We start from the raw sequence: 72,089 nt of genomic DNA, 5'->3' as shown, positions 1-72,089 counted from the left end.
GCAGGCAGGCCTGGGGATTCATCAGTGAACAAGACAAACACCTCTGCCCTCACAGAGCTGACGTGTTGCAGAGATATTAAGTAATTCACCCAAGGCCACGTGGAGCTAAACGACTAGACTGGACCCAGAACTGGGTCCCCAGGCTGTTCACACTGAACCCATCGGCCAACGGTCTTCTGGGAAAACCTCTGGGAGCCATGGGATAAAAACAGCAATGTTGGGATGATGTGTCATAAAGAATTTGGCTGCCCTCTGACCCCCGTCCCTGGGAGGTAATCCTAACCCCCTTGGAGTTTCCAGTGACGGGGTCTCTCCCCCCCAGTGATGGGATGTCTCCATTATTCACAGAGGGGCCCTCAGACCACACCTGCTTAGTTTATGCTAATGAGATGATTCATGATTGTTCTCCCCATATTTATGCCAATGAAATGGCTCAGGGTTGGGGCTGACTAGATCAGAACAACCAAGCCTGTGATTGGAGGATTGAGGCTTTGCGTCTGTGATGTCAGCCTGATCTAGTGGGGTGGTGCGGCATGGAGATGGAGCTCAATCACATAGCCAGTGGTTTGACCAACAGTGAAGCCTGGATAAAAACTCTGGACACGAAGCTCAGTGAACTGCCCTGCTTGGCAGTACACTCTGAGTTTGTGGCCCTTCCATACACAGGGTAACGCATCCCAGAGGAGCACAGCAGTTCTGCATCTGGAACCCTCCCAGACCTCACCTGTGTGTCTCTCCCTTTGACTTGCTCAGATTTGTAAACTTTTGCTATAATAAAATTAATATCATCAAAAAAAAAAGAAAACCACTTAACAATTCCATGAGGTATCTAGGGTAATCAAATGCATAGAGGCAGAGCTGACCAGGGCCTGGGTCAAGGGAGGAATGAGGAGTTAGTTTTTAATAGGTACAGAGTTTCAGTCTTGCAACATGAAAAGAATTCTAGAGATGGACTGCATAACAATGCAAATGTACTTTACTACACTGTACATTTAAAAACAGTTACAGGGACTTCCCTGGTGGTACAGTAGTTAAGAATATGCCTTCCCATGCAGGGGACTTTTGTTCGATCTCTGGTCAAGGAACTAAGCTCCTACATGCCACAGTGCTCCAACTACCGCATAACAACTAGAGAAAAGCCTGTGCATCACAACGGCAAGACCCAGCACATTGCAACTGAGACCTGACGCATCCAAAAATAATAATTAATTAATTTTTAAAATCTGGTTATGATGTTAACTTCTAGTGTATGTATATTAGTCTCTCAGTTGTGTTCAATTCTTTGTGACCCCATGGACTATAGCTCACCAGGCTCCTCTGTCCATGGAATTCTCCAGGCAAGAATACTGGAGTGGGTTGCCATGCCCTTCTCCAGGGGATCTATCCAACCCAGGGATGGAACCCAGGTCTTCCGCATTGCAGGCAGATTCTTTATCATTCTTTACCATTCCTATCATTCTTTACCAGGGAAGCTCCTGGGTATGTGTATCTTACCACACACACACAAAAAAAACTGTAATCATAAATACAGCACTTTTCTGAGCTCTTTCTATGTGAGTCTTCCTATCAAATTATCAACCTGAGGGTGGTCATAGGAACTCCTGAATTTGTAGCCAGCTGGTCGGAGTAAGGGGGGCCCTGGGAACCCTTGAACTTCCGCTGGTGTCTGGAGTGAGAGCCTTGTCAAGGACTGTGCTCTCATCTGTGAACTGTGGCCCAACTCCAGGCGCATGGTGAAGGGAGGTAGAGAGCGGGAGCCGGCTGGTGGATCAAGCGGCTTTTGGAGTCCTGTCCAGCCCTGAGTCTCTGCGATTCCTCCATAAAGACCCCCAGCCCCCAAGCACCTTCCCCCTACACTGCCTGTTCCATTCACTCATCCCTTGACTCTCTCCTCTTTGTGTCCTTTTCAGAGTGTGTTTGTGTGTCCGTCCATTCCCCATCAAAGCTGTGAGCTCCTCTGGGCCTGGAACTATCTACTTTTCTGTCGGTTCCAACACCAAACGGTTTCTCTGTGGGTGAACTGAATAGCCTTCCTCTTTCCGGTCTGAAGCTCTGGTTCACGGGGCCCCTGTGGTGGGGGTGGGGCACTCACTGCTGTGGTTCCATCTTAAGCTTTTGCTTCCTTGACTTGGTGCTGGATTGTTTTTCAGAGGCACCTCTAGTGGTCGAGCTTCTCTGGTCTCTCGGATGGTAAAGAATCCGCCTGCAATGCAGGAGACCCCAGTTTGATCCCTGGATCGGGAAGATCCACTGAAGAAGGGAATGACTACCCACTCTAGTATTCTTGCCTGGAGAATCCCATGCACAGAGGACCCTGGTGGGCTACAGTCTATGGGGGTTACAAAGAGTCAGACACGGCTAAGCAACTAACACTTTCACTTCACCGCTAGTGGTCGAACACAGGAAGAGGAGGGGAGTTTTTGGCTATAACACACCTGCACCCCAAGCTCACCACCCCTACCTCCAGTCCTGAGGTCACTGGAAGAGAGCAGATCCTTCTTCCAGAGGATGACCTCGTTCCCCTGGGGACATGGACTGTTTAATCAGAACACCTTCAGTCGAAACGCTCATTCGTTTATGGGGAATACAGGCACAGGCTTTTAAAGACATGCCATAAGTTTAACAGTTATTGGATTTTTCAACTTGTTTACAAAAGCAATATTGTTAAATAGCCAACGGCCAGGCCCAGTTGTTTTTCCTCCTGTGCCTTCTGACAACAGGAAAGTGTATTATCCCCCCCAGCTGGCTCCCGGGAGGGATGGGGAACAGCATTCCATTTTGCTGTCTGTTTAATTATCCATTCAGCCAGGCTTACACTAAAGCACTTCCTCATTTGTTCACAGCCAGATCCGCTCTGGAATCGACAAAGAGCTCCTTCCCCATTCCACAGCCCCTGCAGCAGCTCCTGCAAGCAGCTTCACTCAGAGAAAATGCCAGCCTCCTAAGAACCTGTCCCTTTGGAACAATGGATCCAAAAGGGCTTGCAGGTAGTCTGGGTGACCTAGACACTTGACTTCACATCCCTGGGTCAAAGGCTCCTCCTTGCTCAGAGAAAGAATATTGCTTTGGAAAAGACTTTTTAAAGCAGGCTGCTGGAGAGGTTTTAAAAATAAAGCTTGCCATGACGTGCCTTTTCAGATTCTGATTTAGAGGGCCTGGGTCTTCAAATTTTGGATTTTAAAAGCCTCTCAGATGATTCTGATAAACTAAGCCAGATTTAGAGGCTTTTGGACTGGAAAATCTCAGCCTGCCTTTGACCCTGAGGTTCTGTGATGTTCTGTCCCAGTGGAGGGGAGGGTGGGAGACTGGGTCTTCCTTCTGCTCTTCACATCAGACCAAGTAGGAGCTCCACGCTCATTTAGCTGGCTGAGCTGGACGAAGCTCACACCTGGTGAAAAGTCATCTTGGGGAAACAGCCAGGTAGACGGGGCTCCACAACCCTCAAGTAGCTAGAAGTAAACTGAGTAGTGCCTGTAAGCTGATGCGAGAGTTCTGTGAATGATCTTATAGTGGAATACCTGCACTAGCCCAACAGGTGTCTGAAGGGCCTGGGAAAATGTATCCCTGTCCAACTTGCATTGGGAAAGTGCCTCCTGATAGGTGGACTCCACACCCAAGGCTGACTTTGGCTACAGATGCAGAGAGGAGTTCGAGGGGCAGAGAGCTGGAGGTGGGGGCCTGCCCCCACTCCAAGTCCCCATCCACCCACTCCCCTCCTCCTAGCAGTGCCAGTTTGTCCCCAGAGAAGTCTCAGATTCAAACTTCCCCATCCATCCCATCTAGAGTGGTCAGAGTGCAAACAACCTCAATGGCAGTCACACTCAAACTAAGGCTCAACCTCTCTATGGCACTTAATGTATAACACACTTGCCATCCATCATCTCCCTCCATCCTCGCAACACCTCTGTAAGGGCAGGACCATTTGACAGTCCAGGGGCTGGATGGTCAAAGACAGGACTGAATGACTTGAAAAAGGTCAGAGGGCTGCCAAGTGGAGGAGCCAGAATCTATCTACCCTCAGACCTTCTAATTCGAAGTCCAGAGCCCACAGGCCTCCTTAGTAGCATACACTTTCTTGGCTTTCGTCTTTCTCAGGGTGCTTCCATACATGTGACTCTGTTTGACTAATTATAGTAAGCTTCGAAGGTTTTAGATCCTCAGCTGCCAACGGAGGAAACTGAAGGTCCAAGAAGTTAAAGGCACCATACAGCTGTACCCTTATAACCCAGGAGCTGTAAGAAGGAAAGGTGGGGGATTTACTTGACAGTCCAGTGATTATGACTCCATGTTCTCAGTGAAGAGGGTCCAGCTTTGATCCCTGGTCAGGTAACTAGATCTCGCCTGCCGCAACTAAAGATCTGAGTGCCCACCTGAGACCCAGTGCAGCCAAATAATTTTTTTAAAAAAGAAGGAGAGGTGTAAAGCTGGTTATGGGAGGTGGGTAGCAGAAGTAAGGTTTTGAATTGCACTGTAGCTCTTACAAACTGTGACCCTGGGCAAGTTACTTACATTTTGTCATCAGTGTTCAGGGATAATTCTTAAAACATAAAATAACCACTTTAATACAAATGTAAACATGGACAAATGTCAAAAGGATTTTATTTACCTAATTAATGAGGGAAGCAGTAAGGCGTTAAATACTGGTTCAAAGGAGAATTCAAAGACCTTACAAACCTAAGGCAATCTGAAATGAATTTATAAGCAGTTGCAAAACTGGTCAATATCCTCGGGGCAATAGTCATTTGCATTCCAACAGGCAAAATTTATTTGCATCTCTGGACAAGAATTATTTGCAGTATTATCAGTTTGCTACAACTTCTAGAGTTGTAAAACATGCCCAAAGACGATAAAATGAACAGATCACCCAGAAAGGAGCCTTGCAAGGCATCAAGCAATCTTTCTTGGCTCATTACAAAGACTTTCACAATTTCTTCCTAACCTCATTAAATGCAGATGATCCATAGGGCTGTTGGGAGGATTACGTGAGGTGGTGTGTTTCCTGCCTGAGGCATGGTAGGTTTCCCTTCCCCGCCCATGGCAAGGATCTTCCTTCTAGGGTGGCTTCTTCCTGATTACCCAAGTCTAGGGGCTTTCTCGCTCTACTGAGTCTGGCAGAGGAAAGGGACTGGGACTTAATGTCACCTCGACTCAGGATCTGGTCCTGGCCCTACCACATCCTCGGGCAAGTCATTTCTTTGCTCCTTCCATCTCAGTTAACCAGCAGTAAGAGCAAGGAGTTGGACAAGATGACCTCAAAATTTAGTTCAATAAATCTTGGTTTCACACTGACTCACACAGCACAGCCAGAAATGTAGATTTCCTGAGACCAATTCACGGGATAGTTGACAGACACAGACTTTGGAAGCACACAGATAGATGTCTGAGTCCCAATTCAGCTCCTACTACCTGTGTGACCTTGAGTAAGCAGCGTCACATCTCTGAGCCTACATTGCTCATCTGTCAGGTGAGGTTATAACAAAGGCTCCAGAGTTTACTCTGAAGATGAAGATGGATAACATGTTACGTGCTCCCACATAGTCAATGCTAGATGTCAGTTTCCATTCTCCACTTCCCTATACCAAGTGGGCTCTGCTTTGGGTCATAGAGTCAGAGATCCCTTGTCTCTGCCCGTGGTCACTCAGTAGGTCCGTGAACAAACCCTCACTGGGTTTGCCTCTAGCCAAGCATTGCAAGATCGATTACATTTGACTCCTATACTCAGGCATTTTTCTCTTGCCATGGATCTGGGCTGAGGACATGGCTAACAACAGAAAACTCAGTCCCTAAATGGGGTGGGCAATGGGCTGGGAGAGGTCCCAGGAGGTAGAGCTCACTTTGGCAGTGGTAGGCTTCCAGGAGGAGGTGAACCTTGAGTGGGCACTGCAAGATTCAGACGCAAGAAGGAGCTTCAAGGCACAGGGGCCACTCAGACAAAGACTCTTTGGCCATCACCTCCCCAGGGACCTGCCTCTCCTGCTGCACCACGAACTGCATGAGAAGCACTGTAAAGAACGCACTTTTTACCCACAGTGCCTGGCACATGGGAGCTGCTGCACAGTATCTGAAAAATGAATGAGGCAGTACCTAGAGCCCACATCCATGTATAGATTGGTGGTTCTCAACAGGGTGATACTGCCCCAGGGCCACCAGGCAATGTCTGGAGACATTTTTGGTTGTCACATCTGGGATAGAAGGCTAAGAAGAGGCTACTGGCATCTGAAAGCCAGGGATGCTGCTAATTTACCTCTGGTTCACAGGACAGCCCCCACGCAAAGGTTTGTTCAGCCCCAAATGCTAAGAGTGTCAAGGCTGAGAAACCTTGGTACAGAGGAACAGTAAGTAGATAGGATCACAATACTCCCAGGGGATGTTTGGGGCCAGGGAGCACTGACAGTGTTTACTAAAGAAATCGAGACCCAACGGGGATGAAGTGTCTTTCTGTGGATCACACCACAAGTTAGCAATAGCCTGAAAATATGAGGGGAACCACTGACTGAAACCGCCCTCCCTGGCCAGACTCTACAGTAGCCACCTGCATGAGTTATCTTACAACAGGAGCTCCTGGTAAGAAACGTAGAACTAACAAGCCACCACCGAGCAGAAGAAATCGGGAAAAGTCAAAAGGAGAGAGGAGACTCCAGTCCATATGTCCTACCAACCTCCCAGAATCCTCCTCTCTGGAAGCCATCTTGGCTGAGTGATGCTCTTGCCACCGGGAAGGACCCTGAGTCAGAGCGCTTGGCCAGAGACAACCTGGAAACTAACTCCATTACCATGAAACACAAGACTATGACCACGTGGCAAAGCTGCTCTGCTGGGTCCCCTTACTCTGCGGCTCTTCTCCCAGGTGCCCCTTCCCAATAGAGTCCCTTGCTTTATCAGCATGTGTGTCTCCTCAGATAATTCATGTCCAAGTGTTAGACAAGAGCCACACTTGGGCCCTGGAAGGGGTCCCTCTTCCTGCAGCAAAAAGAGAGGCCAATCTTTGGACGCATCACCTGGGGCTCTCTGTCAGCACACCCCTCACAGCCCCTTCACCCCTTTGTCATGTCTCAAAGTCCTCTTTGCCGCACCTCCCCTACACAGCTTAATAAGACTGCTTCAGTAGCAGTGTCTTGAAATACACCAAATGGTTCGGGTCTTGGAGGCTTTGAACATGTCACTAACAGCACAACTCTGAATCCTTGTCCCAGGCCTGCGTTCATGGCATCATTCCCACACAAGAATTAACTTTATAAAAGTTTAAATGTTAATAAATGTTGAGTCATGTATGAATCTGAGAGTTGGACTATAAAGAAAGCTGATCACAGAAGAATTGATGCTTTTGAACTGTGGTGTTGGAGAAGACCCCTGAGAGTCCCTTGGACTGCAAGGAGATCAAACCAGTCAATCCTAAAGAAGATCAGTCCTGAATATTCATTGGAAGGACTGATGCTGAAGCTGAAACTCCAATCCTTTGGCCACCTGATGTGAAGAACTGACTCATTTGAAAAGATCCTGATGCTGGGAAAGATTGAAGGTGGGAGGAGAAGGGGACGACAGAGGATGAGATGGTTGGATGGCATCACCGACTCAATGGACATGAGTTTGAGCAAGCTCCAGGAGTTGGTGATGGACAGGGAAGCCTGGCACACTGCAGTCCATGGGGTCGCAAAGAGTTGGACATGACTGAGTGACTGAACTGAACTGAAAGCGAGCCATAGTGAGCTGGTAATAAGATACCTTGGGATGTCCATCATGCTGGATTTCCAGACAGTTAAACTGGTTAACACGTTTCCCTTTGACCTGTGGGTCAATCTTGGTGACTATTGGGGACAGGGCGGCCACACTGTTATACGTTACAGCTTAAATGCCTCACTGAATGCCACTGAGGTCCTGCTCTCCAGGTGAGAGCCTGATTCATAGACGGTGGAGTGAAGGAAACAGATGACTCTGTACCCACTGTCTGAGCTGCCTGGCAGGTGTCACTCTCTCTTACACCCTCTCCCTCGCACGCAGAGCCCCCCAAACAAGTAGTTACAGACATGCAAGTGAAAGTAATTTACATAAATATCTTCTACTGTCGTTGTTTAGTCCCTCAGTTGTTTCCAACTCTTTGCAACCCCATGGAATGTAGCCCTCCAGGCTCCTCTGTCCATGGGATTTCCCAGGCAAGAATACTGGAGTGGGTTGCCATTTCCTTCTCCAGTACCTCCTATTATTAATGCATATTAATGCATTAATTCCCATAATCAATTATTTCCTGTAATTTGTGGGCATGAGGAAAATCCTTGCCTCCTCTCTCCATTGGGAGTTTCATTTCAGAAGCCACAAGCAGTTGGCCTGGCCCAGTGAGGGAGTGCTCAGAGTGGGAGAGTGGGATGGTCACTGTGCAGGATGTGTGCAGCAGATAACTGACGCAGGTGGTCCCTCCCTCAGGGGCAGGGATGAGGGGCAGAGCTCACGAGCATCATGAAAACCTGGCCTGGGCAGCACCTCTGTGAAATGAGATCCAGCTCCCCTTTCAGTGTCCTTGTCTGTTCAGTGGGGCTAATAACTAGCCTTTCACCCATCATCTCTTCCTTCCTGGTGTGTACAGACTCCAGACAGGGCCTAGGGAATATCACTGCAGAAGAGGAATGGAGAGGGAACAAGGACAGCAAGACCGCAGAGAACGGCTGTGAGCTGGGTAAAATCAGGTGGGAATATCATTCAACGGGGACAGACGCCCAGGTCCAGGCCCCACTGGGGAATCCATGGCCTTCCCCTCTGGCCCCCGACACCCACGACTGGCCATCCCCCGACCCGGCAATAACCGAGGCCAGACTTCCCCCTGAGGCCCCTGCCTCCTGGATGTCCTGTCCTCCTGGATCTGAAGCATCCTTCACACCTCACATACTCCTCTGCCATCCGCACGTTCCCTGCTTCCTCCTTACGGCTGTTCATGGAAAACGAAAAGATTTCCCACAATGCTGCAACTAAAGATCCTGTATGCCACAACTAAAACCCAGAGCAGCCAAGTACATGAAATAAGTTTAAAGAAAAAGAAGTGAAAGCAGGAGTTCAGATATTTACGCACCCACACTCACTGCAGCATTACTCACATTAGCCAAAGGGTGGAAATGAATGGATACACAAAATGTAGTATATATATACACACAACAGAATATCGTTCCGCCTTGTATGTGCTACAACATGAATGGAACTTGAAGACATAAGTGAAATAAGACACAAAAAGGCAAATACCTATAGATATGAGGTATATAGAATAGTCAAATACATAAAGACAAAAGTATAATACGGGCTTCGCTGGTGGTCCAGTGGTTAAGAATCTGCCTGCCAACGCCGAGAACATGCGTTCAGTCCCTTGTCTGGAGAGATCCCACTTGCCGAAAGGCAGCTAAGTCCACGCACCACGACTACTGAGCCGGCTCACCTAGACCCCGGGCTCCGCAGCAAGAGAAGCCACCGCGATGAGAAGCCTGTGGGTGGCAACCAGGGAGCAGCCGCTACCCACTGCAACTAAAGGAACACCCTGTGCAGCAACAAAGACCAAAAAGAAAAGTGTAATGTAGGATGCCAGGGGCTAGAATGGGACAGGGATGGGAGTCACTGTTTGGTGGGCACAGAGCTTCAATCTGGGAAGATGAATTCTGAAGACAGATGGTGGTTATGGTTGCACAATGGGGCTATACGTCACTGAACTGTATACTTAAAAGTGGTTAAAACAATAAATTGTATGTTATGCACATTTTACCACAGTTAAAAAAAAAAAACTGAAGAAAAAAAAACAAACCTAAGCTTTGAACTCCTTGTGATCAGGGCCTGCCTTTTTTCCTTCTTTGGACTCTGTTCAGTTATAACAACAAAGGCCATGCCTGTGTGGAGAAAAGGGGAAGAGAAGAGAAGGGCCTCTCTGGGTCAGTGGCCCACCAGGCTTGGAGACAGGAGCTGTGGGTCCATTTGGTTCCCTGCCCCCACAGCACGCATCTCCCACAGACCCTTTTTCCAGACCTGCAGCCCTGGCTCCACCCTCTCCTGGCCTGAAGCAGGTACTGTAGCCACACACCTCATGCCTCCAGGTACCCTACCAGACCTTGCCCGCTCCATTCCTGCTGACCTGGAAGGCCACATCACTCACCATTCCCCTTTGTCCCCTTGCGTTCAAATCACATCCAAAAACATTGTTCCCATTAAATCACATCCAAAAATATTGTTCCCAGTTGTGCCATATTCTCCCCATTTCCATGTGCCTTTGCAAGGACCGTAACTTTTGTCTGGAAAGTTCTGTCTTACTTGCTACCTGATAAAGCCCACCTCATCCTTCATGTCTCAGTTCATACCCCACCTGCTCTCTGAGGCCCAGCACCCTGCTCAGCACCTAACATCCAGACCTGTGATTGCCAGCATCTCCCACTGGATGGTGGGATGATGGAGCAGTTCGTGCTGATTGTACCCATCTTCCCCTTCCCCCACTCTCCATTTTCTTTCTTGCTTAGAGCCCAACTTTTGTTCAGCTGCTCCTTTTCTGCCTGGCCACCTCAGTGAGAGCAACTGGCATCACAGTGCAGCTCCAGGGAGATGAAGCCTGATTGGCTTACACCAATCACAGTATTCTATTCCTCTCTCTGGTATTGGCTGAGATGGGGTCATGTGATCTAATTCTGGCCAAGGAAATATGAGGGGAAGTTTGCCTCTGCTTAAAAACACATGGGAAGGGGACAAAAGGAAAAAGGTACTCTTCTGCCTCTGGGAATGCTCATCAGTACTTGTCAACTGGCATTGCTTCAGCCACCCTGTCACCCTGAGGAGTGATATCACCTACATATTGGGGGTGGGAAGGCAGAAAGATTTGTTATCAGGCAGGGTCCTGGCAGGAGGTGGGAATCATACCAGTTATGTTAGGGAGAATTTATGGTGAATAATTGCTCACTAGGTGTAGAAGATGTTAATCAGGTAACAGAAAGGGTAAAAAGAAAGGTAGCCAGATACTAGTTTTAGGGTTGAGAGAACATAGGAAAGAGGCTGGAATCAGTAACACTTAGAGGAGGGGTGCGTGGCGCTGAAAAGGGGCTGCTGCATGGCTGGTGCAGGTGTCACTGAGCTCAAAGGACAAGTCCACTGGGGCCTGGACCCAGCTTCTGAAGAGAAGATGCAATGATGCTGCGTCTGTGAGAGTGGGAAGAACAGCAGTTCATTCAGCCTTCCGAGGAATGGCCTCTGTGTGGTGAAGAGACCAAGACGGAGGGAAGCTGGCGGGAGCAGGAAGCCCTCGGGAAGGTATTAACAGCCCCAAGGCTCCCTCTAGTGTCCCCTATTGACTGACACTGGCAGGGAGCAGCTGGCAAAGCAGAAGTGGGGCTGGTGGCCTTCAACTTGTGTCATAAAGCAGAAGGTGGGTTAGGACCTGAGACAACAGCCTAAGAACGGATACAAATGGAGAGTGCCTGCATCCTGGACAACAGCGCTACAACACTGCCATGAAAAACCAGGGTGCCGCCCTTCCTCAGATTTCCTGTCATGAGAGAAAATAACATCCTCTCCAGGTCCTATAACTGACCCGACATCTGTGCAGCCACAGTCCTGTCTTAGCTGTGTTCCCCCACGGGGCCTAGTGTGGGGCCCCACTGTTTGGAGACTGATGAGGTTGATCTAAAGCACCCTCCTGTCCTGGGACCCTCTGTGGCCTCCATGAGATGGGTCGGGGTGCTGACTTCCATGGAGTTGCTCTTCAGCAGTGTATTGATTTCCTAGGGTTGTTATAAGAAATAACCTCAAACCTAGTGGCCTAAGACACCAGACACTTACTCTCTCACAGTTGCAGAGGCGTCTGAGATCAAGGTGTCAGCAGGGCCACGGTCCCTCTGAAGGTCCTAGGGGAGAACCTGCCTTGTCTCTTCCAGCCCTGGTGGCCCAGTGGTTTCTTGGCTTGTGGCAGTATGCCTCCAGTCTCTGCCGTGTCTTCTCCTGGCCTTCTCCTGTGTCTCTGGTGTCTGTTCTGTCTCTCTTTGGATCTAGGGCCCACCTCCATCTCAACCCCCACCTTAATCACACTTCTGAAGGTATTCTAGTAGCTAAGTCTTCCGACTCTTTGCGACCCCATGGCCTCTAGCCCCCCAGGCTCCTCTGTCCTTGACATTTCCCAGGCAAGGATACTAGAGTGGTTGCCATTTCCTCCTCCAGGGGATCTTCCTGATCCAGGGATCAAATCCCTGTCTCCTGCATGGTAGGTGGATTCTTTATCACTAAGTCACCTGGAAAGCCCAATTACACTTCTACAAAGACCCTATTTCTGAATAGGTCACATTCTGGGTCCCAGGTGGACACGAATTTGGGGAGGACACCATTTAACACTCTAAGTGGCAAGATCCAGATCCAGAGAGGAAAGCTGGAGTTGGAACAGTGGGTGCCTTGCCCGGCACAAGGAGCCCTTGTGACACCAACTGTCACCTGTGGGGCAATCTCAACACTTCAGCCCCTGGAACCACCCAGGCCCTGAAGGTCAGCAGTCACTGATAGACCCTCTCAGGAGGTTACATGATGGCCCCTTGCATTCCACCTACGGGTTGCTGGTAAGGTCTGTCTGTCAAAGCACACGCTGTAAATAAAGCCTTTTCCATCTGGGGACTGGTGGTAAAGCAAAGGGGAAAGGAAAAAAAAAAATTAAACAAATAAAGGCAAATTCTTCATCATCCACAAAGCAATACACAAAAACCAGGGCATTCCTCTGGACCATCGATAAATAATCCAGACCACAAAAATAATACATTAGATGGCTTGTGTAATGGTAGCATGTGAAAGACTGTGGAACTTTCTAAAATTAATTTTCTTCATTTTGGTTTATTAAAATTGCACTCATCTATCTCCCCTGTTAAATATTTTATTTTTTCATATTAATGGCTGCAATTTCAGCTTGTGCCTGTTTCTGTCATTAACACTGTACAAACTTAATATCATTAGTAGTTTTTCCCTTAATTATGTGACTAGAGAAGAAAAACATCAAAGTTTCCGTGAAATTGGAATAGTATATCTAAATTGCCTCATGTTTATTTTAACATTAACAGTAAATGAAGCTAATGGGCTTTTATATTATTAAAAGCACTCATTTGTGTCCTGCCTGTTCTAATATATAACAAAGCTTTAAAAGATGTTAAATAATTAGTTATTTAATAGGGACGGGTGGAATAGATCAAGCGAAAGGAAAAGTTGAGGGTAACCAACGCACACAGTTGAGGGGTCTCTCCCTTTTAGGTGTTTCGGATGGGATTCCCTCTCCACAGGTTCCCTGTCCCCACTGTTACTGTGAGAGCTCTAATTTATATCAACCCTGGAGAGTTGAAGCAACAAAATCTATTGTTGCAGCCTTGCAGAGGACACATGTGTGGGGGGCAATAATGTTCTCAATTACTTCTGGGCAACTTCCATTCATAATTCAATACCTGCAAAGGCCCACGTTAGGCTGGGGCGCGGGAGGCCCTCTGCAGGAGGGAGCACGTAGCTGCTGCTGCAGGCCAGCTCCTCTCTCACTGCCTCCTGGAAGCAGGGTCTTTGGCTTTAGAGGACACTGATGGATGGACTGAGCTCTGCGTCAAGAGCTCAGTGAGACCTGGCCTGTGGGTCTAAAAGAGGGGACAGACTGTTGTCACTCTCCTGCTCAAAAACCTGCAAGGACTGCCTTGGCCTGCTCAGTCAAGGCCAAGCTCCTCGCTTGGCGCTTGAGGCCCCACCTGCCCGACCCAAGCTCCTGCTCTTTCCAACATCTGTTCTCTGTTCTGTCCAGCTCTTCCCCCGACCACAGGCCCAGAACGTCCCAAGTTGTCCCATCTCCTTGCCTTTGGTCATGCCATTTGTCCTTGCCTGAACCCACGTTTGTCCTTCCACCTCTATTCAAATACTAATCATTCCTAAGGATTCAAATTCAGATCTGGGCTTTCCTGGTGGTCCAGTGATTCAGAATCCACCTTGCCATGTAGGGTACACCACTCGGATCCCTGGTCCGGGAAGATCCCACGTGCCTCAGGGGAACTAAACGCATATGCCTAGAGCCCATGCTCTAGAGAAGCCACGGCAATGAGAAGCCCACCACAGCTACAGAGTAGGCCCCACCCCCCACAACTAGAGACAGGCTGCAAGCAACCATGAAGACCCAGCACAGCCAGTAAACAAAGAAATGAATGAATAAAATTCAAATTCCAGATCCTCCATTAGTCCTCTCCTGGTCCCTCTGTCTCATGAACCCCTAGAGCAGGGGTTTTCAAACTTGAGTATGTATCAGAATAACCAAGGGGGCTTATTACAACACAGATTGACAGATCGTTGGGCCCCACCCCTAGGGTGTTTGATTCCATAGGTCTGAGTGTGGTCTGAGAATCTGAATTTCTAATAAGTTCCCAGGTGATGCTGACAGTCTGGGGATCACACTTTGAGAACTACTAGAACATATGCAGCCATTCCAGACCGTCAGTCACTGTGCTTACACTGGCTTGGAAGGTTCTCTCATAGTAGCTCGTGGCCAAGACTTCTCTCCTCAAGTAGACAGCAGGTTCTTTGAAGGCAGGGACTCTGAGCTGCTCCTCTATATCCCTGGAGACAGCACTAGCTCAAGGATGGGCTCATGGTGTGTGAGCCAATGACTCAGATGAACAGATTGACTAGCTGCCATAAATTTCATTCAATCCTTGATAAAATCTCCATTTTATAGGTGAGGAAGCTGGGGCTTAGAGAGATGAATTAAGTCACTAAAGGTCATATAACTGTTAAGTGACAGATAAGATTTGATCTCAGGTTCATTTCCAGAGTCCTGGCCAGTGCTTCTTACTCAAGTGATTTCAGACACAGGACTTGGGAGGATAGGAAACTGGCTGCTTTTGTCACTTCGACACTAAGGATTGTAGGTTTGAGAGATCCTTTAGTCTAGGGCGGAGTACACATGGCAAACCAGCTGCTACTCTCCTCCAGCCAACTAATGTACTCAGTCACCCTGACATAAATGCGAGTCTCAGCATCCTTCACACTGCACCAACTGATTGACATTTCTATGGCAGGATGAAATATATTTGCCATTCATAACCTAGTCCAATTTCTCCACCATGCTGGTGAGACCCAGAGAGGAAATGCAGCTTGGCTACCCTGCATATCAGTGGTGTGTGTTAGTTATCTCTTGTTGTGTAACAAATCATCCTCAAACTCAACAGCAGACATTTATTAACGCGTAGTTTCTGTGTGACATGAATTTGAGAACAACTCAGATGGTTAGTTCTGGCTCAGGGTCTCCTATGTGCTTGCAATCAGGATATTGGCAAAACATGAGGTTTGGAATGAAAAGATCTGTGCTTACTTCTGTCAGGTACCATAAAGGCAGTACTGATCCAAGACAGTGAATTAAGTTCATGGCTATAGTTATTCTGACAGGAGAAGGCAATGGCAACCCACAGAGTCGGACACGACTGAAGCGACTTAGCAGCAGCAGCAGCATAGTTATTCTGACCATTCAGGTAATACAAACTTGGGCTGCAAATCTACTTTTCAAGAATGGCTCTTTCCGCTCCTGCCCTGCCCAGAATCAAGGCAACTTTTCTTACTGTCCCTGGGTGTGCAAGGGGTGAGGCAGTCTTCCTCTGGTTCACACTTCCCCTGAGGGTTTCCCATTGGAGTCCAATCTTTATGAGGAAGGACATCCTATCAGATTCACCACCTTTGCTGGCCCTGGGCTTTACCTTCTTTCCCCAAATACCCTCGGTCATGTCAAGACTGAAACTCAAGTTTGCTTGTTGGGCAAATACCCACAGGGTACAAGGAGCTTCGGTGCTCTCACAGTTTTTGGCCTTGTAGCTTCTTAGCATCTTGTCAGCCTTTAATGCTGTTAAGAAAATAGTTTTCATTTTATTCAACATTTCTAGTTGTTTCTACCATGAACATTGGTCTAAATAACCCAGCCTGCCACATTACTAGCAATAGAATCTGCTATGTGCTTTTCCCACAACTCTAGATTAGTTTGTTTTCTCAATTAAAGTGACCAAAACAAGAAGTGGAATGGTTCAGTCCAGTGGGTGGTGAGGTGATGGGGTGGTGGCTGTTGTGCAAAAAATCCTCCTAAAGATGGTGAGGGTTCCTTACCCACTGAACATGAGCCCGGTCCATGCACCTGAGTAATTGGTCTGTGTTCCCAAGGTAGGACGGTCTTGATCATCCAAACCTCCCAAGGTCTTTGGAAGCTTTTAAGCAGGATGATGACACAATCGCATGTCACTCCAGGAAAGATGGCTGTGTCTGTTCTTTGCTGACAAAGGTCCATATAGTCGAAGCTATGATTTTTCCAGTAGTCACGTACAGATGTAAGAGTTGGACCATAAAGAAGGCTGAGCGCTGAAGAATTGATACTTTGGAGTTGTGGGGCTAAAGAAGACTCTTGAGAGTCCCTTGGACAGCAAAGAGACCAAACCAGTAAATCATAAAGGAGATCAACCCTGAATATTCTTTGGAAGGACTGATGCTGAAGTTGAAGCTCCAATACTTTGGCCACCTGATGCGAAGAGCTGACTCATTTGAAAAGCCCCTGATGCTGGGAAAGATTGAGGGTGGGAGGAGAAGGGGGCGATAGAGGATGAGATGGTTGGATGGCATCACCAGTTCAATGACCATGAGTCTAAGCAAACTCTGGTGAGATACTGAAGGACAGGGAAGACTGGCGTGCTGCAGTCTATGGGGTCACAAAGAGTCAGACATGACTTGGTGACTAAACAACAACAATAATTGTTTGAAGAAGGGTTAGAGACAAAATAGCTTTGGATGGAGAGGTCTTGAGGCTGTTATGGTGGTCAAGGTGAAATATAGTGACAGGTTGGACTGGGGTCAAGAAGGGAGAAAGAAGTAAAAGACTGACTGATATCAGGAGGTACCATCGACAAGCATCACACTGTTGACAGGTGATCCTGGACTCGACATAACTGAAAATCGCAGGTGTAAGAGGCACAGCTCTTCTTAAGGCTCAGCGGACGTGAATGGCGACTTGATTCCAATGAACCAGCCCTGTCACCACATTGAGAACTGTGGCCTGGGGAGAGTTGATTGTGAGACCCCCTGGATAAAGGATCTGAAGTGTCTTCCTTAAGTGGCCATGCCAGATGGACAACCACAAAGACAGTGGCGGGGTGGGGGGTTGGGGGGTGCTGGTGCAAGGCATCCAACCATCTCTAAGTGTGGGTTGGACCCTTCAAACTCATCATCTATTCATCTTGCTTCCTGGTGTAAACACCTATCCTCAGGCAAAGAGGATTGCAAAAAGGGAGTATGAGGAGCGAAAATGAAGAATAAAGTCACATAATAAAGGAAGGATAAGAGAATCACCAAAGGCCAAAGTTGAGAATAAGATGACGAATATTCTTAAAAACAAATAATAAGAGAAATCAGGATCTGAAAACATTGAGTTTATGCATAATAAAATCAACTGGATTAAAAAACAATACTAGAACCTCAGATATAAAATGCCAAAAATCTAAAAGTGAGAGTGATTCACTAGAGCAACTGAAAGAGTGGCTCCAACTCAAAAAGTTAAAAGCGATAATAAATTAATTGCTTAAAGTGCAGGAAATGGGAGGATTGATAAATGGGGTCCAAATGGGAATGCGGGATAAGGAAAAATGAGATAATAAAATAGGAAAATCCCGTTAATGTCGGGCCTTCGAGCTCCTGGGGACAGTGAGTGTGCCTGGTCAGGAGGGCGCCTGCTCCTCTGCCCTCAAACCCTCCCAGTGCAGCAGGCAGAGGGGCACAGGGGGTGCTGTGAGCTGGCGGAAGGAGCCCCAGTCTGGGAGTCAGGGGACTGGGTCCCAGTGGGGTCTGATGGCGTCCCTGCAGGGCCCGAGCTAATTTCCCGACCAGTCCTCAGTCTCCGCAGCTACAGGAGAAGAGCACCGACTTGATAGGCATGGGGTTCCTTCTGTTGCGCTGTCTGGGCTGGCAAATGGGTGCAGCAGCAAGAAGGAGACCGAGGAGCTTGGTTTCCTGGCTTCTTAGGGGAAGCACTGATCTGGAGGCTGAAGACCTGGGTGTGAGTCTCTAGGGTTCTAGAGCGCAGCAGAAAGCAGAAAACAAGGGCTGGGGACTTCCCTGGTGAACCAGTGGCTAAGACTCCTCACTCCCAGTGGAGGGTGCCAGGTCCAACCCCTGGTCAGGAAACTAGATTCCACATGCCACAACTAAGAGCTCTCAGGGCACAGCCAGAAGATTTCCCACAATGCTGCAGCTAAAATCCCGCGTGCCGCAACTAAGACCCAGTGAGCCAAATGAAGAAATAAATAACATATTTTAGAAGAAAGCAAGCAAGCACTGTTCAACAGGCAGCAGGGGGAGGTGGGGGTTGCCACCTCCCAAGTCCCCAGACCACAACCATCCATGTAAGTCACCCCGCCCATGAGGAAACCCAGCCACACCCTGCAGCCACGTGAGCAGTATCCCAGAGCAGGGCTTCTTCAGCTTTTCACCATCTCTCTGGTTCCCTGGCACTCAGCTGCTTGAAGGCAGGAGCTTGCCTTATGTAGGACTTTATCTCAGCCCCAACTCCAGGCCCCAGCATGAATCTTACTGAGACCCTCATCACTGTACATGTGAGGGATGAAGAAAATAAAAATGGGAATTCTACCTCTTGTCAGTGCTTGGTAGGTGCCATTGCTTCATCTGCACGGCGTCATTTAATCCTCACAACAGCCCTGTAGGGTAAGTTCAGTTCAGTCACTCAGTCTTGTCCGACTCTTTGCGACCCCATGAATCGCAGCACGCCAGGCCTCACTGTCCATCACCAAATCCCGGAGTTCACTCAGACTCACATCCATCGAGTCAGTGATGCCATCCAGCCATCTCATCCTCTGTCATCCCCTTCTCCTCCTGCCCCCAATCCCTCCCAGCATCAGAGTTTTTTCCAATGAGTCAGCTCTTCGCATGAGGTGGCCAAAGTACTGGAGTTTCAGCTTTAGCATCATTCCTTCAAAAGGAAGGTAAGGACTATTATTATCCCAAGGTGGATAAACTAAGGTTCAGAGGCTGAAATCATTCGCCCAATGTTGCCCAACCAGGAAAGAGCTGAGGTGGGATTTAGATTCAGGTATCCTGACTTCAAAATGGCGAGATTCATCATTCTGCTATGAGGCGAATGAAAGGAAACGACCCTGGACCCCAAAGTCCACTGGTATAGGTTTGTTTCAGGTGGCTCAGTGGTTAAGAATCCACCAGCCAATGCAGGAGACTCAGGTTCGATCCCTGGGTCAGGAAGATCCCCTGGAGAAGGAAATGGCGGCCCACTCCAGTATTCTTGCCTGGAGGATCCCCATGGACAGAGGAGCCTGGTGGGCTACAGTCCATGGGGTCACAAAGAGTCAGACATGACTGAGCATGCAGCATAGGTATGTTTGAGGCCTCAGAATGAGGCAGCCATGGTGTGGTGAGGGTACAGATGGGGTGCTCTTACCTTACTGTTGGGGTGGGAACCCAGCTCTCCAATGCTCTGGCTTATCCTTCTGGGTCTCCTCTGCTTTGGTGCTGGGGCAAAGGGAATCTGCAACAGAACAGAACAGCCTCTTCAGGATAAAACCCAAGGAAGAAACAGCCAAGGGACTAGTGTCCCTGGCAAAGGGAGGTGGAAATTTCCCTGTGGGGAAGGAGCCTTGGGCCCGGAGGCCTGGATAGCCCCTTAGGAGGCCTTGTCCACTCGCAGTTCATTCTTCTTTCTGTCTTCTTCCCAGGGGCTGTGAGACACGGCTCTGATGCATCTGCCCCCCGCCTGTAGCTGACTCCCAGCACTTAGGACACACTTCTGCTACCCACTCCCCACTCCACCCCCTCCCCTGGGCCTCCACCAGACCCAGACAATGTCTGCATCTTTACGATTCTGTGGTTCAGTCTCAATCCTGGCCGGTGGAGTCAATGGGCAGACCAAGTTCCCTCAGTGTTTAAGGGCAAATATCCAGTGGAGGCTGCTGCTCCTGCCTTGGAACTGTCCCCTCAGAAGCGGATGAGGCCTCTTCAGCCTCCATCCTATAACGATGTGGACCTGACCCCTCCTCCCCACGGGCTCCTGGAGACAACTGAGTTCTCTGTTCTTCCATAAACTTTCCTGTCTGCCTCCTCTGAAGGGTCACACCTTGCTCCTCCACTAGGGAGGCTCCCACCACTCCTCACGGGCCCCCAGGTAGTGGGCTGCAACAGCCCCCTGTGAGGGCCCAGCTCTCTTCTCTCCCTCAAAGTGTTTCCAGTTCTCTCAGCTGCAACCTCTGACCTGGAGAGGCCTCTGAGGTCAAGCCAGTTCTGCTTCTGGGGAGACACAGGAAGCCCATTCTCAAGGAGAGGGGCTGAGCCCCCAAGGGAAATGGTGCCCTGGCCCCACCACCCATCCATTTATGCAATGAACAGTCACTGGGGGCTGCTCGGTGTCAGGTGCCGGGTGGACTCTCAGAGGGAGCCAGGAGACAGGGCTCTTCCCCTGTGGACGTGTGGTACGGGGGCAGCCAACACACGGAGCAATCACACGCTGCGTGGTCAGGGCTGGGACTAAATCACCCCTCCTTCCTCAGCCTCAGGTCCTCATCTATAAAATGGGCACACCACCATTCACTCCCGGAGTGGGTGGGATGGTTGAATGAGACAACACGTAGAAAATCTCCCCCATGGTAACGCATGTGTGCAGCATTTTCTGCGCTGCAGGTTGAGTTGTAAATGTGGGCTGCCAAGAATTTAGTGTCATGAACAATTTCTTTTACAAAGGAAATAGAATAAAAACATTACGTGCATCCTCTGAATTAAGAGTATTATTTTGTAAAAATTCTACTTTAGTTGTTAGTGTGTGTATATATACTGGGTCATTTTTTTCAAAGGAAGTTGAAGGCCACTGACCTGGTAATCAGAGCAGGGCTTTGGGGTCATCTCATTCCACCACTTATGACACCATGTGACACGGCTGCATATCTCTTCACCTCCAAGCCTCCCTGCAGTTGAGAAGAACGATGAGACAGCACACGTGAACACGCTGCTCAGAACAGGCACCCAGGACATCATAGGGCCTCCAAACGTGGCTGCCTCTTCTGTATGTTAGCATTGTGTAGATCACATATCAAGACCCCCAGGTCATGGGCTGATTATCTCTGACTAAAAACATGACAAGTAAAAAGGAAGCTGTGGTGAGGTGGTGGTGGTTTAGTTGCTAAGTCATATCTGACTCTTGCAATCCCATGAACTGTAGCCCACCAGGCTCCTCTGTCCATGGGATTCTCCAGGCAAGAATACTGGAGTTGGTTGCCATGCCCTCCTCCAGGGGATCTTCCCAACCCAGGAAATGAACCCAGGTCTCCTGAATTGCAGGTAGATTCTTTACCATCTGAGCCACTAGGGAAGTTGGAGTGGTTTGCCATTTCCTTCTCCACGGTATCTTCCTGACCAGGGATCAAACCCAGGTCTCCTGCACTGCAGACAGATTCTTTACAGACTGAGCTACCAGGGAAGCCCTAAAAAGGAAGCTAGTATTGTTATTGTTGTTTTTTCTATATCAACGACTAACATTTTCAGGCATTTGTGTGCCAGGTACCAACCTCATTTAACCCTCACGGCAGCTGGGTGAGGTAAATTCTATCATTATCCCCATTTTCCAGCTGACAAAACTGAGGTAATGGGAGGTTGAGACTTATAGAGCTTGTCTAGCCGACTCTCACTCCTGCCCCCACATCAGCCACGCTCCCTACCTTGATTCAGAGTCTCCTCTGCCCCCAAGGTCCCCAGTGGCTCCAGTTTTGAGCCTCCTGGGCCCCAGCTGCCCTGTCTGCAGGTGCCCTGCCTGGCCTCCCTGGCCTGGTAATTTCACGCACTTGCCCGACCTCATGCTACCACACTCCAGCTGTTTCTTATTTCAAAGCCCCACTCCTCAGCACCTTCTGCTTGGTAGCACCCAGGCAGCTGGTTACAGGAGTGGGGAGTGGGGAGCAGGATGCAACCTGGTCTTCAGGGCCAGAGCCAGGCCTGGAGGCTATGACCCTGCAGCTCTCAGCTCCAGTCCGGAGTGGCCAGGAGAACAGGACTCTACCAAGGTCTGAGAAAGCACCTGCAAAGGAAGTCCTCCCCACGGGAGCCCCAGCTCAGGAGCTGAGCCCTGAGCCGGAAGTGGAGAACCAGAACCCAGCCTGAGGGTGGGCCCGAGGTGCCACTGTCGCTGAAGCAGGCAGCATGGGCTGGGTACCAGCGTGGTGTCAGCCGCCAGCTCTTACCACATCGATCATCCAGTCCTTAAGACATATTAAAATGGATTTAAAAAGACATTTTGCATTTTCTCTCCTTAACACCCACATTATTGCCACACATCGGCTTTTGTTTTAATTAAAATCGGTTTTGAAATCCTCCATGAAACTTCAGTGGGATTGTTAAAGGCAGCAATTTCCTTATCGGCAGCGCGTCCTCACAACATACTGTAATAGTTATTTTGCAACAAAGCACAAGTCTTATTAATTTAGCTCAATCAAATCAGCACCACGTTAATTTATGGGGCTGTAAAAATCTGGCAGTGCCGCTCTAGATCAAGGAACTTAGGGCAGGCAACACACCAAGTGGGATGTTTATTTTGTACAATGGTCCCTAACTGCATTTCTGTGATTTAAAAGCTTTCCGAGGCGTGCGATGATAATATTACATGCATATAGAATTGTGTGTTTGCTACGCCTCATTACTCCCCGCAGAGACCCAAAATCATTTGGTATTCAACTCCTACCTAAAATATTTCCTTTTACATACAAATATTTTTTCTGCTTTAAATGGCATCTCTATGTTAAAAAAATTTTTTTCCGGGGCTGTGAAGCAGGATCGTTTCCTACGTGGGATTCTATTTTGGTCCAGTGTTGATCTTTAGTGGTGATTACTAAGTGGGGAGCTGGTTTTTCCTCCTCCTTCCCCTCTGGCCATGCCCTCCAAATTGGAAGCAGGTGAAGGTCTCCCTGGGATTGATTTTGCATTTTCTGCCCGCCCCCGCCCCGTCTTGTTTCCTGGTTTACTTTTATTGATGTCTACTTCAGCAACTAGGAATGTTTCTTTCTAACTCACATCTTAATAGCAAAGCCCACAGTAACAATTATGATTTGCCAGGAGATGCAGTGTAGCAGCCAGTGGGGGATTTGCAGGGCTGTGTGGGATGGGGAATTGCAGCAGTTGTGGGCTAGAAATGGGGCGATGGAGGCTCAGAGAGGGCAAGTGACCTGCCCAAAGTCACACAGCAAGTGAGGAAGAGCACTGGCCTCTGGGACTCAACCCAAAACCTCTGAGTTTCAATTTTCCCATTAGAATAAAGACGTACGAATTGGAAGGAGGTCACTCATGCGAAGGGCGTAGCACAGGGCCTGGGAACAGAGCGGGGCCTTAGCAATGTTAGGATATAACTGTATTGTCCTTCCTCCACAAGGGCTGGTCCTGTCTTTCAAGTGCCCGACTCTGGATTGCAGAGCTGGGCGATGCTCAGATGCAAGTTAAGGGCAACTGACATCTCACATACTTACGTCTACAGAGCTTCTCCTGTGTACAAAGATGCTTCCACCTGCTCCAGGGGGAGCACACACCTGCTCTGAGGATACAGACTAAGTGCTATAATACAATGTTAACTGATGGACTCAGGACAACCTGTCAACTTGACAGACAGCTGTGAAACCTTATTTAATGGAGGAGAAAACCAAGACTGGCAGAGTTTGGATGACCACTCTCAGGTAAGGCAACTGATGGCCAAGAAGAGAGTCCAACCCAGGGCTGCTGACTCCAAGGTCAGTGCCCTTTCTTGCACACTGACTGCCTTGGGCTCCTTGGCTGGTCCATAGGTGGCTGAGGCTTGGGCAGGAAACATGCTTTCTATCTGTGGTATAAACAGCTGCTGATATGACAGCATTTGAAAGGCACCCCTGGTTCCCCTTCTGACTGTGGCCAAGGCTTAGAGAGAATCATCCTCTAGGTTAAGTCTGGCCTTTTCACCACATAGGTATTTATGTATTTGAACTGTATGGGCCACATCATCCACCAAGTTTCTTTCTCTGTCCGTTAGTGAGCATGAGTTTCTGGTTAGTCTAGACAGCAGGGGAGCTCCTAGTCCCTGGCAGGGGCCTTTGTGTTGGGGGTGGAGACTCTGTTATGTGACTCCCAGATGCAATCGTATCTTTAGTGACAATGACATGGGGAACTCACTGCCTTCAGTGACAGTCCACACATTGACTGGACAAAGCTCTGGTTTGAAACTGACCTTTCCTGGTAGAACCCAAACCAACATTGTCAGTAAAGCATCAACAAAGTGAAAAAAGTGAATGTGTTAGTCGCTCAGTCGTATCTGATCCTATGCAACCCTATGCCAGGCTCCTCTGTCCATGGAATTCTCCAGGCAAGAACACTGGGGTGGGTTGCCAATTGCCTTCTTCAGGGGATCTTCCCAACCCAGAGACTGAATCCAAGTCTCCCACGTTGCAGGCAGATTCTTTACCATCTGAGCCACCAGGGGAGCCCAAGAATACTGGAGTGGGTTGCCATTGCCATCTTCAGGGGATCTTCCTGACTCAGGGATCGAACCCAGGTCTCCCGCATCACAGGCAGATTACCATCTGAGCCACCAGGGAAGCTCCCACTTACAAGTGGCCAGGCATGCTCTCTGATCTGCCCAATTCTAAGAGCTTCCAGGGTCACCTGGAGAGGGAGGATGTGATAGCCATGCCAAGTGCCAACCTATTAATACGTAAGCTGGTGAAGGCCAAGAGAGCTATCTCTGTGGACCTGGGCAGGCAAGGCCCCAGGTCCCAGAGGGCCAGACAGCGGAGGTGAAGTTACAGGACAGGAAAAGATGGGGCGGGGCTTCCAGGCCCAGGGTAGATGCATGTGCTGTGTGCGTGGCCCCACAGCCTCCGGGGATTAATGAAGCCAGAAAAGTCACAGCCAAGGGGCGGGGTTCTGGGCTAATCCAAACCCTTTGGTTACGTTCCAGGAAAAGACCATTAAGAAGGTGAGATGTGAGCTGAGAGGGCCTGTGGGATGAAGCTTCAGAGCAGGCATCATGACTGGGCGGTGACGTCAAGACAGATAGCCTCACTGTCAGCTTAACTCAACAAGTACTTCGGAAAACCTGCTACACGCCCAGCTCCAGGCGGGCTCAGGAGAGCAGCGGAAGGTGTTCTCCATTCAGACCCTGTCCTCCCGGGGCAGCCGCTGGTTGAGAGTCTGCAGACTCCGGGGCCCACTTCATCCTGCTGAGCGAGTCGGTTCCCATTTCCTGCCCAGTTTGGTTTCTCTGTCTGTGCTGCTCTGTCGGGGGTGGGCCCTGGACGAAATGTAAATGCTCATAGAGTAGGCTGCTCTTTGGACATCCTAGCTCAACCTCTGCAAACAAGTGCTAAGCAGGTCCTGTGCTTGAACCAGTCTGCAAGGCACCGCACAAAAGAGGCAGCAACTTGGTTGCTTTCAAAATGGCTTCTCTTGGGACTTCCCTGGTGACCCAGTGGTTAAGACGCTACCCTTCCAATTAAGGGGGCACGGGTTCAATCCCTGGTCAGGGTACTAAGATCCCACATGCTACATAGCCAAAATAAATAAATTTAAATTAAAAATAAATGTTAAAAAAAAATGGCTTCTCTCAGATGAAGCACAGTGAGATCATAGTGTCTTTGTGTGAATTTGAAGAAGGCACCCCCTTGGCATATACATGGCTCCATAGGTCCCCAGATTGGCACAGGGACCACAGGAGGACGTCAGCCTTTACAGCCTCATGGGCTGAGCACACTTGTGCAATAAACAACTTGAACAACTATAGTTAGTGGCTTTGCCCCAGACCCCAGTCAAGTGGCCAAAACCTCCAGACCTTAGGACTTTCCAGGTGGTCCAGTGATTAGGACTCTGTGCTTCCAAAGCAGGGGCCACAGATGTGATCCCTGGCTGGGGAACTAAGATCCCACATACTGTACGGCTTAGCCAAAAAAAAAAAAAAAAAACCCAGATCTTTGCAGTCATTATTGGTGAAAAGTTCCAGGCTTAGGCTCCCCCTAGACATATGAATTGCCCCAGATCTAAGCCAGGACTCCCCCCAAAAGAGGAAGAAAGCTGTGCTCTAGTAGAGTCCCACCACCCAGACCAACTCGCTCAGAAACTCAGCATCACTACACTACCTCCCCCGTCATTCCTTCATTCCTTTCACGGAGGGACAGGTGGACACGGCCAGGAGGAGAGGACAAACCCCCAAAGCCCCTTCCTGCAGTCAGGGCCAAACCTTTGCCTTCTTCTTGCTGCTCTTTAAGAAGCTTTCTAAAGAAGAGGAACCTCCCGCGGTAGCAGATGGCGGATAAGTAGGAATGGTAAATAGTTTTAATTACTGCATAATGTAAGTGAGACAATAAAGGGGAGACAGTGGAAGCAAGCTGCTGCCGCCGAGGCCCTGAAACTGTTGTGGGGCCCAATTTGTCTGGCATGTGCTGTTCCTAGTCTTGGGAGGGCTTTAAAGAGAACGCAGAAAATATTAATTGCCCGCCTCACTGGCCCATCCATCTTCACAACCGAGTAACACGCTTTTTTAATTTCAGGGGAATCGTTTTCAAATGGGAATCATGCAAATGAGTATTTTAGCTATTCATTTGTTTTACTGCGAGCGCTTTGTGAGCAAATGGCCTACAGCTTGCAATGAATTAAAGACATGGGCACTGGAGACCGATTTTTAATACAAAGTCTTGACTCGGAGACGACCCCGACCAGCAGCACAGAAAATGTTGGCATAGCAACTTTGGGCATTTTCATGCAAATTGGCTTCTATATAGATGATACGAATGCAATGTTTTCCTTCAACTAATCATCATAAAATTAGTTTCACTATATTTAAATGCCTCCACTTAATGCATTATATCCATATGCATGAAATTGCCTCCGCTAATGCAGTACATAAAATGCCAAAGATACAATGAATAGCCAAATTGCAAGCAGTTATGTTATCTCCCATAAAAACAACTCCCCTCCCCCTTCTTTTTTTTTTTGTGAGTGTGGGTGTTATTGAGTATGTGGGCGCCAAAGGCATCTATCACAAACTGCTATTAACCCACAGACTCATACACACACCCACATCCCAAAGTCCTCTACAGTTAAGTAACGTTAAGGCTGTAACACAATTTAACAAAAGCCAGACAAGGTCGGGACTGGGCAACCTCCCCTCATTCAGAGCCGGTCGTCAGATGAGATAGTGACGAGCACTTGCCCTGTTTTGGCATTAGCTCCAGGACGGGGCAGTGCCCCTCCCGCTCCTTCCCCATATGTATTGATTGAATCGGGGGCCTGAGAGGTATGTGTCTGAGCTCATCTGGAGAAGACCAGTTGGACCAAGAATTCAACTGGAAATAATCAAAGATGGAGCCCTTTTTGGTGAGAACAGTCCCAGAAGGCTGGCCATGGTAGGTTAGAGAGATGAAAACTCAGGAGGAACATGATCAAAGTCAGTAACTGAGACAAGATCGGTGCGGAAGGCAGGTAGGGAATGTCCGGGGAACCCTTACGCTCTGGGTGCTGTGCTTGGCACTCGACACGCGCCATGCCATGCCATCTTAACTACAGTGAAGGGACTGAAGATGCCAGTGTGCTCATCGCTGGCCTTGGCAACTCTGAAATGTGTCTCACTAAAACTGAGGAACACATCTGAGGTTATATGACCGGTAAGCGCCAGAAGGATTCAAACTCAGGTTTCTCCAATCCCAAGGCTGCCTTTCCTCCATGTCAGGCTGCCCTCTGCACGACACGTGGAGTAACGGCGGGACTGGGCTCTCTTGTTTGCTTTTTTTTTGCTCCAAGGGGAGCTGTCCTCAGAGGCAGGGCAGGCACTGGGAGGGAAGATGATAGTCTTGTGAGTCTTCTCTTCAACACTGAGGCTTGATTCTCCTTCTGTTTCTGATGAGACCTCAGCCTGGACCCCAAATTCCCCAAGATCAAGAGGATAAGGCTGCACATGGACAGCGGGCATCACCCTCCAACTCACTAACTGGGCCCCTACCCCTTTCAATCCACTGAGAAAGTCAGGGTTCTTCTCCATTCCGGCCTTGGTGGATTTGAAATTTGGCTTAAATATGTGGGTGCTAGGCGAGTCCAGGGTAGGGGTTACCAGGGAAGGAAGCAAGAGGTGAATTTGGAAAAACACAAGCCCTTCCTTCCCACCTGGTGATAAAGTTCCACCTCAGGAATTCTCCAATTCTCATTTGTTGGGGGACTCTGTGTTTGGCTTAAGTTGGGGTGGCATTTCCTCACACACAAAAAAACATGAGGTGTGGTAGAAACAGTATGATGGTTTCTCAAAAATTTGAAAACAGAACTGCCACGCGATGCAGCAGTTTCACTTCTGGTTATATTAATATCTGAAAGAACTGAACGCAGATACTTGCATGCCCGTGTTCACAGCTCACTGCTCACAATGGCCAAAAGGCGGAAACAACCCGAGTGTCCATCAAGGGATGAGTGGGCAAACAAGATGGGGTGTATCCATACAGTGGAATATTATTCAGCCTCAAAAAGGGAGGAAACTCTGGCACAAATTATAACATAAATGCACCTTGGAGACTTTGTGACTGTAAGCCAGTCACACAAACACACACACACACACACACTGTATGATTCCACTTATATGATGTACCTAGAACAGTCAAAATCATGGAGACGTAAAGTAGAATGGCGGTCACCAGGGGCGGGGAAGAAGGGGGAATGGGGAGTTAGCATTTAATAGTTACTGAAGTTCACTCTGGGAAGATGAGTAAAGTTCTGAAGTGATAATGGTGATAATGGTTGCACACAATGTGAATGTGCTTAAAATTACTGACTCTACACTCAAAAATGGTTAAAGGAGTAAATCTTATGTCGTATGTGTTTTACTCAATTAAGAAAAAAATTTTTTTTAATGTATGAAGCAGGAAGACATCTTCCCCCAAACCCTAAGCATGTCACAGAATTCAGGGACTAAACTCTTTTGAGCCGCTTGAGAAAGAAGTGAGGACAGCTCTTCCTGATCACTCAGGATTGCCCACATCTTGTGAAGCACTTCTGTGTTCAATACAGGCTTGTTGAATTAAATTAAGTTAAATTAAATTAAATGGTAAAGTGAGGGAGATCCTTAAGAGTAACAGGATTAACTGAGGTCTAAGGCACGTCAGGAACTCCTCCAATCTCATTAAGTTGGTCCACTTTCCTTTCCTTCTAATTCTCTCCCTCTTGTCTTCTGTCTTGTCTGGACAACCCCCTCCATCTATCCCCAACACACATAAATATGCCTATTATGTGTCTTTCCATTGGTCTTTTCTGTTTCCCCTCCACAAGCGATTTCTCACCACCTGGAATTGTTCATAACAACTGTGACTTTACAAACACTAAAGTAAGTTGGCACGCTTGCTTGTAAATGGAATCTTTTATCCTTTGCATTTATCCTTACCAACGCTTACCCAAAACACTGGTCCTAACCCGAAACACGGGTCTTGTGATTCCAATAGCAGCCACCAGGTGGCATGTTTTGGAAAAACCCAGTTCAGTTCAGCTCAGATCAGTCGCTCAGTCCTGTCTGACTCTTTGCGACCCCATGAATCGCAGCACGCCAGGGCTCCCGGAGTTCACTCAGACTCATGTCCATTAAGTCAGTGATGCCATCCAGCCGTCTCATCGTCTATCGTCCCCTCCCAACCGCTTATCAATAAGGCAAATACCGCCTCTGGTGGCTGTAGTGAGATTTGCAAGCAAGGTGGCTAGGTGGCAATCAACCAGAACTTGAGGAGGCACGTCTGTACTTGAAAGCCAGCTCCTCTCCGTGACTGCAAAGGGAACTGCTCCTGAAGATGACCCCACATCGGGTTGCTATCACGTTCTCTCTGGTACCATTAGCTCCCAGGTAACGGGAGCTCCAGCTCAACAGGGCTGCATGAGGTCTTCTTGTGTGTACCCGGCACACAAGAGTTCTAGCAGTCCTGGATGGGCGGGATTCCGAGTTGAGATCAAACGTTCCAGCTCATTCTGTTTCTACTATCTTTTCCCAGTTTCGGTTTTTAAATCCTGCTCCCATGGAAAACCTCTTGCGGTTTTGCTCTTTGGAAATTTCACCTTGATGTAGCTTCGTTTGCTAGCATCTTCCATGTCTTCACTTCCTCCTGCTGCCCATGGGGGAAGCTGGGTTTCAGCTGCACTAGAAATCCTGTCATCCCTGATCTGCAAAGCTGTTGCTTCCCTTTGTAGAACTTCCTTTTACAACTGATAGCATTCCTCTAGTTTACAAGCAGTTAGGAAAAAAAAGAAAAAGAATTGGCGACCACTAGAAATTAATGGACATTCACTAGGAAAAGCCCTGCCAAGCTCACCGGATTTCCCTTCTGATGGGATGCTTTGCAAATAACGTATTTTGATTTCTACAAAACATTTTGTAAGTCTCTCTTGTTAGGCTTTGAACAAAATGGAAAGAGGGAGCAAGATGAAGATTTAGATATGCAGATTCACAGCTGGTTAATCAACCCCACACAAAGAATATGGAGCAACTGATTGGAAGGAGGTCTCTAGTGAAATCTTTATCTCTGCTCTATTCTGCATTTTACTGCCTTGAATGAAGACTCTTCAAAGCAGACTTTCCACATTTCCAAGGCATTGCAGAAGTGGTGACAAATATAGTTTGGAAAAAATATTTAATAGGCTATGAAAAATAGACTGGATGCATTACGGTGACATTTAACAGACAAAAATATAAAGTCTTTCATTTAAATTTAACCTGTCAGTTGGAGAAGCATAAGATGGGAAATACTTAGTTTGACAACAGGGGCTTTCCTGGTGGCTCAGTCGGTAAAGAATCCACCTGCAATGCGGGAGACCTGGGTTCCATCCCTGGGTTGGGAAGATGCCCTGGAGGAGGGCATGGCAACCCACACCAGTATTCTTGCCTGGAGAATTCCCATGGACAGAGGAGCCTGGTGGGCTACAGTCCATGGGGTCTCAAAGAGTCGGACACAACAGAGTGACTTTCACTTTCACTTCACTTTTCCTGTTGATGTTCTCCGTGGTTTCAATAATACACAAATTCTTTACTAAAGATGGGGTGTAGCTGCTAAGAGAACTAGTGCCAACTTAGGTGGGATCCGTGCAAGTGTGGTAAACATGGTGATGGTGCCGGGCCCACTACGGACTCGGGTGAGCGACCAGGACGGTCGGGATGCTCCAGTCATTCGACATGAGTAAGCTTCTAGACTGAGCTTCAGAAGGAAACCAGGACAGAGCTAGTCCCTGATGGGCAACTGTGAGGGGAAAGACCACATCCGTTTTACGTTCACACCTGCAGTATCTGGGCTTCCCAGGTGGCACAGAGGTAAAGAACCCGCCTGCCAAAGCAGGAGAAGCAAGAGACGTGGATTCCATCCCTGGGCTGGGAAGCCACTCCGGTACTCCAGCCTGGGGAATCCCATGGACAGAGGAGCCTGGTGGGCTACAGTCTACGGGGTCGCAACGAGTCAGACACGACTGAGCACATAACCTAATAACTAATGATATCCACTACTGCCTCCTTCACAAGGTCATTGTGAGGATTTAAAAAAATGGAAAAGTAAAAAACCTGGCACATAATAAAGGCTCCCCGCAAACTGTGCAGAAAGAATGAATTTTCCCTGAACACCTGTCATACACCCACTGCTTTCCATGGATAATGAACACCCCTCTGTCCATAAATTCTGCTCTTTCTTCACAGGCAGAGCCTCCCCTCCTCTTTGAGAAAACCTCCCTGACTACACCAAGCCATCATTGTCCTTGCTTCTTCTGGTTCCCCCACTCACTGTTCCATACCCTGTTCCCTGACTCCCCTAGGAACTGGGGGGCACCCACAGGGACGGCCATCTGGTCTGACCCTCACTGATTGATACCCTGGTGCCATGAGCTGGCAGAGAAGGCAACGGCAACCCACTCCAGTGTTCTTGCCTCGAGAATCCCAGGGACGGGGGAGCCTGGTGGGCTGCCGTCTATGGGGTCACACAGGGTCGGACACGACTGAAGCGACTTAGCAGCAGCTATGAGCTGGACTGGGCAGAGTCGGGTCAGGAACAGGATCCTGACTGGGGACTCGGGAGACCAGGACTCCAGCCCGGGCAGCTAGAGAATTGGGCAATTCCAGTCTCCTCTCCAGGGCTCATGGAAGGTTCTCCAGATTGTCCTTCACACACAGGGATTCTCTGTAAAACTTTGACTCCATGGTGTTCTCAGTAACTAGAGGTAAAGACGAATCCTTGACGGAAGAGGGTGCCTATGTGGATCCATTTTACCTTCCAAGGAAGACTCGGGTGCTTGGAGAGAGTGACATGCTTCCCCCTTCCACCATATTTGTCCACGGGCTTCCTTAACCAATGAAGAGATTCAGCTCTTCACATCCCTTCAGGGTGCACTGATGGTCCGTGTCAGAAGCACTTCCTCTGACACTCCTTGAATCTCCTGCTGGTTTTCTCAGAAGCACCGAGGCATTAAGTCTCTAATCTCTGGGGACCTTGGGGAGCTCCTTCCCCCCTCATTTTCTTCATTTATAAAATGAAAGGAGGTGCTCCAAGGCTCCGATCAAAAACAATGTCAGAACTACTCTTTCAGAGCAGGCCTACCCCCAGTAACTGAGGCAAGGATATCAAAACAGGATCTGAGGGTTAGTAAACAAAGCTTATTAATGAACCCTCAAACAATTATTCTTCCAATCTCAATCAAGAGACCCAAATAATCTGGTGTCTCAATTTGCTCTAGCAATTTCCTTGAATTTCTGTCGTTGATTAGTTCAGGCAGCCAGTTAATGGGGTCTGGCACACCAAACCCATTATTTTGTTTTCTTTGAGGCAGGCTCCATCTTGGAAATCTGAACCAGAAGGCAATGGCTTTTGATGTACTGTCAACAGGAAAGCCAGTCCTCACACAATGTCGTCACTGCCTGGGACCCCTCAAGGACAATGACATGGAGAGTGAGGATGAAGAAGGACGCGAGAGAGGGTGCCCAGCCACCACTGGGTATGGACGGGGTGGGTATCCCATGAGGCAGGTCTGGCAGCTGCAGAGTCCAGGAGCAAGATGGTTGGGATCCAGGGTGTCCAGCAGTCGATAATAGGAATTCACACTGGGTTCTAAGAGGCTGAGCCCGAGAAGAAGCGGAAATCCTAATTCCAGAGACCAAGTTGACTTGCTTTCACAGGAGCTGGTAAAAGGTCACAGCCTGACTGGCTCAGAGTAGGTCCATTCACTCAACAGTGTTTTTTAAATATTTATTTACTTTATTTATTTGGCTGCACCAGGTCTTGGTTGCCACATACGGGATCTAGTTCCCCGACCAGAGATCGAACCCCAGGCTCCCTGCATTGGGAGTGTGGCGTCTTAGCAGCTGGATCACCGAGGAAGGCCCCATTCAACAATATTGATTGAGGACCTACTATGTACCAATCACTGTTCTAGGCACTGGGGATAGTGCCATGACACAAGGCAGAAGAACCTGGCCTGCACAGAACTAATGCCAATGCGGGAGGCAAAAACAAATAATTACATAATATAATGTCAGGTAATGATTGATAAGGGCCATTAAAAAATAGTGCAGGACAAAGGAAAAGAGAGTGATGGGAGATTGGGTGGTCGGGGAAGGCTTCTCTGAGGAGGCTACAGGAAGCAAGGACCTAAATGAAGCAGGGAGTGAGCCACGTGAATATCAAATGAATTTCACCAAAAGCTTCTCTTGTGGCTGTGGGTGATGGAGCTGCATTCAAGACTGAGCATCGGGTTTCCCTGGTGTCTCAGTGGGAAAGAATCTGCCTGCCAATGCAGAGAACATGAGTTCGATCCCTGGTCTGGGAAGATCCCACATGCCATGGAGCAACGAAGCCTGTGAATCACAACTACTCAGGCTGTGCTCCAGAGCCTGGGAACTGCAAACTACTGAAGCCTGCATGCCCTGGAGCCCATACTCTGCAAAACAGAAGTCACCGCAATGAGAAGTCCACACGCTACAGCTAGAGAGTAGCCCCCGCTCGTCGCAATTGGAGAAAAGCCCATGCAGCAACGAAGACCCAGCACAGCCAAAAATTTAAGAAGAAAAAGAGTGACTGTCAGGAAGTCTCGCTAATCCTGGCTTGGGCAGAGAGCATTAATTTCAACTCATCAGAAAAGGGATGTAGCAGGCAGCCCAGGAGTGGAACGGAGGGTTAAGGTGGCCTAGGGATCCAGACTCCTCTTGTCTTTCTGCTCTGCCATTGTTAGCACACGGCTCTTGTCCTCAAGGTCATAGAGCAGCTGTTCACCTCCAGACACAGAAAGCCAGTTCAAGACGTGAAAGGGGAAGGGAAACAGGCAAAGAAAAGGCCAAAGGGCCATCAGCTGGGCCTGTCCCCTTTAGCCCCACCCAATGACTTCTGGGTCTTGATGGCCAGAACTGGGTCACGTGGTCACCTCTGCACTAGTCGCTGGGGGAGGGAAGGGGTTGTGTGTGGGGACTGGGTCAGCCAGTCAACACCATCCACCCTGGGTCACGTTATTCAGTTCAGTTCAGTTCAGTCGCTCAGTCCTGTCCAACTCTTCGCGACCCCATGAATCGCAGCACGCCAGGCCTCCCTGTCCATCACCAACTCCCGGAGTTCACCCAGACTCACGTCCATCGAGTCAGTGATGCCATCCAGCCATCTCATCCTCTGTCGTCCCCTTCTCCTCCTGCCCCCAATCCCTCCCAGCATCAGAGTCTTTTCCAATGAGTCAACTCTTCGCATGAGGTGGCCAAAGTACTGGAGTTTCAGCTTTAGCATCTTTTCTTCCAAAGAAATCCCAGGGCTGATCTCCTTTAGAATGGACTGGTTGGATCTCCTTGCAGTCCAAGGGACTCTCAAGAGTCTTCTCCAACACCACAATTCAAAAGCATCAATTCTTCAGCGCTCAGCCTTCTTCACAGTCCAACTCTCATCCATACATGACCACAGGAAAAACCATAGCCTTGACTAGACGCACCTTTGTTGGCAAAGTGATGTCTCTGCTTTTGAATATGCTATCTAGATTGGTCATAACTTTCCTTCCAAGGAGTAAGCGTCTTTTAATTTCATGGCTGCAGTCACCATCTGTAGTGATTTTGGAGCCCAGAAAATAAAGTCTGACACTGTTTCCACTGTTTCCCCATCTATTTCCCATGAAGTGGTGAGACCGGATGCCATGATCTTAGTTTTCTGAATGTTGAGCTTTAAGCCAACTTTTTTACTCTCCTCTTTCACTTTCATCAAGAGGCCCTTTAGTTCCTCTTCACTTTCTGCCATAAGGGTGGTGTCATCTGCATATCTGAGGTTATTGATATTTCTCCCGGCAATCTTGATTCCAGCTTGTGTTTCTTCCAGTCCAGCCTTTCTCATGATGTACTCTGCATATAAGTTAAATAAGCAGGGTGACAATATACAGCCTTGACGTACTCCTTTTCCAATTTGGAACCAGTCTGTTGTTCCCTGTCCAGTTCTAACTGTTGCTTCCTGACCTGCATACAAATTTCTCAAGAGGCAGATCAGGTGGTCTGGTATTCCCATCTCATTCAGAATTTTCCACAGTTTATTGTGATCCACACAGTCAAAGGCTTTGGCATAGTCAATAAAGCAGAAATAGATGTTTTTCTGGAACTCTCTTGCTTTTTCCATGATCCAGCAGATGTTGGCAGTTTGATCTCTGGTTCCTCTGCCTTTTCTAAAACCAGCTTGAACATCAGGACGTTCACGGTTCACATATTGCTGAAGCCTGGCTTGGAGAATTTTGAGCATTACTTTCCTAGCGTGTGAGATGAGTGCAATTGTGCGGTAGTTTGAGCATTCTTTAGCATAGCCTTTCTTTGGGATTGGAATGAAAACCGACCTTTTCCAGTCCTGTGGCCACTGCTGAGTTTTCCAAATTTGCTGGCATATTGAGTGCAGCACTTTCACAGCATCATCTTTCAGGATTTGAAAGAACTCAACTGGAATTCCATCACCTCCACTAGCTTTGTTCATAGTGATGCTTTCTAAGGCCCACTTGACTTCACATTCCAGGATGTCTGGCTCTAGGTCAGTGATCACACCATCGTGATTATCTTGGTCGTGAAGATTTTTTTGTACAGTTCTTCTGTGTATTCTTGCCATCTCTTCTTAATATCTTCTGCTTCTGTTAGGTCCATACCATTTCTGTCTTTTATCAAGCCCATCTTTGCATGAAATGTTCCCTTGGTATCTCTAATTTTCTTGAAGAGATCTCTAGTCTTTCTCATTCTGTTGTTTTCCTCTATTTCTTTGCATTGATCGCTGAAGAAAGCTTTCTTATCTTTCCTTGATATTCTTTGGAACTCTGCATTCAGATGCTTATATCTTTCCTTTTCTCCTTTGCTTTTCGCTTCTCTCCTTTCACAGCTATTTGTAAGGCCTCCCCAGACAGCCATTTTGCTTTTGGGCCTCCCATTGTGGAGGATGGCTTTGCAATGGCTTTCACCCTGGATCATCCTTTTTTTTTTTTTAATGTGGACCATTTACAAAGTCTTTATTCAATTTGTTACCATATTGCTTCTGTTTTACGTTTTGACTTTCTGGCCATGAGGCATGTGGTATCTTAGCTCCCTGACCAGGAATCAAACCCATACCCCCCTGCATTGGAAGGCAAAGTCCTAACCACTGGACTGCCAGGGAAGTCCCAACCTGGGTCATCTTAAAGGCTCTCCTCTCCTCTGATGAGTAGAAAAGCCCTGGAGGGAATCAGGAAACTGAGTTCCAGCTCTGCCACTAAGCGGCTGGGTGACCTCAGGCCAGTTGCTTCTGGTCTCTGGGTTTTACTGTAGCCATCATGAGGCTGCTCTTGGCTTTAATGGTCTAGGGTGCCAAGTGATACCCGTGTCTCAGACACCTATAAAGTCTGCCACTTAGAGGTCCTAAGAACCCAGCTGAGACCTGGAATAGCACACAGAATGACCATTTTACCAAATAAAACTCAAACTCTGAGGAACAACCCAGCTGACAGGGCCGGGACTAGGGTCAGGAGACTGAGGCCCTAGCCTCTGGGAATACAATTTAAGGAGGCATCGAAAACCATAATAAACGTGATATATAATATTTTAAGGCAATATTTTAAAAAGTCAAAATCAATGCAAAAAAAGTCCATTAATGAACAAAATCTCAACTTTTCTTTTTTTTTTTTTTTTTGCTGTCCCATGTGGCATACAGGATCTTAGTTCCCTAGCCAGGAATCGAACACATGCCCCCGCTGCAGTGTAAACACGGAATCTTAACCACTGACCCACCAGGAAAGTCCCCCAAATCTCAAAATTTTAACGAAAGACAACAGTATTATTGATTGTCTCCTTGGCTCCAGACTCTGAAATGGCTCAGGATGGCACAGCATTGATATTAACCCCATCTTTATTTAAACTGTGTAATTTCGTTTATCCTTTTTTTTTTTTTTGCATTCTTTTTGATTATTTAAAAGATATACTGCATTAAAATGATTGAATATTTGGACACCCATTTAAATTTTCTACCCAATGAAAAGGCCTCACCCGCCCTACCCTGGTCCCAGCCCTGCCCCTGGAGGCCTTAAGCAAGACTTGCTGGACAACAGCCAGCCTGTCCAGCCAGGCATTTACCACGTCTGGGGACTTGGGGGTCATACGGCACACATGTGTAATTTTTAGCCTTTTGCCATGAGGTGTTTGGATTAAAGGCCCTGGTATTTCTTTAATAAGAAAAACCGGCTGTAGCCATTAAAAATTTAGTCCCACAAATTAGTAGCTCCTCTCTGAGGTGCTGTATTTATTTAATCATAGTAAATTTGGGCCAAATCCTCTCCTGGGGCTTCCAACACCTGCCTCCATACCCCTAAGGAGTTTGTCTCTAGGACCACGCTATTCACGCAAAATCCCCCTGCCTTCTAGCTCCCCTGGCCCACTGGCGCACAGGGAGATAAAACACCTTAGCCTCATTACTCAGATGGCTAATTGCAAACTGATTTAATTAAAGTATACAGATATTTCCCCAAGTTAGTTACATTTCATATCACTCCATTAGGAGTAATTGGCTGGAATGAGGCGCTGCAGAGATGGAGGCTGGCCAGGTGGGTGGGGAACCAGAACCCCCTTGGTTAGTGGGAGTCTTGCTGCTGCGTCATTTCAATCACACACATTGAACTGCTCACGGTCAGGGTCAGGAACCTGATATTCAAGCCCACTCCAACACTTAGGAATTCTGGGACCTGGAGCAGTCACCTCACTTAGCTGAGCCTCAGGTTCTTCCTCTGTAAAATGGGAATAACAGAAATTCCCACCTCAACGATTGATAGCAGACTTCATGGAACCAGCCTGGAAAGCCTTCAGCATAGTGCCTTGCACATAGTTAATGCTCGATAAATAATAATAACCTTAGTATTCATGAACAGGTGTGGCTACAGAGTGAAGCAGCAGAAACAGTGGAAGAAGCATCTGTTGCCAAGTCAGAAACTTTGGGGTCTGGTTTCAGGCATGCCCCTAGCTTTCTGCGCAATATTGGGCAACTTCCTTCCATCCCTGGGCCTTAGTTTACTCCGATGGCAAATAGGGGAAGGAGGCAAAGACTGAGGTTTACCACCGTAAATCCATTCTCCCCTTCTTCCTGGCTAGCACAGCCCTGATTGGAGCAGCAAAGTACTATATCCACCCTTTCCCTTATAGCTAGGGCTAGTCCGTGACAAATTCTGGTTAATGAGATGAAAGCCAAAGTTGCTTTCTTCTTGGATGGCAGTCTTCCTCTCCCAGGATATCTCCTTTAAAAAGGAGTTGACTCAGCTGGCAAGCACCCTTTCCACCCCTCTCCTCCCCACCTCGAATGTGCCCTGGATGGCTGGAACTCCAGCAGCCATCTTGCAACCATGAGGTGACCTTAAGAGGAGAAGCCACTTGCAGAGCAGAAAGAAAGATGCAACTTCTAGATAATGCAACTAAAGATAAAGCAACTCCATTGTGGAGTTGCTGCCCCAGCCCTAACCACCCTGGTGGTTCATAGCACATGAGAAAAAAAAAACAAGCCTTATCTTTTGTTTTGCTTTTATTTTTGCTAACTCTTAGCTTTGAGGGATCATGGTTACTTGCTGCCAAAGTCTATTCCTCACCTAATACAGGGTTTCTTTCTCTCTCAGAATGTTAAAAGCTTGATCTTAGCAGGTGAGAACTGCCTGCTCACCCCCTTTCTGCACCAAGAGGGGCCCCTCAGACTGAAACAATGACTCCAGTCCCAGTCTGCTTACCCAGTTCAGGATCTCCACTACAGAGCCAAGAACCCCATATTTCTAGCCTGTAAGTCTCAAAATCTGAGGAGATAAGTAATAACCCCTTCTCACAGAGAGATAGGCCCTAGTCTACACACTTCTCAAGCTCCTGTGCAGCCAGTCCATTTGCTGATTGTAGCCTGGGGAGGAGGTTTATTTATGACAGCTCTGGCGTAGTGGAAAATGCAAGGATTTGCTGCCGAAATACCTGGTTTAAATCCCTGTTCTTGTCCCTCACTTGTTTGACTGTTATAGACTGAATCTTTGAGTCTCCCCAAAATTCATATGTTGAAGCCTAACGGTCAATGTTTTGGTGTTAGAAGGTGGGGCCTTTGGGAGGTATTTAGGGCAGAGTTCTCATAAATGAGATGAGTGGCCTTAGGCAAGAGGCCTCCAGCCCCTTCTGCCGTGTGAGGTTACAGTGAAAAGACAGCCTCCTGTGAGGAAGTGGGCTCTTATCAAACGCCTAATTTGCACCTTGATCTTGAATTTTCCATCCTCCAGAACTGTGAGATACGAATTTCTGTTGTTTATAAGCCACCCAGTCTATGGCATTTTGTTATGGCATCCCAAATGGACCTTTGGAAAGTCTCTAAGTCTCTCTAGACCCTGGTTTTTTTTCATCTGTAAAGTGAGTATAACAATACTACTACTACTATATCCATTCTATAGGAGGGGAGGGGAGGAAATGAGACGGACGTGAAATGCACTGTGAGTCAAAAGTGCAGTACAGTAAATCCCCTATATACGAATGAGTTCCATTCCGAGAGTGCGTTCATAAGTCGAAAAAGTTAGCCTAGATACCCAACACAAATGGCTATATAGTACTGTACTATAATAGATTTATAATGCTTTGCACACAAATAATACATATAAAACACAAAAAATAAAGGAAACATTTTTAATCTTATAGTACAGTACCCTAAAAAGTACAGTAGTACAGTAATAACAGCTGGTGCTTCTTAGCAATACCAGCTATATCACTGCTGCTTTTATTCCTGTTTCTGGACATTCTGGGCTTGAAAAACGGATGCTGTACTCTATACAGTGCACGCACGCATGCTACGTCGCTTCAGTCGTGTCTGACGCTTTGCGACCCCATAGACACTAGCTCACCAGACTCCTCTATCCATGGGATTCTCCAGGCAAGAATGCTGCAGTGGGTTGCCATGCCCACCTTCAGGGGATCTTCTCAACCCAGGGATCAAACCCAAGTCTCTTGTGTCTCCTGCATTGGCAGGTGGGTTCTTTGCCACTAGCAAAGAACTCTATTCAGTACTATACAATAAAGTACACAAAAGCACAAACACTTGTTAAGGATGCGCTCACAGGCCAAATGCATGCCAGACATGTGAACTAATTTACCTGATTGGACATGCAAATGCACATTTGCATCTTTGAAACTTTGCAACTTGAAGCTTTGTATGTAGGGGACTTACTATACACTTATCAGGAGTTGTGATGATTTTCAGAGACCATTTTTTTAGCCATCCTGCAAGTCTTTCTTGAGCTCCTTCTCTGAGGCCAGCCCTAGTAGGCACACTGAGGGGAATGCCGAAAAAGCACAAGCCAGTGTCCTCCATGTCACAGAGGAAACGGAGGCTCAGAGAGGGTAAGTCGCTTGCCTAAGGCCACACAGCTAAAGAGTGGAGGTGCCGGGAATTGAGCCCAACTGAGTCCAAAGACCATGGCCTCACAACACAGAGGTCAAGACTGTGGCCAAATCCAGCCACCACCTGACTTTATAAGTAAAGTCTTATTGGACCACAGACACACTCATTTGTTTACACCTTGTATAATGCTGCTTTTGCATCATAGAGACAGAGTTGGGTAGTTGCAATAGGGCTTGCGTGACTTGCAAACCTTAAAATATTTACTACCTGGCCCTTTATAGAAAGTTTTCTGGAACCTGATTTTAGCATCCAGTCTATTTGCCCATCATCTCGTCATCACTGAACAACTCTTGCATGCCTGACATTGCCGGGTGCTGGTGATTCAGAGACAAATTACTTGTGGACTCAGCTGCTTCCCAGGTTAGCAGTGAGGCTGGCCCCATTTCACAGATGAGGAGACTGAGGTCTAGAACCACTGAGCTTCCCCAGAGAGCCAGGAGATTTGAGGCTGAAATGGATCAAACTCTAGTCTGGCTCTTCGTGCTGACCCACTCCACCATGTGGGCACTCCACGGGCCTCATGGGAAGGGCTCACACACGCACATTAGAACCCAATGAGAGGAAAGGGGTGGGGAGTGTGGGGAAAATTGATCTCACTCTCCTTATCTCTTTCAATCCCTTCCACCAATCCTCACGTGTTGGAAGGCCACAGGAGGTGACAGCACCTCGTTTGGGAAGGAAAATAATGATACTAATGCCCACTAGTTCATTGACAGTTACCAAGTACTGTGTGCTAAGCACAGCGGACACTTTTCTTCATTTAATCTTACAGCGACACTGACAAGTGAGTGTTATAATCCCCCTGCCCCATTTTCTAGCTGGGGAAATGGAGACCACAGGGATCAAAGGACTCATCCAAGGTCACAATGGTCACAGAACTAGGAAGAGGTAGGACCAGAATTAGAAGCCAGGTCTGTCTGCTTCTGAGGTCCAGACAGGACATCCTGCCTCTGCCCTCTTTATGTTCAGGGTTTAGGGTCGGGGGACAGAGAGAATGGCTTTGCTTACTTGGAAAATTTTTATGTAAGTGGGAAAGTTTGTTCCTGGGGCTCTCAGTCATACTGTTTGGGGGCTTTGGGCCTCAACCATGCACCCTCCTGTCTCCCTCTGTCTCTCCTAGGTCACTTCTGTACCCCGGGAGGCAATGACCAATAACAAGACCCCTCCCCACCCCAGGAACAACTGCTCTTTAAAGTGATTTAAACTGCAAAGGTAGCTGGTTTCCAGGGTGGAAATTGAGGCCTCTGCTGGCCAGGCACAGAGGACAAAGCTTTCCTAGGTCCATGAAGAAACACCCCAGAGAATACACTCTCTGGGCCATCTTACAAGACAGGGATCAGGCTTAAAGGCACAGGAAGGCAGCAGTGGTGTTGGGAGCGAGGCTCCTGGTTTCGCTCTGCCTCTAAGGCCTTGGCCAAGTCCTTCCAGTTCTCTGAAACAAGAGGGGGGACTCCCATAGTGGCCCAGAGGTTAAGATTCTGTGCTTCCAATGCAGGGGACGCAGGTTCAACTCCTGGCCAGGGAACTAAGATCCCACATGCCCAGGTGGTGTGGCCAAAAACTTAAAAAATAAAACAAGAGGGTTTTGGAGTTACTGAGTGCTTGCATCTCAGATTGTTTGGACTACCAGCAACGAGGGGTGGGGACAGAAGTTGGGGTTCAAAGCTGTCACAGGTGGATGTGTTTGGAGGGGAGCAGACTCCCAGGAGATAACTTGGCCTCTTGGGACCTATCATCACTCACCTGGGTCTTCATCATCCTAGCCAAGCATACTCTCTCCCCTCCCTGAGTCCCCACACTTGGGCCTTCCTTCTCACTCCTGCATCAAGACAATCAGGGGTAGCTCAGGATTTCCCTGGTGGCCCAGTGGTTAAGAATCTGCCTGCCAATGCAGGGGACACAGGTTAGATCCCTGCTCAGGAAGATCCCACATGCCACAGGGCAACGAAGCCCATGTGCCACAGCTACTGAGCCTGTGCCCTAGAGACTGTGCTCTGCAGCAAGAGAAGCCACCACCATGAGAAGCCCACCATGAGAAGCCAACTAGAGAGTGGCCCTCGCTCTCCACGACTAGAGAAACCCTGCAGACAGCAATGAAGACCCAGTGCAGCCAAAACTAAATAAAAATACAATATTTTTTTAAAAAGAGGTAGCTCAGGAGAATCCCCAGGAATTCTCATGATCCTGGTCCTCTGCCTCTCTCCTCCTTCTCCATCCTCAGAAATCACCCCTACTGGGCAGCCAGGCTGGGTGCCAGCCCTGTGCACCACACAGGATACTTGAACCCACTGCCCCCCATCCCTCGAGTACCAGATGCTCCACCATGCTCACCGCCCAAACCCCCAAAGCCCTCCGCAGTCCTCTGCCTCCACCCACCCCGCTGGTGTGTTTACTTAAGGCTGAATTCTATATCTGGAAGTTCATTAATTTTTTTGTGGGTGCCAAAATGTGGATCATTTGTGCTTATCCTCAACTAAATAAGTCAGGTCATAAGAGGTAATGCCATGGGTAGTGGAATGTAAACAAACACATTCTACCTCAATAAACATGCTAATTTCCAGCTATAATATTCACAAGTAAAAGATCCATCACGCCGACCCTATTTGGCAAAGGCAGCGGGCCTCATCCGTCAACGAGGGAGGCCCCCGCCAGTTCTCTGCGGGAGGGAAATAGTACAACTTAACTTGCTTGATGACGCCCTCGGGGAGAAACATGAGCCTCATAAATGAGCCTGGAAATGTGATAAAAGGATAATCTTGCATAAATGAGCCTATATCATCATTACCTGCACCGACCAAGGCCAGACGCGGGCTTTGAGGGATGGAGTCAGATGGCACATAAATGAAGGCCGAGGAGGCTGTACGCCAGGCCAGCGGGGACGCCCCATCCTCACCATGTCCCACGGGCCACCCTCGCCCAAGGCTGCCACCCAGCACGCGGGCGGGGCCGAGCGGAGGCTGCAGCCCTGTCTGGGGCTCAGGGTGCAGCCGTGGGAAGAACAAGGACAGCCCAGGCCTCTTGCCTGAACACAAGAGCATCCTTGGCCAAAATGCCATCGGAAGGGGTCCAGGCCCTTTCACTGCCTTATAGAAACACCAAGGCATCGACCTAGGTTATTTACTCAATAATACTGATTGGTCACCTAGTAAATGCCAGGGCACTGAGACAGACACTTGGAAAATCAAAATAAGATGAAGCCTTTGCTTTGAAGAATTCACACCAACTTCCCTGGTGTGAATTGCAAAGTGGCTAAGAATCCACTTTGCAACGCAGGGGACTCCCTGGTTGGGGGAAATAAAATCCCATATGTGGGCAACTAAGCCCATGCAGTACAACTACTGAGCTTGTGCGCCTTCTGGACCACGCACCGCAGCTAGAGAGTCCGTGCATCGCCGCTAAGACCTGACGCAGCCAATAAATAAATACTTTTTTTAAAAAAGAATTTACAGTGGGCTCAGGGAGACAAAGCAATTCCTCACAGCCTGCTTGGTCTGCAGTCAAGTGCAGAGGGTACACTGAGGATGGGAAGACCCCGTGGGCCTGGGTCTGCAGGGGAAGGTCAGGGCCACCGGTGCATAAAAGGCAGTGGGGCACCAGGCAAGGTGAGTGGTCATGAGCCAGGATCCATCGTCTCCCTGTGGCCCCCCTCAGGCCCCTCCCCATGCCCAGAGCTCCCAGGGATGCTGGCCCTGCCCCCATCCAGGGGTGTGCATCTCTTTCCTTGCCTGTGAGTCCTTTTAACAAATGACAAAGATGGGGGACAGGTGCACAGAACCTGTACATCGTTTTGGGAAAGCTCTGGTGGAGATCTTGATGCTCCCTCCTGATCCTTTCCCTCCCTTCCCCCACCCAGAACCCTGCGGGTGCCCCCCCGCCCCACTGCTAGGAATGTTGGCAGCTACGGCCGCCCTCCTCCACAGAGAACTGCCTTTGGCCAAAGAGGAGCCACCTCACTTGGGAGGTCACCCCCACCTGCCCCTCTGACATCAGACTACATGACTCAGGGGTAGAGACTGGCCCCCTTGACCGAAAGGGTTGAGTGTCACACTCTGAGGTGTAGTTCCCACTCCAGAGCTCCCTGAGGGCCAGGCTGAGGCTGGACTCCAGCTAGCCCACACTCTTGCTGCCCCATCCTGCTCCCCCACTCCCTTCTCCCATGAGCACAACCCCTAATTAGCGGGGTGTGTCCAAACAACCGCATCAAAACACGGACAGAAGAGCTAACTAGACAATCCTCCGAAGAAGACATACAGGTGGCCAAAAAGCACATGAAGAGATGCTTAACATCACTAATTATCAGAGAAAAGCAAATCAAAACTACAATGAGGTACCACCCCACACCGGTCAGAACGCTGCTGCTGCTGCTGCTAAGTCACTTCAGTCGTGTCCGACTCTGTGCGACCCCATAGACGGCAGCCCGCCAGGCTGCCCCGTCCCTGGGATTCTCCAGGCAAGAACACTGGAGTGGGTTGCCATTTCCTTCTCCAATGCATGAAAGTGAAAAGTGAAAGTGATGTCGCTCAGTCATGTCCGACCGGTCAGAATAGCCATCAGCAAAAAGTCTACACACAATAAATGCTGGCAAGGGTGTGGAGAGAAGGGAGCCTCTCTGCACTGCTGGTGGGAATGCATATTGGTGCAGCCACTATGGAAAACAGTATGCAAGTAAAAAACACTAAAAACAGAGCTACCAGCAAGCCCACGCCTGGGCATATATCTGAAGAAAACTCAATTCAAAAAGATACATGCACCCCAGTGTTCATACTAGCACTATTTACAATAGCCAGGACGTGGAAGTAACCCAAATGTCCATCGACAGATGAATGGATAAGGAAGATGTGGTGTGTGTTCACACACACACACACACGCAATGGAATATTCCTCAGCCATAAAAAGAACGAAACAATGCCACTTGCTGCATCATGGATAAGCCTACAGTTTATCACACTATGTGCAGTAAATCAGACAGGGAAAGATAAACATATGATATCCCTCATATGTAATCTGATTTTTGAATATTGATACAAATGAACTCATTTACAAAACAGAAACAGACTTAAACAGATATCAAAAACAAACATGATTACCAACGGGGAAACACAGAGGGGAGTGATAAATAAGGAATATGTATATGAACATATACACACTACTATACACAGGCTCAATAACCAACAAGGATTTGGAACACAAGCACAAGGAACGCTGCTCAGTATTCTATGATAACCTATATAAGAAAAGGATCTAAAAAAGAATGAATGTACGTACGTGCTATGCTCAGTCGTGTCTGCCTCTTTGCAGCCCCGTGGACTGTAGCCTGCCAGGCTTGTCTGCCCATACGTGTATAACTAAATCACTTAGCTGTATATCTGAAACTAACATGACATTGTAAATGAACTATACTCCAATAAAACTAAAAAAAGACTTGAAATGATTGCCCTAAGTGGATAAAAATATCTGTGTATTGTGGGCAATGCATTTTCCTACACCCACACAGATGTATACAACATATTTCCTATAGTCATTTACCAACATTTTTTCTAGCTATGAAAATAAAATGATGATAAATAATAAAAGCTCTTTCTTAAGGATGTAAAAAAAAAGCTGTGTGTGTCCAAATCCCCACCTCAGGCTCTGCTTTTAGGGAGCCCAACCTCGGCACCCCGTTTTCCCTTTCAGTACCTGGTGCTTGCGTGCTATCATCTCAAAAGCAGACTCGGAAACAGGCCCTCAAAGCACAGTGTGGAGGGGGCAATACCCCTGTTATGACTAAAGTGCTGGGAGTAGGGGCTCAGAGACAGCAGATAAACATGCCTCAGGGAGTCAGAGAGGGCTTCTCAGGACAGGGTGGGTGAATGGGAAGGGTGTTCTTGGCAAAGGGAACAGTACACCCTTGGATTTCCAGAGCACTTTCAAGTATCCCATCACAGCAAATAGAACCAGGCAGGTAGAGTGGGAAGAGCTTGCTTTAGAAGCCCCCAGAACCACCACCAGGGTCAAGGGTGGCCAGCCCTCTTCCTATAGCAAACGCTTGTTGCAGGAATGGGTGAATATACGTAAACCAGTGAGCAAAATCACTGAGACTATTTCTCCTGTAGACAGCATTTTATCTACCTGCCATTTCCCAAGTGGTGCCAGCTCCCTCCCTAGACCAGAAATTCCTTTATAACAGGGACTGGGCTTAGGTATCAGGGTGTCACCACAAAGCCCATTTCTGCTCTTTGTACAGAACTGATGCTTAAGAAATACTTGTTCCATGGCCTTGAGGGGAGAAGGGGGTGTTTAGATGGATCAAGACCTCCATTCATTCACCAAACAACTTTGTGATGAGATTGTAAAATCAGTGACCAAGAACAAGGAAGAGAGGAAAGTGCTGTGCACCTACTGTGTGCAGGAATTACACTAGGTGCTTTCCTGTGCTGCCCTTTAAACCTCATGATAGGGACTTCCCTGGTGGTCCAGTGGTTAAGAATCCGCCTTCCAATGCAGGGGACTGGGGTTCGATCCCTGATCTGGGAACTAAGATCCCACACCCCGCGGGGAAACTAAGGCTGTGCGTCCTACCTAGAGAGCCCACATGCCACAACGAAGACCCAGCACAGCCAAAATCTATAAATTTTAAAAATAAATAAACCTCACCATAACCTGAGATGGTTATTATTACTGCCATTTTACAGATGATGAAACTCCAAAGGGAGGAGATGTGCCGTTGACACATAGGTGTATCTAGGTCCACATTCTGTGATCTTTCCATCCTCTCTCCCTTCCTTCAACCCCAGGGGAGGATATTTTAAAATCAAAGTTACAGAGGCCTGGAATAGGTTAACCAGATCTCTCTGGAGGCAGAAAATCTGGAAGTCCTCCAGGGATCCCTTTCAGCAGAGAACCCTCTGATTCACGCTGTCCAGGCCCAAGCAGCCCTGGTGGGTAGGAGATTCCCCTCCCAGGCCGAGGCCAGCTCTCCTGTGGCCCATCCACAACCGCGCCTGTAACAGAGAAAGCCATGCTTCCAAGGATTGGAGGATCCAGAACCTACTTTAGGGTTAATGTGCTGAAGGAGGGGGGAAAAAAAAAGGTATAAATGCTGTTGAAACACTGAGCTGAGGAGCTCCTGGGAAACCTGAGCCGTTCAAGTCTTAGTCAAAAGTGCTGGCTGAGAAACTGTTGGTCCTTGCCAAGCCCAGCGAATGGAAGCTTGCACATTCCCGGGGCTGCGTGTTTCAAATACTTTCCGTGGTTTCACCAGTGGAGGGCCAGGAGAGAAGAATCTGTCATTACCAACTTGGGTCTGCAAAACAGCTTGGCCGGCGGGGAGCTGTGAAATCGCAGGAGGCGGGAAACCTGACTCAGAGCTTCAGGGATGCGAGAATGTGCAGCTGGGAGGAGGCACCCTGACCCCTAACCTCAGACTTGCAGTTGGGCGGGTTTGGGGAGGCGAGGGTGTCCTGCAGGGGTTGGGGGGGGCATGAAACGTGATCCTTGGGCTCATGATGGTCCTACTTATGATGTTTCTTGCTGGCTCGCACAGTGACCACCCCTTCCTTTGGGGTAACAGCTTATGTGACTTTCTATCTGTTCTTCAGCAGTCCAGACTGCTGTTGAGCCCCTAGGTGCCACGCATCCTGCTGAACATCTAATACGATGAGCCTAGGATGTTAGCATGCTGGCATCCCATGACTATTTTTCAAACTGGGAACTGAGAGTCATAAAGACATAAGCATCACCCCGTTCTACACAAATGACCCAAACTTCAGCTCATCCTTTGTGTACAAAGGACCTACCACGTGCAGAGACGGGGATGCAAAGACGGAGAGAAGGTCTTTTTCTGAGAGGGGCTTTTTCAGAGACGGGCTCCAAAGTTTCATAGATTTACACCAATCTATGTTTTTCAAGGTACTGTTGTATCTGCCACCAAAGTTTTCTTATTAAACCATGTGAAGGAGGAGGGGCAAGGATGAGTCACAGACCTGACCACAGGGAGGTGGTGGAGGGAGGGATGTGTGGCAGAAAGCACCCTCGGTCCAGCCTAACTCACAGTGGGATCCAGTAGGTCACTTCAGTCCCTTTAGGTCTTGGTTTCTGCAGAACACACTGTCCACATGAGTGTTGTCCTGCTGTGCGCCATGGCCATCATGTCAGTGGCTTCTTCTTGCAGCCTCTGCCACTCTCTGCCCGAAGGCCCCCTCTGGCTGCAGAAGGATGCAGCATCGACGGGTGGGGCAGGTCAGGAGTGCAGGAGCAGCCCTCTACAAGAGACAGGAGTGGGGGATAAAGAGCCCACGTCCCATCCCCTTCACCAGGACAACTCTGCAGGTGTGCGTTACTGGAGCCCTGACTACCCACAGGATCCTCTGCTCATCAAGCACCCCGTGTTCTCTCTTTCCCTTCCCCCTCTTATGACCCCACTGGTGCTTCCTGAGATCACCTCCCAAATAACCTGTGTGCATGTGTGTACTCAGTCTTGCCCAACTCTGTGCGACCCATGGACTGCAGCCCGCCAGGCTCCTCTGTCCACAGGATTCTCCAGGCACGATACTGGAGTGTGTTGCCATGCCCTCCTCCCCCTACCTGCACTCAAATCCCATTTGGTGCTCCACTTCTTGGGGGGAGCCAAACTGAACACTTTTCCTTGTCTGAAAGGAGGAATCCAGGCCAGAAGGGGCTTTGGCCATTATTCGTGACAACCCCATTATAGCATAGAAGGAGGGATCGAGGCCCAAAAAGGGGAGCTGCTGTCTCCCTAGCGATGACCTTCCCGCTTCATCTCCAGGTCTCAGGACAGCAGCCGTGACACATCCCACTGGCCCCGCCTCTAGCCGGGAGCAAGGCCCAGGAGGTCAGGCCCAGGGCCCAGGGGCAGTCGGGCACCAAGGTGGGGAGCCCCTGGGTTACGAGTTCCCTGGTGGCCAAGGCCCTAAGTGGTCCCTTGGAAGCCCTGAGCACAGGGGTCCTGCAGAACTACAGAAGCGAGTGGGCCGCAGCCTGAGGGCCTCGGCCCCTCCCTCGGCACCTTGACCAGGTGGCCCCCTCATCGCCCCAGGCCCCTCTCCTCCACTCCGCATCACACACAGAGGTGAAACCACACAAGAGGCCCTCAGTTTGCCTGCCTCGAGCCCCAACACGTGCCGCCCCCTCTAGTGAGACGGTGCTCCCCTCCCTCCCCCACAGCCAACTCCTCCTCCACCTTCAAAGAGCTCAGGCTTCTCCAGGCTTCTTCTTCCTCGACATCCGCCACGCTCTCCCACCAGGAGTCACCCCCTCCACGGGGGGACTGCACCTCTCCAGCGCCTTGTCCCTGGGGAGCCACTATGACAAGTCTGTACTATGTCTTCCCCATAGCTCTCTGAGGGCAAGGTTTGGGCTTTCGTACCTTTTTAAAAAATTTATTGGGCTGCCCTGGGTCTTAGTTGCAATGTGGAGGCTAAGTTCCCTGACCAGGGATGAAACCCAGGCCCCCTACATTGGAAGCGTGGAGTCTCAACTACTGGACCAAGAGGGAAGTCCCCTCATGTACCTTTTTTTATCCTCAGATGCTGGCTTTCATGGCTCTAGAATGTTTGCTGAGTGACAAGTGTAGGAAAATCATTTGAAACAGGTAGAAATCCCAGAACCATTGTCCTTCCCCATCTTTGATGTTTCTTTTTCCTCGGTTGGCCATAGAAACATTGGAGCCAAAGAGAAGCTCTTATAGAGCAGGGAGAAGGTTGCTGGGGGTGGGGGGGTTGGTGAGAGAGGCCAGTCAGGCCCCGTGGGAGGAGGAGGGAGCAGGAGGGGCTGGGCAGGCAGTGGGTCCTGGGCTTAACCTGCAGGGAGCCTGATGGAGAGACCAAGACCAGGAGTCTGGGGCCCCACACCAGAACCTCAGAGAGCCATTCTGCCACATCACACAGCTCCATGGCAAGAGGTGTTCAAGAGAGTGACCCTGTGATAGGTGCCTTCTTGGGACAATTTCTAGAAGTGTGGTGGTTTTCAAAGCTTTTCTAGCTATGGAATCCAAACAAAATCCCATCTAGATGTCCAACATGTAAATATTGTCCCAGTTGAACTGGGGGAACACATGGGTAGAATTGCCAGTCCTCCCAGCGACCCCTTATCCTGAGGCAAACCATTCTGAGAGTCCCCCAGGGCTCCACAGAGTTGTTTTGAAACCACTGGCCAAGTTGCAGGAGCTGGATTATGTCTGAGGACCCAGGTTCTCATCCCACTCTGCTATTTCAGGCTGTGTGACTCTGGACAAGTTACCTCACCTCTCTGGGCATAGGTGTCTTCATCCCCACAATGGAGAAGATAACATCTGCCTCACAGGGTTGCTGAGAGGCTCAAAGGGTAACCAGGGAAGTTTTGCACCTTACTGTGGTCACACATACAATTTGTTGTCAGGAGGCCCAGAAGGACATGAGAAATTGTGTGTCATCTTGAAAAAGGAGCTCTGAGAGGGGTTAGGTCCTGGGCTGCAGAGCAGACACATGGCTAGGAGACTTGCGGTTGCCTTTCTTTCTGGGGTTTCAGGCCGTACGTGCTCACAAGGCATCCCTTCGCCCCAGACCTCATTACCCAGCCAGCTGGGGCTCTTGCATCGTCATTGTTTCTCTTCCCTGGGTGTGGAGCTGAGACACGTGAGCATGGAAAATTCTTCCCCTCACTGCTCCACCAGTCAAACCCCAGCAAACCTTAGTCCCAGCCCGGGACCGTGGACCCCTAAAGGGAAATGGAGGCAGAGCGTTCTGGCTCCAGGAATCAGCTAATGGAACCTTGTTAATTACTATGTAAATTACTTTAATAGCCTGGATCCCCTTCAGACAATTGTTTGGGGGCTTAAGGCCCTGGACTGGGAAGATGGGGTCTCCGTTGAGGGGAAAGAGCAGCCTTTCCTTGGCCCAAGACCCTCTTGTATGGTTTCCCACGGGGCAGAACAGATGCACAGATGGGGAACTGGAGGAAAAGATGGGTTCACACCTGCCCCTGGACGGTGGGATCCTGAACGTGACACTGAGATGGAGGAACCGACGCCATCCTTGAAGGCGGGAACTGGAAAGGACCTCAGATGGTCTCTAGTGTACCCTCACCCCCTTATTGCATCCAGGAGAAACAGAAGCCCAGAACAGGTGAGTGACTTGTCCAAAATCACACAGCAAGGCGACTGGACAGGCAAGGACTAGTCTCCTATCTCCAGCTCATGCAAGCATGCTCACTCAGTCGTGTCCGACTGTGCGACGCTGTGGACTGTAGCCCCCCAAGGCTCCTCTATCCATGAGATTTCCCAGCCAAGAACACTGGAGTGGGTTGCCATTTCCTCCTCCAGGGGATCTTCCTGACCCAGGGATCGAACTCACATCTCCAGCATCTTCTGAATTGGCAGGCAGATTCTTTACCACTGTGCCACCTGGGAACTCCAATATTTTTATTTATTTATTTGACTGCACCAGATCTTAATCGCAACACACGAGATCGAGTTCCCTGACCAGGGATTGAACCCACTGGACCACCAGGGAAGTCCCCATCTACCCCAGTGGTTCTCAAACAGGCACCTGTGGGATGAGCTGGACCCGGGGTCCTGTCTAAAACATCATATAGTGAGACTTTCCCAGGGCACAAGAAAATAATTCAAAGGTAGGCATTTTACTACTGCCAGGTTTATAATAAATAGCTAATGAGAGCCTGCTGATGGCACAGGGAGCTCAGATCAGGGCTCTGTGGTGACCTGGACGGGTGGGATGGGGTGGTGGGAGGGAAGTCCAAGACGCAGGAGTGTATGTATACATACGGTCGATTCACTTCAATATACAACAGAAACTAACACAGCAGTGTAAGGCAACTATACTAATTTAAAAAGAGAGAAACGGTTTCTTGATTTTAAGTTCAATGTCTCTTTTAAAAAAGATATACTATCCTGCAGACATGATATATAGTTATATTTTCTTCTACAGATGTGCCTTTGTATTATGGAACTGAGCATGTAAAAATGTCCTATTAAGGATACCACGACCTTTATGATCCTCTAACCGGAGGGAAAACCTCAGTGCTGAAGCAATATTTTTATCTCAATTTTCCAGATGCGGGAAGAGAGGCAGAGAGATGCTAACAGACTTGCCTTAAGACTTCTGACTGATCTCTGCTCTTTCCGCCACTCCACTTACTACAAGTATGTGTAAACAAGGAGTGAACAGGGTCTGGGAAAGGAGTGGGGACTCGTGAGGATAATAATACTATGGGTCTGGGGCCAGGATGCTGAGCTCATAAAGGCGGCGTGTAAGTATTTAACAGGCTTCTCCTGGCTGCTCGGGGCACAGGCTCCTCTCTGCAGCACAGGCTGAGTTTCAGCAGGTCTGCTGGCAAGATGAGGGTGGGACTGGAGTGGTTTTACTATAATTTTGAAACTTTAATTAATCTCTCCATCCGAAACTTTATTATCTTTCTTTTCCTACCCCTTCAGGATTGAAGAATATCAAAGAGAAGAGGGGACTGAAACCTGAGCATCACCCTTCAGGGCCCTCCTGGGTTCAAAAGCCCCCTCCGTGTCCCACTCCATGTTTGTAGAATTAGACTTTAGTCTCTTAGGCTTCCCTGAGTTCCAAAGAGCAGACTCAAGGAGTTAACTATTAGGACAACAGAATCACAGGCCCCCTAGTTCCTCCTGAAGGGATATAGACAACAATCTGATTCATATCTGTGTTCTATAGAAACTAAGACCCCCACCCAGGTGGAGGATGGTAACTTCATGCTGACCACAAGCCCTGGACCCTAGACTGGTTCGAACCAGTAGACTGTGATTCCCATAACCTCACCCCAGTGAATCAGAAGAAGGCCCACGTGCTGATCATGCATCCTAAGACCCCCACCCCTCACACCGTCTTTAAAAACCCTAGCCTGAAAGCCATGGAGGAGTCTGGGTCTTCAGAGCATGAGCTGCCCATTCTCCTGGCTTGGCGCCTGGCAAATAAACCACTTCACTGCAAGCACCTGCGGTCAGAGTTCAGCTTTCCGCACCTCAGGCACGCAAGCCCCTGCTCAGTAACAACATGGCAGCTCTGTGGTCACTAACTGTGACCTCGGCAGGTGGCATCACCTGCCTGAGTCTTGGTCCTTCATCTGAAAAATGAGGACAAGGATACTTACCTCACAGGATGGCTGAAAGAATGAAAGGAGATGGTGCTACGCACTTGGTACACAAAGCCATCGCTCGCCTTCTCCCTCTTTCCGTCTAACATACAGATATACATATTTTTGGTGGCTCGGACGGTAAAGAATCTGCCTGTAATGTGAGAGACCCAGGTTGGATCCCTGGGTCAGGAAGATCCCCTGGAGAAGGGAATGGCAACCCACTACAGAATTCTTACCTGGGAAATCCCATGAACAGAGGAGCCTGGTGGGCTACAGTCCATGGGGTTGTAGGACACGATTGAGAGATTAACAATTTTAAATTAGGGTCAGGTGTGCCGCCTTGGGGTGGGTCACTGTGTTCCTGCAAGACCGCCACAGCTCCCCCAGGCCAAGTGCCATCCTCGTGCCCTCACTAGAGGCCCTGAGTGCCCAGAAAGGCTCTCCCAGAGCCTCCCTCTGGGGTGCTGCAGTCCCAGCTCCAGTGCTCCCCTCGGTGCTTTCGCCACCCCACTCCCATTTGGGAAGCCTTCAGTTGCCTCCAGAGCCAGCTGTCCTTGTCCTCATCGCCTCTGAGAGGACACGGGCTGCCCCTCCTCCCCTCTCTCCACAGCCTCAGACGGCTGCTTGAGCATCACCTCAGCCAGGTTCTGTGTACTCCAGGAAGCTACTGGAAGGAACAGCAGGGCTGTCTTAACCTTGGGCTCTGCCCCTAGAAATGAGACAACATCACTGTTTCCACCACAAACACGGGAGGGGAGAGGCAGCAGGGACTATTAATGTTTGTGATCCAGATAAAGACACAGATATGATGTTCTGTATAGACAGTGCCAGGCTCCCTTTCGGGTATCTGACGAGCTGTGTCCCCTACTATGACTGCCATCTCCTCTTCCCTTGCTCACGTCAGGGGACATTTCTATGGAGAAACCCCTTCCCACCCCACCCCCAGCCAAGCAAGGCTCCAAGTCCCTCACCCCAGCACTTCCAGAGGGGCAGCTGTTTCTTGCTCACCTCCTATCTCTGCACACTGGGTTGCGCTGTGAGAAAGGAGGAGCCACATCTTTTGGCTACAGGTCAGTCAGTTCAGTTGCTCAGTCGTGTCTGACTCTTTGTAACCCCATGGTCCGCAGCATGCCAGGCCTCCCTGTCCATCACCAACTCCCAGAGCTTACTCAAACTCATGTCCATCGAGTTGGTGATGCCATCCAACCATCTCATCCTCTGTTATCCCCTTCTCCTGCCTTCAATCTTTCCCAGCATAAGGATCTTTTCAAATAAGTTAGTTCTTAGCATCAGGTGGCCAGAGTATTGGAGTTTCAGCGTCAGTATCAGTCCTTCCAATGAATAGTCAGGACTGATACTGGTTGGATCTCCTTGCGGTCCAAGGGACTGTCAAGAATCTTCTCCAATACCACAGTTCAGAAGCATCAATTCTTCAGCACTTAACTTTCTTTATGGTCCAACTCTCACATCCATACATGACCACTGGAAAAACCATAGCTTTGACTAGAGGCTACAGGTAACAGAATCCAACTAAAGCTACTTAATCAGGAAATGGAATCTGCTGGAAGGCCATGAACACAGTTTAAGAGGGGCCCACAGAGCTGCAGCTGGCCTTAGGATGGGCTGCAACCAGACACGGCTCCCCCACTGGGCTTCCCCTTCATCTTTCAGCCCTGCTTCCTTCTCCTCTCTCTGAAGGATTTTATAATGAAAGTTTATTCTCACCCCCCTAACATGAGAGATCTACTGTTTCCAAAGTGAGAAACTGACAGTCCACTGTGCACAGTTTAAAAGTAAGTGGTCAAGTGGATAGGAATCTGCCTGCCAATGCAGGGAACATGGGTTCAGTCCCTGGTCTTAGAAAATCCCACATGCCTTGGAGCAACTAGCCTGTGTTGCTAGTTGCCACAACTACTGAGCCCGTGGGCCTAGAGCCTGTGCTCTGCAAAAAAGAAGCCACTCCAATGAGAAGCCTGTGCACTGCAACCAGAGAAAGCTCAAGCAAAGGAGCAATGAAGACCCAGCACAGCCAAAAACAAATAAATAATTTTTTAAAGTGATATTTTTAAAAAGGTGGTCAAAAGCTGCTAAGATAACCACAGGTCCTCCCATTAAGTCCTTCCCCAGGCAGAGGTTATAAAAGTGTAGGAGTCCTTACCAGCATAATGAGAAATGCTAACAGTTACCACTGATGGCGCACTTATCACGGGCCAGGCCACCATGCTTAACACTGTATGTGGATAATCCCCTCAAACCTCATAGCAGATATCTGTGCATGCGTGGGTGCTAAGTAGCTTCAGTCGTGTCCGACTCTTTGCAACCCCATGGACTGTAGCCCACCAGGCTCCTCTGTCCATGGGATTCTCCAGGCAAGAATACTGGAGTGGGTTACCATTTCCTGCTCCAGGGGATCTTCCCAACCCAGGGATCAAACCGGAGTCCCTTATGTCTCCTACATTAGCAGGTCAGTTCTTTACCACTAGCACCCCCTGGGAAACCCCACCAGATATCTGAGAGAGGCTCTACTTTTATCTCCATTTTACAGATGAGAAAAATTGAGGATTAATAACTCCCTGGTAAGTTTCAGGCTCTGAAGCCCTGAGATGCGCTGTGTCATGTCAGCCTGTGGGTGTGGTGCACAGTATTTCTATGTGTGTTACGCACTTAGAATCAATCCATCTGCCAGTGTTGACAGGTGTGCACATACATATGTGCCCTCAGGGGTGCTATGCACACACGCACACATGTGGCCAGCGCACACCTGCAGTGGGAGACTGTGGAGGGAAGCACCCCCACTGGGTTTGGCTGGTTCACACTCCAAGAAGTGCTGGTGAAACTTCACTCACCCACCACTCTTCGGTGACCATTTTTCTTAATGAAAAATTCAGCAAATACGAATGACTGTCAAGCTCCGGGGAGGTCTGCATGCTTGGCAGCTTTAGCAGATGAAGCCCCAGGGAGACAAGCAGGCTCACGGCATTCATTGATCCCACCCTTATCAGGGGGCTCCTGGAAGCCACCATTCAGGGAAAAATATGAGGCTTCGAAAGACACAGGAGACCTCAGCAGCTGCCTTCCCTTGGCCTTTCCCTCCCACTAAGCAGGCTCCCCGACCCTTGTCTCCAGCCCCCCTCTTCCATGCTACCGCCAGAACTACCTTCAGAAAATGCATTTCATCCCCATCATGGGCCCACTCCACAAACCTCCATAGTTCCCTATCACCCTGAACATAAAACTCATCTGCAAACCCAGCTTTCCTCCACCACCTGGCCTCCACCAGCTTTTCCAGAAAACCCTTCCAGGTAGGTGCCATGGCCAGTACCAGGTTGAGGGGCAAGATGTCCAGAGCACAAAATTTATGGAGGCCCTCACTCTTGGGGTCCAGCTCATCCCTCTCGCTGGCCATCCTCGGCCACCCCAGCACAGGAGCAGGCATACCCACGGGCTGCTCAGGCTGAACTAACGGTACAACAGGAAAATCCAACAAAGCCTTGCAGTGCCAGCTCAGTGCAGGGCTTCCCTGGGCATCCTGTCACCTGGCCTCAGAGAAGCCCCACTGTGAAAGCAGGTACCTCCCTGCCCTGAGTCTGAGGCGCTAAAGCCACAGGACCAGTGCACAACAAACAACAAGCTTTAAGATTCCCTGGGGTGAGGACCTACCATGGGGAAGCTGCTGGAGGCCTGTCACCTTGTTAACACTCGCGATGATCCAGGGCAGGTGGTGCTGCCCTCCATCCTCTTTGCTCATGGATCACGGATTTGCCAAAGCTCCTGCTCAATGAAATGTACTTTGTAGTGTGGAGAAAAGGGACCACTCCCGCACTGTTGGTGGGAATGTAAATTGATACAGCTACAATGGAAAACAGTATGGAGATTCCTTTAAAAACTAGGAATAAAAGCACCATATGACCCAGCAACCACGCTCCTAGGCATATATGCTGAGGAAACCAAAATTGAAAAGACAAATGTATCCCATTATTCATTGCAGCACTATTTACAATAGCTAGAACATGGAAGCAACCTAGATCTCCATCAACAGATGAATGGATAAAGAAGCTGTGGTACATATACACAATGGAATATTACGCAGCCATAAGAAAGGAACACGTCTGAGTCAATTCTAATGAGGTGGATGAACCTAGAGCCTATTATACAGAGTGAAGTGAGTCAGAAAGAGAAAGATAAATATCGTATACTAGTGCACATACATGGTACTGAAGAATTTATTTGCAGGACCTACTCCAGTGTTCTTGCCTGGAGAATCCCAGGGATGGCAGAGCCTGGTGGGCTGCCATCTATGGGGTCGCACAGAGTCAGACACGACTGAAGTGACTTAGCAGCAGCAGCAGTGGAGAAACAGACATAGAGAATAGACACAGGGAGAGAGGAGGAGAGGGTGAGATGTGTGGAGAGACTAACATGGAAACTTACATTCCCATATGTAAAATAGATAGCCAACAGGAATTTGCTGTATGTCTCCAGAAACCCAAACAAGGGCTCAGTATCAACCTAGAGGGGTGGGATGGGGAGAGAGATGCGAGGGAGGTTCAAAAGGGAGGCAATATATGTATACCTATGGCTGATTCATGTTGAGGTTTGACAGAAAAAAAAAAAAAATTCTATAAGCAATTATCCCTCAATTAAAAAATAAATATTTACAAATAAAAGAGGGGGAAAAAGAAATATATAACCCCCATCAATGCTTACCATGCCTTCAGGGTCGCTGGTGGACACTCGAAGAGTGGCCCCACGTGCAAATTCCCAGCTGAAGTCCAGCAAGCCGACCAATGCTCCACCCTCCTGTTTCAGCTCACACTGTTAACACGTCCTTTCCGTGATCCATCTAGTGCAGGGCTCTTCACAATTTTGTGCTTTTTGTGAGTGATTTAGCTCTTTCAAATGGCCCCAAACATCGTGCTGAAGTGCTCTCTAACTGCAAGAAAGTTGTGATGTGCATTACAGAGAAAACAGGTGTGTTAGAGCAGTTGCGTCAATTTTGAATGAACAATATATATCAAGCAATGTATCTGAGCAGAAATACACATAAAACAAGGTTAAGTTTGATCAACTGAAAAAAACGTGATCAGAGGCTCACAAAAGGCTTCCCAGGTGACTCAGTGGTAAAGAATCCATCTCCCAATGCAGGAGATGCAGGTTCAATCCCTGGGGCAGGAAGATCCCCTGGAGAAGGGAATGGCAACCTGCTCCAGTATTTTTGCCTGGAAAATCTCATGGACAGAGGAGCCCGGCAGTCTATAGTCCATAGTGTTGCAAAGAGTCAGATACAGCTAAGCGATTGAGCGCGCGCGCGCACACGCACACGCGCACACACACACACACACACACACGCTAATTCAGTGTTCCAAGCGACTGAGCGCGCACGCACACACACACACACACACAAGCTAATTCAGTGTTCCAAGCTACTTTACGGAACATGACTACCCCGAATAACAAGAATCAGCTGTGTTTTCACTCCTTGTTGGTAAAGAAACTAGGGCCTAGACAAGCTAAGTCACTCACCTGGGCTTGCACAGCCAGTGAGTTGCAGCTCACTCTGAGAGGAGTCAGAAACAAGCCCTCTGCTCTTTTATGAGGTGGAGGTAAATGCTGGTGACCTGGGACATAAGTGAGGGAGCAGACGCAGATTTGTCATTAAATGGTATTAGCTAGTTTCTTTCAATCTTTATGACTGGATATAAGTGAAAGCCTGGGCTTGGTGTGCATCAGTCCTCAACACCTCTCAAATTCTCCTGATAAACCACCGTTTTTAACACAGAGAGAGCAGCCATCAGGTCCAGAGCCTCCAGCAGGTAGAATGGTCTAGCTGGAAGTGGGTAACAATTATTTTTATACTGGCTTTCAAATACAATTCTTGCCATAAATAATGGGTCATTATAATAGTTTTAACACTCCACAAAGCGATAGAAAGTTTCTTTTCAGATAGATTTCATTAAGTAAATATTTAAATATTTAAGGAGTGTAAATATTTAAAGAAAAATGTTAACAATCGTAAGGAAAACTCCAGAGGTGGCATGTAGTGGTATGTGGATGAGTCAAAAATCAGGAAGGTGATTTGTGAATGACTGATGTTCTGGGGGGGCTGGCAAAATTCTGTTTCCTGATCTGGATGCTGACTATAAGAGGTTTATTAAAACATTTAATGGTTTATACCACAGTGGCTTACCACTAACAAACTATTTATTCTATAGTTCTGGAAGTCAGAAGTCCACGATGGGTTGGTAGGGCTCTGTCCTTTGAAGAATGCTACAAGAGAATCTGCTTCCTTGTCCTTCCCATTTTCCAGAATGGGAATGCCTGCCCTCTTTGGCTTGCAGCCTCTTCCTCCATCTCCAAAGCCAACTGAAAAACCTCTCTCCTGTCTCCTTCTTTCCTCTATAAGGACCCTGTGGCTATGTTAGGTCCATTTGGGTAACGCAGGACCACCTTCCCATCTCAAGATCCCTAACCACATATCCAGAGTCCCTTTCTGCCAGGTAAGTAAGGTACTCACAGGTTCTGCAGTGGGGATGTGAACATCGTTGGGGGCCATTATTCTTCCTACCACACGTGGAAGGACGTTTAGGGAGGAGGGATGTGCACGTGTGGGTGTGTGCAGAGTCTATGGAGCTGGGCACTTGGTAACTAAGGCTCCTCCATGCACACAGCATTCCAGCACAGTCAAGTGTGCAGCTGCCATCTGCCACTGTCCCCTCAAAGCCTCCCTCTGCAGCCTAGCTGCAGCCAGCAAGGTCACCTTTCCCTCCCAGCTGAGACCAGGGAAGACTGGAGGGTTGGGGAGCCCCGTGCTGGGGAGCTGAGCAGTGGATGGCCCAGGTGGGAGGGTGGCCCCAGCCCACCCTCAGCGGTCACTCTGTTCAATTGTTCCTTAAAGGGTTCCTGCAGCAAACCCACGGCAGGTTCATTGTCTGAATTCACGGGGAATCATTCGGTCACAATTCTGGATACCACAAGTCTCCCCCATCCTAGTTTAGCTGGGTTTGGGGTTTTACAAAGTGCTGATCCATCTGCCCTCCTGATTGCATCATGTACTTTCAAAACTGGGATTCCCTGGGACTTCCCTGATGGTCCAGTGGTTAAGAACTGTAAAAAAGAAGTTGTTAACACACTTCATGGCCTCTTTTCTCTATAAATTACAATATTCTTAATAAGAATATAGTTGGTTGCTTTTTTTTTTTTCTGCAGAGGTACCTGATAAGCTTAGAGAAGATTCTGCTAAATGGAGGATATTTTCAATTCTAATTTATTTAGGTGGGAATGATTAACTATTTCAGCCCCAACATTTTCACAGATAGTGTATTTCCACTTAGAATACATTTAACAAATGTTATGCAAAGATAAAACTCTCATATAAGTTGACTTTATAATTCTTTTTAATATTTTGCCAGTTATAAATGCTGCAAAACCATAAACTTCTGTCTTCTCTTCAATCCAAGTACAAAATATAAATTTTCTCAATTTAAGTAGGAAATCCATCAAAAGAGTCTTCCCACAAATGAAGGCATTCTAAAGAAAAATTTGAGAATCTCTAAATTAAATCTTGGCCACCATTCATGCTCTAGTTACTTAATTTGTTCAGCAACTCCCTTGCTTTTGAGAGATATGTGAAAATGTTTTCCAGTGTGAAATAACTGAAATTTGATGAAAGCTTTGCTTACAGTACCTTAAATTTGATAAAAGTTAAAGTTTATTTTGGCAGGCTTGTTGAACACTCTGACTAAAGGTTTTCAATTGCTTTTGAACAAAATTTAGAGGATTCATTTACAAAATGTTCAATTCCATTGTAAACACTTAAAATGATTTACAAAGTAATTCTTCAAAGGCTCAAACAGTTGAAAAATTTGACTGATGACAGGCAGCACATGAGAAAACATACTGCTTTGCAAGGCTCTGCCTAGTAATGCGGGAACCTGAGGCAGAAAGAAAATCGATAATACAGATCCTATCTGTAAAATTTGGATATTTTACTTATCATGGTTTTTGCATTAATTTTTATTTTTAAAATGCATGTAGAAAAGTGCTATTTGTCTCGATTATTGAGTTTTTTGCTACCCCTTAAACTTTGTTCTGTGCTTCAGTCACTTCAGTCGTGTCCAACTCTTTGTTGGTAACCCTGTGGACCGTAACCCGCCAGGCTCCTCTGTCCATGGGATTCTCCAGGCAAGAATACTGGAGTGGGTTGCCATGCCCTCCTCCTGGGGATCTTCCCAACCCAGGGGTTGACGCCGCCTCTCAGGTTCTTCACCGCTAGAGGCACCTGGGAAGCCCCCCTTAAACTTTGTACCTCTCCTTTCCTAGTCCTGGCCCTGTGATCAGATTGAAATACGTCTTATATTAAATACCCATGCCAAAAAAGTATTGTAGTGTAATTACTCTTTATGTATGCATATGTACATACAAATGACTACAGTTTCCACTTCAATTGATATTCCATCACAGCTTGTTTTATCCCAAGTTTCAATTATATTTGTACCACACCGATTCCAAGTTCATTTCTGCTCCATGAATTTCCTAATTGGATATGAATATTGTTTTTACCATGCTGCTGTGTTCTACTAAAATTTATATTCATCCTTGCAAGCACAAAGAATTCTGTCTTTGATGCTGAACTTTTTAAATGAATGTGCAAGAATATTTACAACAATGTCAGATGTTTCACGCTCCCCAGAACGAACTCTCAAAAGCTCAACTTTGATTCTATTATTGAAATCGACTGAATTTCTATAGGAAGTGCTTGAGGACCTTGATTTAAAACAACTGAGGGCTGGTATGTTTGTTGCAAGCAGCTGAGGCCCTCCAGCTCTGAAGGAGAGGGTTGGTGGTGGGGATGACCGTACCAGGAGCCAGGAGGGAAGTCCATGAAGATCTGAGTTGGAGTGCCCTGGTCCAAACTGCTGAGAGACCACAGGAATCCAGGACAAGACCTGGCCCCCAGTGCTCCAGTGTCTAGTCTTTGTTCTGCTCCCACCTGCAAGTTCTTTCCATACAGTTGGGCCAGGGAATCTGAATGGCTAGACAATCTTTTGAGCAAGACATGAATGGTTGACCCTCCTGTGAACTGGCTGCTCCTGGGTTAGGTGCCAAGCTTGAGTCCAATCAGCTGAGACCAGGGCAAAGGGTGGCACAAGGTAACCCAGGACAGAATGAGGTTACCTGGGGGCACGGGACATTTTCCTTAGGAGGGGTTGTGACGATGGACTTAGTGGGCGCGGACTGGGGGCCCTGGCCCAGCCAGCACTTACTGCCGCGAGGCCTCAGTGACTCCTCCTCCAGGCAGCTCTTTCTTCTCTCCCCTGATTGCCCATCTGACATTCATGCCCTCAGCTCTGTTACTGGAAGCTGCTCTCCATGTCCATTCAGCCAGATATCTAAAAAAATGTCCTTCCTAGTGATCGCTCTTACCTACTCTGAGACAGACAACATTCCCAAAAGTACCCAGAGGAAGCTGCCAGCCTCTGCCTATGTGGTCTTGGAACCCCCTCAGGATCCTAACAGTGAAAATTAATGAAGTCCTTGTGGAGCATTTCCCAGCCTCCCTTGCACCCTTGCCATGGGGACCCGTGTGACACAGTCAGTGCCATGTGAGGGCAGATGTTGCACAAGACTTCCAGGAAAGTCCCTTAAAGGGGGCAGTCTCAACACAGATCCTGCAAGTATTTTGTAAGATTTATACCTAATTATTTCATTTTGGGGGTACTGTTGTAAGTACAGTTTTTTGTTTTTTGGTTTTTTGTAAGTACAGTTTTTTAAATGTCAGTTTCCAATTGTTCACTGCTGGTATGTAAAAATATGATTGATTTTTTGTGGGCTGATCTTGTATCCTGCAGCATTGCTAAAATCTCTTACAAGCACTAGATGTTTTTGTAGATTCCTTGGGATTTTCTGCATAGAAATGTCATCTGCCAATATAATAGTTTTATTTCTTCCTTTCCAACCTGTCTGCCTTCTGTTTTCTTGTTTTGACTTAAGGTACTGACTAGGTGTTTCAGGACAAGGTTAAATAGGAATGATGAGAACGAATATTCTTGTCTTGCTCCTGAAGCATTCAGTCTTTACCACTGGGTATGATACAGGTTGTTTTGTATATGCCCTTTATCAGTTTAAGGAAGTCCCCCGTTCCTAGTTTATGAGAGCTTTTGTGGATGTTATAAAAGTACTTTATGGATGCTCGTGACTGGATGTTGAATTTAATTTAATGTTTTTTCTGAATGATAGGCTCATGTGGTTCTTCATCTTTGGACTGTTAACATAGTAAATTACATTGATTGATCTTCAATGCCTTGCATTCCTGAGATAAGACCCACTTATTTTTTACATATTGCTGGATTCAATTAGGAAACATTTTGTCGAGGATTTCTGTATCTATGTTGAGGGATACTGACCTGTAGTTTTCTTTTTCTTGTATTGTCTTTGTCTGGTTTTGGCATCAAAATAAAGTTAGTCTCAAAAATTGAGTTGGGGGCTTCCCTGGTGGCTCAGTGGTAAAGCATCTGCCTGCCAGTGCAGGAAACATGGGTTCAATCCTTGGTCTGGGAAGATCCCATATGCCACAGGCAACTAAGCTCATACTGCGCAACTACTGAGCCTGTGCTCAAGAGCCCTGAAGCCGCAGCTACTGAAGCCTGTGTGCTCTGGAGCCTGTCTCTGCAAGAGAAGCCACTGCAATTAGCAGCCCGTACACTGTAACCAGAGAGTAGCCCGTGCCCTTTGCAGTTAGAGAAAAGGTTGTGCAGCAGTGAAGATCCAGCACAGCCAAAAATTAGTGAATTACGAATAATAAAGAACATAGCATATTGGTTGTTTAAAAAATGAGTTGGGAAGTATTCCCCTTTCATAAAAGATCAGTTTAATGTCTTCTTTAAACACTTGGTAGAATTTGCCAGTGAAATCTGGTTCTGGAGTTTATTTTTCAGATGGCATTCAACTATAAATTCAGTTTCTTGAATAAATATAGGACTATTCATGTTACCTCTTTCTTCTTGGATGAGTTTTTCGTAGTGTGTGACTTTCAAGGATTTCACTCATTTCATCTAAGTTGTCTATTCTGTAGAGTTGTTTGTATTATTATTTCCTTATTACCATTTTAATGCATGTGAGGTCTATTGTGATAATTCATCTTTCATTCCTGATACTGGTAATATATGTTTTCCTAGTCGGTCGACCTAAAGTTTGATCAATTTTATTCAGTTTTTCAAAGAGCAAGTTTTTGTTACACTGATCTTTCTCTATTGTTCTGTTTACCATTTCATTAAATTCTGCTCTTCATTATTTCCTTCCTTCTGCTTGCTTTAGGTTTATATTTCTCTTATTTTAGTTTCTGAAGGTGAACGCTTAGATATTTGAGATTTTAAAAAATATAATCATTTAATACTATCAATTTTCCTCTAAGCAATGCTTAAACTGCATTTCACAAATTTTGGTATGTTTTATTTTCATTCAGCTCAGAAAATTTTCTAATTTCCCACGAGACTTTCTTTTTGACCCACGAGTTATTTAAAAGTGTGTTAAGTTCCAAGTTTTAGAGATTTTCCAGTTATTGTTCTGCTATAAATTTCTAGTTTAATTTCATTTTAATCAAATAACATACTTGGTATGATTTCAATATCCATTTGTTAAGACTTGTTTTATGACCCAAGATACAGTCTTTCTTAGTGGAGATTCTTTGCACACTTGGAAAGACTATTTTCAGCTGGATTTTGATGGAATGGTCTATAAACCTCAATTAAATCCAGCTGATTTATGGCTCAGTTCTTCTATATCCTTGCCATTTTCTATTTATCTGCTCTATTAATTACTGAGAGAGGAAAGCTGAAGTTTCCAAATTTCCATTTGGAGTTTCCATTTCTCCTTTCAGCTTGATCAATTTTTCCTTCATGCATTTTGGAGTCCTGTTATCATATGCATGCACATTTAGGATTTCTGTGTCCTCCTGGTGAACTGGCCTCTTTATTGTCATGTAATGTGTCTCTTTATCCCTAGTAATTTGCTTTGCTTTGAGGCCCATTTTGATATTAATATAGCCACTCCAGCTTTCTTTTGCTTGGTGTTTCCATGGTATATCTCAATATTTTTAAGAGCTTTATTGAAATATATTTCACATATCATATAGTTACCCATTTAAAGAATATTGTTCAGTGGTTTTTAGTACACATATTTCAATCTTTTAACCCATCTATATCATAATTATATACAGCATATTGTATCTTTTTAAATCCATTTTGATCATTTCACTAATTGGTATGTTTAGTCCATTTCGATTTAATGGTATTATTGATATGTTTGGACCTAGTTCTGTTGTTTAATTATTTTATTTTTTGTTCGCTCTGTTTTTGTGTTCATCTGTCTCCCCTTTCCTTCTTTCCTTGGTTAAACTGTTTTTTGTATTTCATTTTAGTTTATTTCTTGTATTTTTACTGTATTCTTAAATTTTTTTGTGATTGCAATATACATACTTAACTTTTTATTGTCTACTTAGAAGACAATAGGAAGAAATACTTTATTTACCACCTTAAATCGAATGTAGAAATCTCACCACCATAGAAGTCTCTTTACCCTCCTTCCTTTATAACTCATATAATAGATCTACACTGAAAACTTCCACTACCAATGCCATAGTTTTTGCTTTCAACTGTCAATCATATTTCAGATAACTCAAGAGAAAGTGAACAGTCTATTTACCCAGATAGTTCTCATTTCTGCCATTCATCCTTCACTCCTGATGCTCCAGGTTTCCCTGTGGCATCACCTCCCCTCTACCTGAAGAACTGCCTTTAGTGTCTATTTCAGAACAGGTGTGATGGCAACAAAGACTCAATTTTCCTTCATCTCAGGATATTTTTATGTTCATTCCTAAAGGATGTTTTCACTGGATAAGCTGGGTTAGTGGTTCATCTCTTTCAGCACTTCAAAGATGATACAAATGGACTTATTTACAAAACTGAAATAGACTCACAGACACAGAAAACAAATTTATGGCTACCAAAAGGGATAGCGGGGTAGGGGGAAAGAGATACATTAGGAATCTGGGATTAACATATACACACTACAATATATAAAATAGGTAAACAGCAAGGACCTACTGTACAGCACAGGGAACTATCCTTAATATCTTATGATAACCTATTACGGAAAAGTATCTGAAAAATAATATACACACACGTACAACTGAATCGCTTTGCTACACACTTGAAAGTACTACACTGTAAATTAACTATGCCTCAATTTTTAAAAACAGTTGTTTTACTTCCTTTTTGTCCATACAGTTTCTGATAAGATATCAATAGTCAAATAAATGGGCTGCTATAGATAATGTGCTTTTCTCTCTAATTTCAAGATATTTTTCTTTGTTTTTAAAGAACTTTGATTCTCATATATCTAGGAGGTGACTTCTTTGAGTTTACCCTGTTTGAGATTTGTTGAGTTTCTTAAACCTAAACATTTGCAAAATATTCAGCAAGTATTTTTCAATTATTACTTCCTGAACTGCACTCTTTCTCCACTCTTTCTAGGACTGAAAAATGACATGAATGTTTGACTTTTTGGTATTGTTCCATAGGTTCTTGTGGTCCATGCATCTTGGAGAAGACTCTTGAGAGTCCCTTGGACTGCAAGGAGATCAAACCAGTCCATCCTAAAGGAAATCAGGGCTGAATATTCATTGGAAGGACTGATGCTGAAGCTCCAATACTTGGCCTCCTGAGGAGCCGAACTGACTCAATGGGAAAGACACTGATGCGGGGAAAGACAAAAGGCAGGAGGAGAAGGGGACAACAGAGGATGAGATGATTGGATGGCATCACGGACTCGATGGACGTGAGTTTGAGTGAGCTCCGGGAGTTGGTGATGGACAGGGAGGCCAGACATGCTGCAGTCCATGGGGTCGCAACGAGTCGGACACAACTGAGCGACTGAACTGAACTGAACATAGGTTCCTGAGACTCTGTTCAATTTTTTCAATCTTTTTTCTCGTTGTTCAGATTGAACAATTTCTATTGATATATCTTCAAGATCACTAACTTTTCTGTCATCTCTATTCTGCTGCTATTGAGCCCATCTAGTTATTTTATTTTTTAAAGTTTACTGAAGTATAGTTGACTTATAATGTTAATTCATGGAGAAGGAAATGGCAACCCTCTCCAGTACTCTTGCCTGGAGAATCCCTTGGACAGAGGAGCCTGGTGAGCTCCATGGGGAGTCCATGGGGTCGCAAGAGTCGGATACGACTGAGCAACTGACACACACACACAATTGAGATCCTTGATGGTGCAAGGGCACACTTTCTCTACTCTTCCATCTCCTGCAGGAAGCAGGATGGGGCAGGCAGCACCTGGGAGGCAGGGTGACTCCCCCACTCCCATCCCTTCTGGAAGTCTAGGGGCCTCAATGCCTGCAACAGCTGGCCTTGGGCAAATAAAAGACTAAGTTGTTTAAAAAAAAATAATAATGTTAATTCATGCTGTATAGCAAAGTGACCTAGTTATACATATATTTTTTTCATATTCTTTTCCATTATGGTTTATCACAGGATATTGAATATACTTTCCAGTGCTGTAGAGCAAGACCTTGTTGCTTATCTATACGTAACAGTTTGAATCTGCTAACCCCAAATCCCATTCTTACCCTCTCCTCTCTCCCTCCCCCTCGGCAACTACAAGCCTGTGAGTCAGCTTCTGTTTTGTAGCTATGTTTGTTTGTGTCGTATTTTAGATTTCATGTATAAGTGATAGCACAATGGTATTTCTCTTTCTCTTTCTCACTTACTTCACTTAGGATGATAATCTTTAGGCCCATCCATCCAGTTATTTAAAATTTTTGGTCATTGAATTTTTCAGTCCTGTAATTTCCATTTGGCTCCTCTTCGTATCTTCTATTTCTTTGTTGAGACGGTCTATCTTTTCACTCAAGAGTGCTCGCCCTTCCTTCTGTAATTTTTATTATTTTTGGTTGTGCCCAGTTTTCATTGCTGCATGTGGGCTTTCTCTATTTGTAGTGAGCAGGGGCCACTCCTCATTGCGGAACACAGGCTCTAGGAGCCCGGGCTTCAATTGTTGCAGCACTGGGGCTCAGCAGTTGCTGCACACAGGCCCAGCTGCTCTACGGGCTTGTGGTATCTTTCCAGACCAGGGATCGAACCTGTGTCCCCTGCATTGGCAGGCAGATTCATATCCACTGTACCACCAGGGACGTCCCCCTTACTTCTTATAGTAGATACTTTAAAGTCTTTGTGTGATAATTTCAACATCTGTCTTTTCTCAGGGTTCATATTTATTGATTGCCTTTTAACTGAGAATTGAAATTTTTCTCATTCTATATATCCTAAGTCATTTTAGATTGTATTCTGGACATTTTACATATCATGTTATGTGACTCTGGGTTTTGTTTATTAAGGAGAATGTTGATACACATATACATATATATGTATGTGTATATATATTATATACAATATATAATATTTATAACATATAATATAAATATATATTGTAATATTATATACATATAATTGATCTAGACTAGATTCCGGCCATATGTTTCAACCCCCTTTCTGGGCTCTGCTTCCAATATTGGTTGAGTTTTCCAAGCCTTTTGCAGTGTTGCTCAAGTGTGTCCTACATGTGCAACATCAGTGACCCGTCTGGGACCTGGGTGGCAGTCTGCCCCGTGGTTCAGTTCTCAAAACCTTTCACATTCTGTTGAGGATCATTTCCACGCATCCACAGTTTGGAGGTGATCCCAGAAGTTCATACACAAAGTTACAGGGTCACTATCTTGTGCTCTCTTCTCTCAATCACCCAACACTTTCTAAATCCGTGGGGGCTTCCTTCCTCATCCCCCAGCCAGAAATCTGGGACTTTAGGTTCCCAGTTCTGCTATGTACTATAACGGCATCTGTGTCTGGGGCGAAGCAATGGGAGGACAGAGAGTAGGGGTGGCGGGAAGCAAAAACAGTTTGCCCGAGGTCTTCCCTGATGGCTCAGTCGGTAAAGAATCCACCTGCAATGCAGGAGACCCCGGTTCGATTCCTGGGTCTGGAAGATCCCCTGGAGAAGGGATAGGCTACCCACTCCAGCATTCTTGGGCTTCCCTGGCAGCTCAGCTGGTAAAGAACCCATCTGCAGTGCGGGAGACCTGGGTTTGATCCCTGGGTTGGGAAGATCCTCTGGTGCAGGGAAAGGCTACCCACTCCAGTATTCTGGCCTGGAGAATCCCATGGACTGTATAGTCCGTGGGGTCACAAAGAGTCGGACACGACTGAGCGGCTTTCACTTTCACTCCTTTCACTTGTGTTCACAGGTCTTCTGGTAGAGAGAAGGTTTTCCTTCTCTCAGAATTTTAGGTACCCTTCTGACTGATGGTGTCGTCACCATTGCCACTACCACCATTGCAAGACTGCCTGGAGGCTAGGATGGGAGACCTTGGGAGAAAAACGAAAAAAAACAAACAGGAAAACTCTCCCTCATATCCTTAGGAGGCCCTTTCCTACTCCTCTGGCCAGAAAGAGAGCTCTGTCTTGAAGCTCTTCTGTCTGTACCTGGTACACCCTTCCAGTCTGCCTCTGAGTGCAGGCCAGGCAACACTGGAGGGAAGAAAAATGAGATACTCACCCCAGTTCACCTGTACTTCAAACTCTTGTTTCCTTCTCTAATCTATTGGATACCAATTACCTTGGGACTTCCCTTTGGTCCAGTGGCTAAGACTCTGCACTCCTAATGCTTGGGGCCTGGGGATTGATCCCTGGTCAGGAAACTAGATCCCACATGCTGCAACTAAGACCCGGTATGGCCCAATAAAATAAATATTTGGGGCTTTCCTGGTGGCTCAGACGGTAAAGAATCTGCCTACAATGTGGGAGACCTGAGTTTGATCTCTGGGTTGGGAAGATCCCCTGGAGAAGGAAATGGCAACCCACTCCAGTATTCTTGCCTGGAGAACCCCCAAGGACAGAGGAGCCTGGTGGGCTACAGTCCATGGGGTCGCAGAGTCGGGCACGACTGAGTGACTTTCACTTTTTTCACTTACCTTTTAAGTCCTCAAATAGTTGGTCCATACATTCTATCCAGGGCTTATAACTGCATTCCATAGGAGACAGGTAGAGTATATTTACTCCATCTTTCCCGGGACTAGTCTGCCATCCATTGGGTTTCTTTTAAAAATGTATTTTATCCAGTTATAGTTGATTTACAATGTTGTAGTAAACATTGGGTTTTAATTTCAATTATATCTGTCACTTCTAGAGGTTCTATTTGGTTCTTTTTCAGATTCATCTGATCGCTTTTGCTACTCCCATTCTTTGGTCATAGATTCAATCATGTCTAATTTCTTTAGCAAACTACACATAATTACTTCATACTTTGTAACAGATAATTCTAATATCTTCGGTTGTTGTTGGTCTGATTCAGCAGTGTTGTTTCTGCTGACTCTCATTTCATGTAGCTTCTATTTAATGACTTTTTTAGTATGACCTTCTGTTCCTCAGAAGTTTATCTGTGTGAATTCTTTGAAGCCTAGATTTAAAACGTGTTCTCCAGGGAGCATTTGCAATTACTTCGTCAGGCATCTGGGGAACACTTTAAAATGCATGTTTTTAGTTAGTTTTTTTGGAGGAGGGGAGCACAGGGAGCAAGATGGGCAGCGTGATGCTGGCGCCATACACCCTTGAAACTGGTCTTGTCCTGGAGACTCTCAGGGAAGACTCTTCTTTCCTCTGCTCCAACCCCAGTGAAGACAGAGGCAGACAAATCTCTGTGGATATCATTTTTCCTAGTTTTCTAGCCCTTTGGGATCCTAGGTTTATGGAGGAGCTTGCTTTCTCACTTTGGTTAAGTCCCAAGAATTATCTTCTTTTCCCTAAGCCGTGTAGCCTGTTAAAGCCAGACTTTGCGTCACCAGAGACAGGCAGATACATTGGCTCCAAAACCTCTGTGGATTCAAGATTTCCTGATACTTCTGAACTTTGACATTTCCCTTATTTTCTGTCATCTAAGGAGATCAGTCCTGGGTGTTCTTTGGAAGGATTGATGCTAAAGCTGAAACTCCAATACTTTGGCCACCTCATGTGAAGAGTTGACT

Source organism: Bos indicus x Bos taurus, chromosome 10, assembly GCF_003369695.1.
Source record: "Bos indicus x Bos taurus breed Angus x Brahman F1 hybrid chromosome 10, Bos_hybrid_MaternalHap_v2.0, whole genome shotgun sequence".
NCBI lineage: Eukaryota > Metazoa > Chordata > Mammalia > Artiodactyla > Bovidae > Bos > Bos indicus x Bos taurus.
Note: the sequence above shows the minus strand (reverse complement) of the source record.